Source organism: Chenopodium album, chromosome 14, assembly GCF_948465745.1.
Source record: "Chenopodium album chromosome 14, dcCheAlbu1.1, whole genome shotgun sequence".
NCBI classification, from domain to species: Eukaryota; Viridiplantae; Streptophyta; class Magnoliopsida; order Caryophyllales; family Amaranthaceae; genus Chenopodium; species Chenopodium album.
Genome location: NC_137847.1, coordinates 16,206,605 through 16,278,693, shown reverse-complemented (window position 1 = coordinate 16,278,693; position 72,089 = coordinate 16,206,605). Strand labels below are relative to the sequence as shown.

Genomic DNA, 72,089 nt, shown 5'->3' with positions numbered 1-72,089 from the left:
AATGACTTAAAAATATAATTAATGGACCCTCTACATGATCATTGGGTTCGCATATAAAATCCGATTTAGGCCCATTTTAGTATTTTGGCCATAACATCCTCTTTATAACTCGATACTAGGCTTATAATATATCGTTTGAAAGCTCTTTTCAAGCCCATCCAACTACACAATTATTGAACCCAAACTAAACTAGATTGGACGTTTTTCCATAAATAGGATACGAAATGAATGATTTTCGAAATAAAAAATGAAATATTTTTATTAAAAAATTTTAGAAAACAGGGCAATTTACGAGACTCTTCAACATTTCACCTTACTCGATATTCAATGACTTGAAAAGCACTCATCATTGGGTTTGGTTTTTGGGGAGTGTAGGGAATATTTCAAGCCATCCCACACTTGAGGCCCATTGTGATCATACACTAAAGCATGGTGGCGTCCAAAGGGAAGGAAGGTAGAGCAAAAGAGTCGCCAACAAGTTTTAGGAACTTGTAAACCGTTCACAAGGTGAAGGTTACACCCCTTAACGATCCATGAGATCGTCAACTCCAATAGGTCTGGAACCATGACTGGTGTTCGGGGATGAGAGTACGAATCCAATATAAAAGAGAAAGAACTCGCCCTAAAAAATAGGCCTCTACTTTATTCTACTCGTATTCATGTGCACTTTCTGACTAACATGCAATCATTAGGTTAACCCTAAACCTGTTTAATCTATGTTGGTTGAATATTAATGCACAAATAAAACTATTATTGGAGATCACTTGAATTAAAATCATATTAGCCCTAAATTAATTATCTTATTAAGCGTGATTACAAGTACAAATTCCTTTTAAACATGCATAAAAGGTGTGATCAAGCAACAACAATGACAATATATATCAAGCAACGATAATAATAACGATAATCATAACAATCACCATAATCATAATCATAATAATAATCATAATAATAATAAATAACCATAATAATAATCATATCAACGCTAAAGCATAATAATAGCAAGATCCTAGGCATGATACTAACAAGATTAATAACAAATCCTAGCATGTCACTAAGCAATAAAGATCAAAGCTTTAGCTCTAACATCATACTAACATGATATTGATATGATATTAGAAAGCATAGGAAGCACCCTAAGCATGATACTATAAAGCAATAATAACATCCTAAAATGATGCTAGGAATTAATAAATAATAAAAATACTTTCTACAAGAATAGAGCAATGAGACTACATACTTTGATGCCTCGTGCCTCTTTCTAATAAAAAAATACACGCGTTTGTAAACTTCAATAAAATAATAAATCAAAGAATTAAATAAAAAGAAAGAGTTAAAAAGTTTACACTAGAATTGGGACCAAACCCCCAGAAATTATCAACCTTTCATGTCTAGGGCGAAGGCAACCTCAAACTTGGCTAGGTGTGTCTAGTGCTAATGTATGAGGAATTGTGTTTGCAAAAGGCTAGGCTAGAAAGAGGGAGAGAGAGAATAAGCTTTAGCTTAGAGAGAGAGAAGAATTAGAGAATTCTAGTTATTGAAAAATGGAGGTCCGGAGACCCTATTTATAAGAAAATAGTTCGGAATCGATAAAAATGAATCAAAGTTTGAAAAGGAATAAAACACCTCCCTGTCACCAGCGACAGGTCTCGTCGCCAGGCGACGAACCTATCGTTTGGAAATGCAGGAGGTTTCCAACGCCTTTTCAACGCGGAATCCACTTCTTGATAAATTCAAGTCGTAAAATCCGTGTTAGAGGTAAAATTGTATTTTCATATAAAACACTTCTTTTATTCCAAATAAAACTCATAAAACATAATTATCAACCCTAATCCTATTAGGATTTAAAAGAACCTTCTAGAAGATTCTAGAAGACTATAATCAATCCTAATTGCTTTAGGAATGATAATTAATAATAGGCCCTCCTCTAGATCATTGGGCCGCATATAAGAACCAAATCGGGCCCAGTTTAGTATTTTGGCCATAACTTCCTCTTTACTCATCGGAATTGGGCTTATAATATATCATTGGAAATCTCTTCTTGAGCCCCATCTAACTACACCGTTATTGGGCCCTTTTCGTGGAACAAACTAAATTAGATTGGCTATTTTAATAAAATAAAATAGGTTTTCGAAAACAGAAAGAAAGGATTTTATAAAAACTAACCACAACATTAGACTTTCCACACTATCACTTCATTCGATTATGGTTCGACGCGAAAGGTATTCATCACTGGGTTTGGTTTGTGGGAGACACAAATGGGTGTCTACAGAAGCCCCCACTTTGACTGAGTTTGGAGAAACTTATGTTTCGAAAACGAAAGTCAAAGTAGCGATAGGGACGGAGAATGATTCAGAACGTTCTGCGATCCTAAATCATTCTTGTAACGCCGATACCTACAAACTAGAGTTAGTTAAAAAGATAAAAGAGTTAAGAAATGCGTATCTTGCACCGTCGAGCACACATCTCTAGGAGTAATCGATTTATTTTGACGATCTTCCTCATGCTAGGGTATATTGTCTGAAGACTGCCACGCTTGTAACCGCCTCCAATTTTCGCTGTGATAATCTTCTGCAAGCTAGGGAACATTATCGAAGATTGCTTCGCTTGAAACGACCTTCTACCGCCTTGTGACCATCCTCCGCAAGCTAGGGAACACAATCAAAGATAACTTCACTTGAAATCACCTTCTTCTTTTGACAACCTTTCACATCCTAGGGAACGCCGTCAAAGATCACTTCGCTTGAAGCCACCCTCTATTTTTGACAACCCTCCACATTCTAGGGAACACCGTCTATCAATGCTGCTACATCTCGAGCTTTTTTCTTGAATCATGGTGACAACCTTCCCAATCATAAAGAATGTCGTTGAAGACCGCCTCATCACGAACCGTTCTTCTCAAATCTTGGTGACAACCTCCACAATCTTAGTGAATGTTGTCGAAGACCGCCCATCTCGTGCTATCTTCTCAAGTCTGGGTGACAACCTCCTCAATCTTAGCGAACGTCGTCGAAGATCGCCCATCTCATGCCATTTTCAGTTGTTGCGATAATATTCCGAAGAAAATTACCGAAGACCAACGCTTGTCGATCCTTAAAGCTCGCTTGAACTTTGCTGCCGTGATATTTGCTGAAATTTCCGCGGTGCCAGTGCGTCGGCGCATTTTGCTGCTTGTGAACCAGTACGTCGGTGCCTTCTGCTGCTTATGAACCATTACGTCGGTGCCTTTGCAATGAGCCAATGTTTAGGCACTTTAAGCTAAGTGAGACGATCTTTTATCAGGTCGATCACCTACTATGATTGTAACATAGCCGATTACTTAATCATGTCAAATTGCTTATAGGGGCTAACCGGCGTACCAAGGAACCCGAAATTGCTGTATAAGGTCCACATAGTCTAATATGGGGACTACGCATTGTGTCGTCGTACCAGCACACGCTGGAAAGCACTGTCGCCAGGCGACGAAGGCCAGCGCCTGGCGACGAACTCGTCGTTTGGCGCTGGTGTCGAGTTTTCGAAATAAAACCCCTTTCTTCTCCATTACTATTGTTCGTTCCTCGATTTCGCTCTAAATCTTCAACTTGGTCGTTTCCTTACAACCAAATCTGCTTAAATCTTTTGCAAATTCTTGCTCAAACTCCTCTTATCTCGAAAGAATTTCATGTGTTTATATTCGCGGTTTTTTGAAAAAATCCGGGAATGTCTTATTTGCTTGCTCTTTGGAAGTGATAGCTCCATATGCCTTGAAACTCTGTTGAAAACCCTATCCTTCAGGATCTGAGGTGCTTGATCAAAATCTAAATGTGCTCGATCAATTAGGTCGATCGTCAATCTAACTGCGATCAAGCCGACTCTATTTATTAAGCCATTTGCGTCCTTTTGCTTCAAATCTTTTGCACCTGCATTTATATTTTGGACTATAGAAGTTTGCTCATCTTTTCTTTAGGGGTTAACCTAAGGCTCAGTGTTGCTTAACTCATTGCATAATACTTAATGTGTTTTTAACACATATGACTTGTCATGACTCGACTGAAAGTTGTTTTGACATACATGGCTGACTCAAAAACGCAGAAAAACAAAAATTAACAAAAATTTCCGTCATTTTGGTGGAGGGTATCGACTTTCTCCCGAAAAAGAAAGACGCAAAAAGGAATCGAAATGTTGTGTTTGATGATGCATGTTGAACGAGTTTAGTCGAATGTATGCATTGATGTTGTATCTCATAGTGCAAAGATTAGTTCATCCTAAGCTATCTCAATAGTTAACTCGATGATGAAAGTATTTGGGTAACTTAGGCACGGAGGCTAAGTACTTCATACTTTGTGATGCAATAAGAATTATGATAATGAGTGATCTTGATATGACAAGGCGTGCTTCAACGTCATGTAAAGATTTCATGATAAAAGGTTCCTAAAGGGAGGATTATTTGTCTATGTATCCGTGATGTGTGTGAAAGTGACACTAAAGCTAGGCTGCAAAGGCTAAGTGTATGGAGAAAGTATCTTGAGAAAAGTCAAATGATGGTGACTCTTAGGCTAGGTAAGCTAGTAATGTAGGGATCAAGCCCCCAAGTCTAGCTCTAAATGGAAAGGGATGAGCATTGGAAATTCCTTAATATGATTAATTATGAATGCATTTTTATTATGGCCGTACCTCGATGTGAGGTTGCCTACGTATCCGTTAGGAATCAGGCCGAACGTAGCTCTAGCCAAACCTTGCACAAGTATGTGTGTACCTCAAAGAGGTCTTTTAAGGGCTGTAACGTGGTTAGGCTAAAGGTTGAAGAAGAAGGGGATAAAAGGCTCAAGACCCTATATAAGCCCCCCAAGGTGTGCAGCCTTGCTTTTAAATCTTTGTATTATTATGCTTGAGGTTTCTCACTTTTGAGCTCTTTCTTTTTTATTTTTGCTCTTTTTTATTTTGTTTTTGCATTTTTTTTTTATTTTGAACTCTTTTTTTTAATAAGTGTGGGCAATCGCGATCATGCGGTCTATCACTCACTTGACATTCATGTTTCTCAGGCACGGTACCGAGCACTCGATAAGAAACGCAATCCGAGACGTGTTCTTATCAAAGATATTTTCATATCAAAGATATTGGAACACTTGCCCTTTTGCACGATTTTATTATTTTTTGCTATTTTAATTTTTTTGAAATCACTCAAGCTTTTGAAATTGCATAAGTTACACACCATCCCATCCCAAATTTAGGTAGATATGGGTTGAAGAAAGAAAGGTCTATCATTAGACGAGGCTTAAAGTGGTTTATAAAGAAAGGATTGTATATTTGAAAGGGTGAAAGGTATAACATGGCTACAAGAGGTGCCTCTACTCATGGGTATACCTTGTGCTTAGTTCGAAATGGATTATTTTTTTATGCAATGCAATGCAATGATCATATGAAAGGAAACAAATGCTCATTTTATTAAAGGGAGAGAAAGAATGATCCTACAAAATAAATCTAAGGGAAAATAAAAGGTGTATATGCTAGACTTATTGGGGAAGGGATAAATAAAAGAAAATAGAAAGAAATGAAAAAAAAAAGAGGTCATGAAATCTTGTCATTGAAGCTCGCTTCGTGTCTTGTGTTTTATCATCACTTGGTCTTCTTTCCAATTGGAGGTATAGGAAGCTTGTTATTGTCGATCAAATATTGGATGGCCTCCTTTAGCTTCCAACAGCTCTCAGTAGTATGACCCCTACCTTGATGGTACTTGCAATGTGCATCTGGATTCCAACTAGGCAATCTCTTTTCAGGTGCGGGATCTTGAATGGGTCCAATGGGAGTAATGAGTCCCTTAGTATGGAGTCGATCGAAGGCAGCATCATAGCTCATCCCAATGGGGGTGAAGTCTTTCCTTAGTTGCTTCTTAGATCCTTGGTTATCCATGGCTAAGACTTCACTAAGATCAAAGGTACTAACATTGTTACTAGAGTGGGTGTTTTCGGAAGAAGAAGGATTGTCATTCTTCTTTCCTTTCTAGCCACTTTGGTTAATATTGTTAGTAGTATTTTGCTTTGCGAGGTCATCTTCTATCTCGATGCCTATGTCATAGACGGCCTTGAAAGTATTCAAGTTGTGTTGATATTTTAAGTGCTTTGAATACTTTTCTCGTAAATTTTTGATGAACATCCTCACGGATTCTTTTTCAATAGGAACTTCTATCATATTAGCGGAAGTTTCCTTCCACTTGTTAAAGAAAGAAGTAAAGCCTTCATTCTCTTTTTCTCTTAAGATCTCAAGTTGTCTATAGTCAGTTTCGACTTGAATATTACACTTATATGTATCAATGAAAGCATTTACAATGGCATCCCAAGTTGAGGTTTTCTCTTTGTCAAGGGAAAAGAACCATTATTGACACACAGTTTCAAGTGATAAAGAAAACAATGTATGAAAATTTTTCTTATCTATCCCCTTAATGTTCATTATTGTCTCAAACGCTCTTAAGTGGAAATAAGGGTTATTTGTTGCCTTGAACTTAGGGATGTCACTGGCATTGAACTTCTGCAGAAGAAGTTCCTTGTCCACCGAGACCCCTTGCAAGCTAATTCCCTGGAATCTGTAGTCATTGGATATTTTACTCAAGCTTTCTTGCATGAGCTCCATTTGTTATTGCTTCACAGGGTCATTGATTTGAAGGGTAAAGGCCTTCAACACCTCAGTCACGCTGGCCATTTGCTTCTTAAGCTCATTGACTTCTTCTTGACTTGCCATTAACTTCTTAGCTTTTCTTTTCCAACTGACTGGTTTATCAAAAATTTGAAATTGAACGAAGAGGTTGTCCTTGATTAAACGCCCTTCCTTTCTTGACCAAGTGCTGTGGGAAGGGAAATTTTGGATAAGTTTTCCATTTTTGACTCAAGCTCTATTCAACATGCAATAGATGGGAAGAGATCATGGAAGAAAGGTATGAAGGAGTATGTAGAGAGTGAAAAAATGATGTATATGGGAATATATAGAATAATTTAGGAATAAAGTGGAACCCCAACTCAAATGATGGAAAGGACACGCATACGAGACTCTCTAGACATGGTCAAAATGTGACATATTAGGGTGTGCTTTATTGGTGAGTGCAAGTGACATTCTATGACTCTTGTGTATGACCATGGAACTAAGTGCTTAAACTCAATTAAGGACTAAATATGGCTACTGCCATTAACAAACTGATCAAACTGATTAATAAACTATTCAATTAGACTCGTCATGATGACTTGAGCAACAAACTGAACTGTCGCCAAAGCAACAGGATTGTCGCCGCACACTGCAGTGCAGCGCCAGACAACAGGGTTGTCGCTCGGCGTTGCATAGAAGCGTTTGGCGCCACAGCCCAAATTTTTGCGCCATTGCTGGAACATCGATCTGGGACTGTTTTCAGTATTTTTACTCTCAAAGGACAGGCCTAAAGTCGTACTGAGTCAAGTTTGATCAATTTATTAGACTCATTCACAAGTTAAACAAACGGTTAGGGGAAAAACACATATAAGATATGCACAACAAATAATGCACAAGTAGTCATATAGTAACAATATGATGCAATGAGTTTGCAACCTAACCATGGCTCTAGTTCTCTAAAGTTCAGGATATGGGTTAGTCAAAGAGGGTCCATGGTTATGATTCCGGATGCACCGCACGGAAGCCTTACCTTTGGAAGGGTTGGCGCGTGTGGATGGGACCCCGCGAGTTAGACTCGGTTCCATGGTTTGGTGATTCAACAATCTCGGATGTACCCTTCGTTGCCAGGAGCGTTCGATTGGGTAGATGGAGCATGAATTCCCAGAGGGTTATGTCCATATGTAGAACACATATGAGTTTCAGAAAAGAGAGAAAAACTCAATCAGGAAGTAGAATCGAGCCAACAGTGCTTGAACCAGTCAAAACAAGAAGGCAGAGTTCTGGCTCGGTATTGGAAGAACATGGCGCCAGACAACATAGTCTGTCGCCAGAAAATGACTCCGTCGCCAGACGACAAAATTGTCGTCAGGCGACGAGGCCATTTTTCAGGAGACGCACTCTATTTTCTAGACGTTAGTTCCTACATGCCTCAGCATCTTTCTGTGTTCTTAGAATTTTCCAGTTTTCAGGAACTTGTAAACCGTTCACAGGGTGAAGGTTACACCCCTTAACGATTCATGAGATCGTCAACTCCAATAGGTCTGGAACCATGACTGGTGTTCGGGGATGAGAGTACGAATCCAATCTAAAAGAGAAAAAACTCGCCCTATAAAATAGGCCTCTACTTTATTCTACTCGTATTCATGTGCGCTTTCTGACTAACATGCAATCATTAGGTTAACCCTAAACCTGTTTAATCTATGTTGGTTGAATATTAATGCACAAATAAAACTATTATTTGCGATCACTTGAAATTAAATCATATTAGCCCTAACAAGATTATCAATTATCTTATTTAGCGTGATTACAAGTACAAATTTCCTTTAAACATGCATAAAAGGTGTGATCAAGCAACAATAATAATAACGATAATCATAACAATCACCATAATCATAATCATAATAATAATAATCAATAATTATAATAATAATCATATCAACGCTAAATCATAATAATAGCAAGATCCTAGGCATGATACTAACAAGATTAATAACAAATCCTAGCATGTCACTAAGCAATAAAGATCAACGCTTTAACTCTAACATGATACTAACATGTTATTGATATGATATTAGAAAGCATAGGAAGCACAATAAACATGATACTAGAAAGCAATAATAACATCCTAACATGATGCTAGGAATTAATAAATAATAAACATGCTTTCTACAAGAATAGAGCAATGAGACTATATACTTTGATGCCTCGTGCCTCTTTCTAATAAAAAAATACACGCGTTAGTAAACTTCAATAAAATAATAAATCAAAGAATTAAATAAAAAGAAAGAGTTAAAAAGTTTAGACTGAATTTGGGACCAAACCCTCAGAAATTATCAACCTTTCACGTCTAGGGCGAAGGCAACCTTGAACTTGGCTAGGTGTGTCTAGTGTTAATGTATGAGGAATTGTGTTTGCAAAAGGCTAGGCTAGAAAGAAGGAGAGAGAGAATAAGCTTTAGCTTAGAGAGAGAAGAAGAATTAGAGAATTCTGGTTATTGAAAAACGGAGGTCCAGAGACCCTATTTATAAGAAAATAGTCTGGAATCGATAGAAACGAATCAAAGTTCGAAAAGGAATAAAACACCTCCCTGTCACCAGCGACAGGTCTCGTCGCCAGGCGACGAACCTGTCGTTTGGCGATGCAGGAGGTTTCCAACGCGTTTTCAACGCGGAATCCACTTCTTGATAAATTCGAGTCATAAAATCCGTGTTAGGGGTAAAATCATATTTTCATATAAAACACTTCTTTTATTCCAAATAAAACTCATAAAACATAATTATCAACCCTAATCCCATTAGGATTTAAAAGACCCTTCTAGAAGTTTCTAGAAGACTATAATCAATCCTAATTGCTTTAGGAATGATAATTAATAATAGGCCCTCCTCTAGATCATTGGGCCGCATATAAGAACCAAACCGGACCCAGTTTTGTATTTTGACCATAACTTCCTCTTTATTCATCGGAATTGGGCTTATAATATATTGTTGGAAACCTCTTCTCGAGCCCCATCCAACTACACCGTTATTGGACCCTTGTCATGGACAAAACTAAATTGGATTGACTATTTTCATAAAATAAAACTGGTTTTCGAAAACAGAAAGAAAGATTTTAATAAAAACTAACCACAACATTAGACTTTCCACACTTTCACTTCATTCGATTATGGCTTGACGCAAAAGGTATTCATCACTGGGTTTGGTTTTGGGGAGGCACAAATGAGTGTGTACAGGGAGACACAATTAGATGTCTACAGGATGTTTCGTGGCCTGACTGTGAGACCGGCTTAATATATTAGTTTTATAATATGATTGTTTGCCTTCACTTTCGGAATGCAGTAAAAGGAGTAATAATCCTCGTCAACATCAATTAGTTGATTTACAAAAATATGAAGCACGTGTAATAGTTTATTACATCTAGCTTTCAAGAAAACTTAGCTACATACAACTTTGGATCAATTTAATAGTTGAAATAATAAACTTATTTAAGGCTATTTAAACCGAAGTAGAAAATATAGCTAGCTAGATTATAGTTGTGACAATTATTGACGTACTCACTATATTATTTGTATCTTCCATTCAAATTTAGGGCGTGTTCGGCGCTAGCTTTTGAGTAACTTTTAGTGGTTTGACCAAGTCAAACCATTACTTGACAAAAAATATGAGTGTTTAGCAAAGTAGTGATTCAAGTAGCTTTTAGTGGTGGAGGTAGCTTTTATGAAAAGTTAGGATTACTAGCTTTTGAAATTAGAGGTAGCTGTTGAAAATTCAACGTATAGTTTTAAAAATAAAATATTGATTCTTATACGTAACAGCTAGTCAACCACTACTTTACCGAACACTCATACCTAAATTATCTATTTTCACAGCTAACAGCTTGTTGGCAGCTAATATCTACACAGCTAACCGCTACCTTCATAGCTAATAGCTACCTACGCAGCTATATTTTGCCAAACATGCCCTTAATCAAGTTGGCGAGACAGAAGCTATGAATAGATGACATGGATCTTCCCCTCAGACATACCTTACCATGATACTATACATACAGCAAGTTAGCAATGTACCAATAAAAGTTGGCTTAAATAGTAAGCAACTTGATGTCGCTTAAGAGAGGTTTTGGATTCAAGCCTCACCATATGCAGAAACTCTTGTTGGGAAACTCACCCTCCATAAGCCAAGTGTGCTGCCCGAGTCGGATTCAGATGTAATCGAATCTAAGCTCCGGTGAACCGGATGAGCAACCTTTTAAAAAAATAAATAAATAAATAAAAAATAAATAAAAAAATAAATAAATAAAGTCAGCAACATAGCTATCACCTTTAATTAATTTATTTTAAAAAAACTAATCTTTAATTATGAAATTCCATCAATTTGACAATAATAGCTAAAGGCCAGTTTTCTTGTCAAAAACCTATCTATACATTTTTTTATTCAATCAAGCCTCATAAATTTTATAGAAAAAATTGTCAAAAATAATACAAAGTTTGAGCAATCCGTCAAAAACAAATCAATCTTTTGATTATTTCTGAATAATACAAACTTTAGGGGGTATCCGCTTTAAACAAGTTATGACCAGCTGGTGACTTGATTAATAGGTATATGAGACACGTGTCATTGTTTGATTGGTTAAACAATTTAATTTAATTTTTGTTTTTTTAATATTTTAATTTTAAAAGAAATAGAATAGAATAATATTAATTACTACCTTCGGTTCACATTACTCTCAACAAAGGAATATTTTATGTTTCACAAATAATACCCTTTTGTTGCGAGTAATATGAACCGAAGGTTAATATTTATTATAATTTAAAAATAAATAAATAAACCCCTCCCCCACCAATCCACCTTTTCCCTCCCTGCCAACATTGTTCTCGGCACCCCAGCCACTCCCCTTTGCCACCACCACCCCCCCCCCCCCCCCCACTACACCACCACCACCACTCACTTCACGACCAACAACAATTGCGAGCAACAACCACTACCACCATACCATTACCGAAACAACCATACCAACTACTTGGTAGTGTCGACGCCGACGCCATCCCAAACCCCACTTAATTAATTTGTCCAATTTAAACCAAAAAGAGGCAGAAAAAATGTAGCCACAATCAAAATCGTAGGTAAGATAAAGTGAAAGAAAAGAAAAACAACGAAAAAGAAGAAGGGTAATGGTTTTGGTTTGCTCATCTTCTTCTTCTCTAGGATCCTTCTTCTTCTTTGAGTAGTAGTAAAATTTCCTAGGAATTGCAAAATAAAGAGTAGATTAATTAATTTCCAAGGCTTTGGTTTGATGAGTTGGTCTGTCCAGTGGGGGCGGGGTTGTAGGAGGTGGAATGGCGGTGTCGATGGTGGATCAGCGATGTCGGTGGTCTGGTTTCGGTGGTCTTGGTGGTAGAATTGATCTTTGGTTGGTGGTGTTTACGGTGGTAGTTGATGATGGTGGTGGTACTGATAGAAGGTAGAAGAGAAAAGAGAGAGAAGGGGGGTGAATGGGTTATATTAGAGTTAAAGTATAATACAAGGATATTACTTTTGTATTTTTTCACCTTTAAGGACCTTCTACTTTTTTTTTCACCTTTAAGGACCTTAAATCACTTTTTCAATCAAAATTAACCAGCTTAAACCCAAGTATAGTTAAAAGTGGGTCTTGGTGCCTGGTTTGCATAAATAATGATGACGTGTACAATATTTTTTTGGGAAACCAGTAAACTTAATTACTTTTCTCTCCTCTCTCCTCTGCACCTTTCCCTTTCTCCTTTAACAACTCTTTTTTCTAATCTACCATTCTCAATTTATCATGCTTCATACGTCGTATTATTAGCCATAATCTGAGAATCTGAGAAATCAAAAGAGAAAATAAGGTAGGAAATTCCCGTACTCTGTTTTATTTGCTGCGAGTCTGCGACTTTCTGACAGAAACAAAAGGAGTTTGTTGTGACTGAAGCAGAAGTAGTGGTATATAGATATTTCAATTGATATAATTTAAAAAAAAAAAAAAACAATTATTCCAATTATTTGTTCTTGTTTTGGAATTTATACAAAAAAAAAAAAAATCAATTATTTCATTTATGAAAGAGAAGATATTAAGGTGGTGTTGGGACTGTTGGCTCCATCAGCTCATGGAGGAAATAGAAGATGGTGGAGTGGGGACATTAGAGGAGAGAGAATTAGGGGATGTTTAACGTTTTTGTTGATATTTTCACTTGCATGTTTATTGGTGGGAGTTGGGGTGATGTTTTGGGTGGCAGACTGGCAGTGGGTATTTTCCGGCTAAAAATATACGAAGTACTTGTAAGTTGTATTAGACAAGAGGATAGTGAATATTAGGCCAAAAAAAATTAGAGTTCATGGGTTTCTTTCATGGATGGAGTTGGGTGGAGTTGAAAAGGTGTTTTACACTTTTACTTGCTGGATAACGGCAGCAGCAAAGTCCACCGGCAACAGACGAGGGGTTAGGGATGAAACATGGTACGGACTATGGAGTAGTAGTTATCCTTTTAAATTTATTTTAGAAAAAATGTTACAACTCTAAAAAGGGACTGAGTTTTTTTTTTAATGAATGGTAAAAGGACCTAACATTTGTTGATTGAAAGACTTAAGTTTTTGGCCGGAGCTCAGGTGAGTTAAGTGGCATGAAAATTAACCATAGGTTTTTAAAGGTGAAAAAAAAGTGGGAGGTCCTTAAAGGTTGAAAAATAGAAAAGTGAGGTCCTTGTATTATACTTAACTCGTTATATTAACAAATCTAATTAATGTTAGGTTAGTAAGTTAATCATACTTACACCCCACGGCCCTGCACCCCCCACCCTCCGCACGTGCCCCGTCCCCTCCCTTTTCATTTATAAATTTCCTGCAAATTTTATAACATGTTCATTTTTGTATTGGTAAATTTTCATTTAGGTATCATTAGATGTTCATTTTTATAATAAGGAGTTATTTGTTCAAATTAATGTATTATTTGAATTGAATTTCAAGAATTTTCTATAAATAAAAATGAGAGCAGATTTATTTATAAGATTTATTTATAAAAATGAGAGCAGATTTATTTATAAGATTTATTTATAAAAATGAGAGCATATTTACTTCTTATAATTATTTATACTATAAGAAGTATTGCATCATCCAATTTTCATTTTTTTTTTATTCCTGTTTCAATAAATGTTCATTTTTATATCTTCACATGTTCATTTCAAGAGTTGTGTGTAAGTTTCCTAGTAAGATGTATGCAAACACACATGTATTAGAATTCTATTTATTTAAATAAAACATTGTTAAAAAATAATTTCCACTATATAATGAATTTAATTTGATTACAATAATAATGCATTTTTATACAATTATAGTATTACATGTAATTGTTTTATAAACATGAAAGTGTACCAAATGTACATATGTGTCTCGTTAATTAAATGAATATTATTTGTTATATTTGGTATAATAAAGTGTATATCTATCCTCCTAGTTGAACTTCTAATCATATATTTGTGTGTTTTCCATGAAAATATAATTTGAGCACAATATATATGTCGCCTTTAACTTCCTCACTTGATTATCCTATACAATAAGAGATCTATAAAGTTTTTCAAAAAAACAAAATTAATAATAACAACACATTCCAAATAAAAGTACGTGACATTTAAGGATTCAAAATTGAACATTTACACATGAATAACAATTAAGAATACAGAATTGACACACTATAAAGATATAAAAAATCTTTCAATGTGAGAATGAAAACGTTTAAAATCTAAATGAACATGTATTAAATTCTAAATAAACATTTATTAATATAAAAAAGAATATATGTCAAAATCTAAATGCATATCTATTAATAGTAAATGACAATTAATAATGATTCAATATATCAAAATACAACTTAATATGGGTTGATATTATATATGGATGAATACCATAAGAATATATTATATTTTAGAATGGAATTATCAAAGGTCTATAATGAATGCACAATATATGATTTATTTTTGAACATATTTTAACTTGTGAATCAACAATTGAATATACATTAATATATGTGTGAATGTACACATATCCAAATGAACATCTATCTAAATGAAAATTAACATTTACCAAAAAGTCATTTTCAATATAAACTACTTTAAATCTTAGTAATTCTACGAAAACTCAAATAATCCAGAAAATTAGCACAATTATACTCTATAGTCAATTTTCAAGGGCAACAATTTCATATTACCTTACTCCCTCCGTCTCATAACAATTGATAATATGTTTTCAAAAATAGTAATTACAATTTGAATATTAGTCCTTCTACAAATGAACATGAAATTCATCAAAAATGAACATTTACGACAAATTAAATTTACTTGTTGAAAATTAACCGAATAACAAGCTAATTCACAATAAATAAGTTCTTGCTAATTGATTTTACAGTTCCTGCTATCCAATATTCAAACTTACCGTAATTAAGACTCTAGATGTTAGTTTGAATATAAAAAATGTTTTTTGTACAAAAAGCACACAAATTACCTCCAAATAACTAATCAATTAATTACTGTAGCAACAATAACAGAATTTCTATATTAAAAAAATAAAATCAATCATATAACCTCAAAATATCTAAATCATAAAAGCACCAATTTGTAATAAATTGCATCGAATTCATCACAATAATCAAAGAATAATAAACCAAATGCAGATAAAAAATTCAATCGCAAAAACTTTGTACTTTTTTCTTTCAAAAAGGGAACAAATCAACTTATAATTTGATTTTACGTTGTTCTTTTGGAGAAATTTCTTGCAATTGTGCGATTTCATCTCTTATATTAGAAAATTGTGCTTGATTTTTGTAGAGAATTTCAAGCTTTTTGTGAATGTTTTTAAAGATTTTGGAGGTTTTGATGAGAGAGTAATATGGTTTAGGAAAGAGAAAATAATTCTAATTTTATTTTTTGGGTAGCTTAGGATGTTACTGTTGTTCTTTAGTGGGAAAGTGAGTAGTGGGGGCGTAGGTAGTACTACATGCACTAGGGTGTAGGTATATACAACTACCTCTTACACGTGACTAAAGATGGCACCGGGCCGGCCCAACACGAAAAAAGCTCGGCTTGACATGGGCATGGTTTAGGCTTTGCACGGCGCAATACTACGTATGCCGGGTGTGGGCCACCTTTATTTAGGAGAAGCACGATAAGACACAACAAAACATGGCACAATAAAGCACGCTAAAAACAATGAAATTTTGCTTAAGCAAATAAGCCCGATATGGCCCGACATGATAGCACATGGACCTGGGTCGTGCACGACCCAACCTTTTGAAAATTTTGGCCCGACCCAACACAACACGTAACTTGTGGGCTAGGTCAAGGGACGGGCCTGACTAACCCCAAAGCACATGAGTCCAACACAAGGCACGACCCAAAGCCACCTTACGCATGACTAATGGAATAATTAATAACTTATACAACATTATGTTAAACACTTAGGCCCCGTTCATTTCACCTTATTTTTTCTAAACTGAACTTAATAATAATAAATTGAAATTATTTTTGTTGAACTTAAATTATTTTACTCAACTGAAATTATTTTAACTGAACTAAAATTATTTTTGCTGAACTGAATTTTTTTTTTTTTTTTCTGGTTCTTTACTTATTTATATTTACTGATTTTTACTGAGTTGAAATTATTTTTGCTGAATTGAAATTATTTTTACAGAACATTTTTTTTTAAGGTAAACTGAACAAGGCCTTAGATTGTATAAAATCAAGTAAAAAATTTAAGTCAAATCTAATGTGTGTATATGTAGTGGAAATATTTATATATTAGTACTTCCTCTATTTTTTATTATTTAATCCACTTTGACTTTTACACTCTTTACTAACCTTTCTTTGACCGTCTTTTGTAAATCATGAAAGGAAAAACATATTCATGTGAGATCTTATTAGAATAATTTCAATAATAAGTATTATCTTTATAGAGAATTAGATATTTGATGGTCAAAGTTTTGTGTTGGCAAGCGTCATAGATAAAGCAGGTTAAGTAAAAAAGAATGGAAGAGTATGTCAATAAAAAAAAGTAAGAAATGAGTGTCAGGGCTGTCTATTAGGGGGAGCACCTTGAGTGACGACTTAGAGTCTCCCAATTTATTTCAAACCCTTCTAAATCTTTTAATACCTCAGAACTCGAGAATCTAGTAGGAGGAGGAGACCTTGTCTCTACATTACCATCAAAAGCTCTTTTATTACGACGCCACAAATGATTTTCTTTCAAAGAGCTACAATGTCCCATGTAACATATTTTCCTGCTATACTTAAGGTATTTGTACCAAGTCTTATGATTGCCATTCGGGCAGGCAAATTCTCCTTTGGTGCTCCATCCGGACAACATTGCATAAGTAGGGAAGTCAATAATTGTCCATAACAAGGCTGCCTTTAAAGAAAATGTTTCATCTTTCACAACATTATATGTTTCTACTCCAACTTCCCATAACTCCTTCAATTCCTCGATTAATGGTTACAAGTAAGCATCAATGTCATAACCTGGAGAAGAAAGACCAGGTATAATCAAAGACATGATATTGTACTCGGACTTATTATATAACCAAGGAGGCAAATTATAAATATAATGGATAAAACAACATGCCAAATACTATATGACACATTCATGGTTCTGAATGAGTTGAAACCACCAGTAGTAAGACCTAGCCTCACATTTCGAAAGTCACTTGCAAATTGAGGATGTGCAACATCAAAATCTTTCCAAGCTTGTCCATCAGCAGGGTGCCTTAATTTGTCATCTTTCTTGCGATCAGTTTTATGCCATGTCATGAGTTCAGCCGTCTTAGAGCACATGAACAACCTTTGTAGACGAGGTCTAAGAGGAAAGTAACGCACAACTTTTGCAGGAACTCCTTCATCAGGCAATGCACCTTTCTCTTTTTGCTTCTCATTTAACTTCCACCGAGAAGCTTTACAAACATGGTAAGATTTGTCATTTGCACGTTCTTTCCAATACAACATACAATCATTAGGACACGCATAAATTCGTTTGTATTTAAGTCCAAGGTTCTTCACCATTTTTTTAGCACGATGAAAAGAAGTGGGAAGCTTTGCAACTGGAAAGGAATCACATTGAAGATTCATCAACTTATCGAAAGAAGAATTGCTCCACCCGTTAAGGCATTTAAGTATATAGAGTTGCACTGTGTATGAAAGAACAGAAAAATCCTTACAGTGTGGATATAATTCCTCCCGTACATTCTCTAACAATTTATAAAAAATTTTAGCACTCTCATCTAGACCCTTTCGAAGTTCTTCTGCTTCGGAGCTTGAACCTCCTATAACATCTATGTAAATATCATTAATCATCTCGTCCATATTGTCTAATGTGTTTTGATTATCACACTGATGCCCATCTCTCCTTAAAGAAGACCCTGTTATAAATCCTTCGCCATGAAAGTTCCACACTTTATACCTCTTGTACTATTAAATCTGTTAGCAATTAGGTGATTGAAAACTCTCCCTTGGGAACCAAAATCTGTTAACACACTTCATACATGGGAATAGAATTTCCGGTTCATCATCTTCCTCTGAGTCCATGGTTGAATTTAGAAATACAAAATCTAGAAAATTCTCAACTCCTTTGATATATTCTTCGCCACTTTAGGGTGCATCAATCCAATATTTGTTGATGTTTGCCATTATAATACTCTATAACATAAGAAATTATGTGGAGGATCAACAACAAAGGTAATAAACTAAGAGACAAATATTGACATGAATTCTTGGACTGGCTAAAACAAAATAAGAAGACAAACTTTCAGGAATAAAAATGCATATTCAATTTTTATAACAACAGCAATTCATGTAGTACTAGGGACAAAGCAAGGGTTACTGATGAGAAAAGAAAAAGTATTAACTTTATAAATTAGATAAATTAAAGGTCACAAATGTCACAATACGACAATTGAGTCACACCCTAAAAGAGATACAGTCAAAGAGAATTGTAACAAGTGCCTAACAATATATATATATATATATATATATATATATATATATATATATATATATATATATATATATATAGTCATTAAACATCATATTCTATTATACAACCAAACAGAATTGCAACAAGCACCTAATGAATAATAGAATGAACAAATTATATTATCCATACATCACATTATAAATCAAGTACGCAATATTATATAGAGCCATTACCTAGAGGTTGTCAACATTTAAGGATCATCTACCTATGTTATCCCACTATAAGATTGTTTGTCTTCTTTATTAATTTAGATTATCAAACCAATTAAACCATAAACATACTTATCTGATTTGTTTCTAACTTTTCAAACCTACTAAGACTTAGCCTGACATACTATGAAATTAAAAAAGCTAGTTGAGTCGAGTTGCCAAACTTACTTATCTTTGTTGCTTCCTCAATCTACAAGCTTCTATCTTCAATCTACTCCCCACAAGATGATACCAGACAATTTATATCGATTCTTCACTATATAGAATATACTCCAATAAATTGCTATTTGATACCAGAAAACAATAATAAAAATTGAATTTTAGCACAGAGACTATCTTCTGGTTTTGTATTTGGTGTTTGTTCGATTTTTTTTGGGAAATATGATTAACAATTTTTTTTTATTATTTTTAATGAAAAAATAGAATGGTGATTTATTTGTGGGAAGTTTGTTATGGGTTTGTTTGATTTTGTGTGCCTGCCACCTACTAACGAATTAATAGGGGTTTGTTTTGTTTTTTCTTTTTTTTTTTTATTTATGAAATTTATTTTCTTTCTTTTTAAACAAGAACACTGCTACATTTTACTGAGTAATTAATCAAGAGATGCTAAATCCATAAATTTCCTACTAAGCATTACCTTCAAGCCAATCTTTAATAATAATAATATAAAAATAATAATGTCAAAAAAAATTACTACTACTACTATTACTCTAATAATAATAATAATAATAATAATAATAATAATAATAATAATAATAATAATAATAATAATAATAATAATAATAATAATAATAATAATAATAATAATAGTAATAAGGATAAAGATATACTAAAAATGGAAAGAAAAGACAATAAATCAACATTTATTACATCGATTTACTCGTGAATTGTCGATAAATTCTCAACTTAATACTAAAAAAGGAAGTATATTAAATGCTTATATGCAGCCCTAAGGACTGCATATAGCATTACCCTAATAATATACTATAGTAATATGAATTATTTTGTGAGTAGAACATACATTTATTAAATCATGATTAGATTTATTGAAAGAGATAATCATGAGCTTAAACTTTATACGTTATTATCAATTATAATCTATGTTGTGTCAAAAAAAAAAAAAAAAAAAAAAAAAAAAAAAAAAAATCTATAAGATTCTGTATGTTAACTATGGAGTGTAATTTTTAAATAAAGTATGATTAGTGATGGTTAGATGAATAAGGGCCTGTTCATATTTACTGAAATGAGCTGAACTGAACTGAACTGAACTGAATAGAGTTGAAATGAATATTTTATGAGAGAAGGAAATTATGAGCTGAACTAAACTGAATTGAACTAAAATTAAGCTAAAGTGAACAGGCCCTAAGTGTGTAATAATGAATGTGTAATTGACTATTAGTTAAATCTAGAGTTGTCAGCTTGAAATATTGTATCAATTATGGGCTAACCATTTAGTGATTAAATAAGAACATGATTAGTGTCAACTAGTTATATCGTGTCAATACAATTACGGGTTGACCATTTAGTGATTGAATCATTATGAGTCAAAGTTACCATTTTAATCCACCTCATCCATTTAGATTAGATTAGTCGTGTCAATAATTCAACTTGTTATGTTCGAAAACAAGTTGGACTAACATCAAATCAGCTCAAAATAGTTTGGATTACATCAGATATCTATATAGGTCGATGTTGCATCGGGTTAAGTTCATGATTGTCAAACTAGAATCATTTGAGATTAAATTTGGTCAAATTGGCATAACACTTATTAACATAATAAAACAAATTGACTTTAACATTTTTATAAAACTTATTAACATAATAAACAATTTGACTTTCACATTTGTATAAAACTTAATGGTAAAACTCGCTATATGATTCTTTTTACTCTATATAATTACTTGACTTTCACATTGTATAATTAAAAATAGATTGCCATAATGGTCAAGGTTACCCTTTTAAACCACCTCGGTTTGGATTAGATCAATTTTGAGTCAGGCCAATAACTATCGCGTCCATGTTAGGTTTGAGCAAAGCCATTAACTTCGTATTGGTTGATTCTCAAATTGGAGTATTAGGTTCAACACGGGTTTGGGTGGGTCTATTTCATATCTGTTGACTTTAGGTCTCCTTAATATATTACAATTTTGCTGATTTTGATTCAGTATTACATTTGTATAAAACTTTGTCAAAGATTATTATAAACAAGACTTTATTGTGTTCACCTTTAAATAATGTTATGTAAGATTAGATAAAATTAAATATGCTTTAGAGAAACTTGAAATAGTTCAGTAAGATAACTTTTTTGCCATCTTTTGGATAACTTTTAATTTCTTGGGTAACTTGAATCGGATAAGATTTTAATGTAAATTGCCATTTGAATAAGTTTTATAAGAATATTATAGTTACTTTTACTTACAAGCCTTTAATTTTTATCTGTTTATAGAGTAAATTTATCATGAACATAAACAACATTTTATTTATATTGGGGGGTAACATTTGTTCATAACGGACTAACTAATAATTATTTTAGGCAAAAATTAATACGAATATACAATATTTATTTTACATCCAATTTTTTATTTTATTTATATTTTTTCCTAAAAGAAAAATAGTTTGGATTTATAGTAAATGTTTTTTTTTTTATAAAAAAATAAAAAAAAATTCTAATAATAGATTACCATCCACAAACTAGCAAGTTGCAACCGACTTTTAACCATTTTAATTTTTTTTTTTGAAACCTTCAACCATTTAATTTGTTTGTCATATAACATTACAACTTTGTTTCATTAACATTGCAACCCACCCAAGTAAGATCCACTACTTTATTCCCAATTAAAAAAAAAAGAACAGAAAAAGAAAAGAAAAGAAAGTGGAGAACAAAGTCGGTCATATCTTCTCATTAGGGATTATATTACTCCACATTTATTTCCCAAAAAAAAAGTATAAAAAAAACCCATCATCCTCAACAACTCAACTCCTTAACTCCGGTTTCTTCTCCAAACCCGCGAAATAATGAATTACTTTTGGCTCCAAAATTTTTTCATTATGAATCAGTAGTTACTCCACTTTTCAGTTGTTAATCTCATTATACAACACACTCATCACCTTAAAATCATCATATCCATCAATCGGTTACTCACCTCCTTTCTTTCTACTTAGGTGAGAGTTAATTAAGTGTATAAAGTATCTGTTTTGTAATTAACTAGTTGTTTTGCTCTCTACTCACACTGCTTCTTTTGTTTTTATGATTGGCTAGTTGGGTTTGATACCGGCAAAGTTGTCGTTCTTTTCTGAATTTCATTTGTAAGTTACCATTGCCCCTTTATCTCCCAAGTGAATTTAATCTTCTAGTTGATTTGATGCTGGATCTGATTTTTAGATACATATCTTTGGGTTGTCTTAATTCTGTCGCATTTTTTTATAATTTTTTATTTTTTTAATTTTCTTGGTTATGTTTCTAGGTTAGCTTTATGATTGATTGAATTACTAAAAATTATCTAACTTCAATTCTGGTTGTTGGTTGCGGTGATTATGCATTTGTTAAGGAGTGGGTATATATATTTTTGATAGGAAATACTTTTGAGTCTTTCACTTGTTTTCATATTAAAAGGAATGCAAATGTAGTAGCTCACTTTCTTGCTAAAGTCTTGCCTATGGAAGGGGATGAACAATTGTTCTTGAATGATTTCACCCCAAGCGTGCAGGCTTTGGTAGAGCTAGATATGATGTAATTGTTTCTTCATTAATAAATCTCCCTGCACCCTTTTGCTTTAAAAAAAAAGGAGTGGGTATATATATATATAATTGATGATACAAATAATTGTGGTGGTTTTTTCTTTTTGGAAAGATTTTGGATTTGGGTTTCAATCAGTTTATACAGAATACTCTATATATGACTTCTTGTTATCAGTTTAAAATAGGAGTTACTGAGTTAGGGTGTGTTGAATGGTAGGCGATTTGCTATTAGTAAATGGGATGATACCAGTATATCAAATTTGATATTAAAAAACCTAGATAATTGAATTTAGAGTGAAAATTTAATGGAGAGTTTGCTTTATGAGTGCTTATGTGTGTGTGTATATATATAATTTTTTTTTCTTCTGTATAATTGGATTAATTTTCAAAATTAATTAGCTCCCAAGTATGACAAAGAAAAAATCCACTAAGCTTGGAGCTATAAGAGGTTTAGGTGATGAGCATCAAACTCATGAACGAAGAATGTCAGAATATGAGAGGCTGAGAATGGAAACAACTAAAAAAATTTGACAAGAATGGAAGAATTAGGTTTAAAGGAATAGGCTAAGTCATTGATCTGATGGCACGAGTTCAAAATAATAGAGGCAATCAAAGTAAGAATAAAAAGAAAAAGGTTTCGGGAGACGATGAGCTCTATAGGCTTAACCAAGATATGGAGCATGAGCTTGATTCCACCGATGAAAAGTTACCCATTCCACAGTCTAACAGTAAAGACAAGTCCAATTCTATTCAATGGAAGGTAGTTGTTTCTATGCTGTACATTTATAATTAAGCATGTCTTTGTTCTTTACACATGTAATTCTGTATGCATCAAAATGTGTTGTGCTTCTATATGTATGTGGGTTTTAAATTGAAAATATGGGTTTTAAATTGACAATGGAACTCTATTATCTCATGCGATTATATATGCAACTAGGAATTGATGTTTGAATGTTCTGATTTGCCATCAACTATGAACACGTAATGACTGAAAATTTGTCCAATTCTCTACAGATTTAGAAAGTAGTAAGAAAATTGTGTTTCCTTTTTTATATTCCTTCTTGATGGCCAGACCTTATTGCCAATTCTTTCAATGTGAATTATGTTTGTTGTACATAGGATGATGATTACCCCTGCTGCCCTGACCTCTAGCTCTCTTTATTGATGTCTTGGTGTGCTGCTGCTGTTTTATAATGTTGTTCTTGCCTATTGCTTTGTGGCTGTTGCAACTTTAATTCTACTTCTCTATTGTCATGAGTTGCTGCCTCCCTGCCTTGCTGACTGTACACTTGCTGCCAACGTGGCACCACCATGGGGTTACTGCTGTTGAGATGGCAGCTCATGTGGTGATGCGGGGTGGCACTAATGGTATGATTTTGTGTGTGTGTGATTATCTATGCTATTATTAGATCAATCTATAAGTAATAAATTAAGTTTCATGTTTCTAAGACAATAATTCTCATAGCAAGGGGCATTTAATCATTTTTCAATCAATTTCGGTTATATTTTACATTCCTAAAGCATTTTCGATCCCAACTTTGCAAAAATCAACTAATATCACTATTGTTCATGCTATTACTGTGTAAAAACCTTTGTTTCATATTTCTACGACATAAACACACTTAATCAGGGGCATTAAGTTACAATTTGATCATTTTAGGTCTAGTTTTTGTGTAAATGAAGCATTTTCGTTTCCAAATTTACAAGCATGTATGAGCGAGCGTATAATCTCCCCTTGTTCTGCAATCTACTACCAAATACTTCTCTAGAACTTTGAACACAAATTCTGCTCTGCGTTGTAAGCTGTTAAACTACAAGTTTCAATTTAGATTGGATGATTTATGATAGAGTTGTACTGTAATGTATGTCTTTTATTGTGATGTTCTGGTTTTGATTACATTCAATAGTGATTACCTTAATCCCAATTAAAATTGGATGGTTTGTCGTGTCATTTGCAAAAGTGTGAAATTGCGTAAGCATTGTGCTAATAGCCTAGTGTTTGTCTATCTTGATGCACATATACCTTTTTTGTGAGACTCAACGCGCACTCTCAAACTCACTCAATAGAAAGCACATACAAAACAAGAAAAATAAGCAAGAACAAAGATTCGACAGCTAATGGATTAAAATATATTGATAGTTTAGTAACTTTAGGTTACTACAGTCCAAAGTATCTTTAGGATACAAAGCTCCAATACAAGAGTCTTCTCACAGAATTCTTAACAATGTAAAAACATTCTTATATATACAAGGCTTTTGTCCAACACAAAAGAGGTCGCCTTAATTCATTTTGTCTTATCTCCATCTACTGTGGTCTATGATCAATTAATTGCTTATAAATTTTACAAGAGTTATGAAGTGTGAATTATTTTTCGTATAACGTTTGTACAGATGTATATTAGAGTATTGTATGTCTTTTTTGTTTCCAATATCAGGTTCGCAAAATGAAGGCTCTGACTCGAAAAGCAGTGAAAACTACTTTGGCGAAACGTCGGCGGAATGTTGATTTGGCTTCTTCACATGGTGGCTCATCTACCCCTAATCATAAATCGCAGCAGCATTATTTAACCACAAGAGAACCAGTTAAATTGCTTGGATTAGAAGTTAAACACTTAAATCATGACAAGAATGATAAAGAAAATGGCAAGCTATCATTTGTTTTTGTATTTAAAATTCTTTACCTACATGATTGATAAGTCATTTTTTTTAACATTTGAATTTCTTTGCTCATGTTAGCTAAAAAGGATAAGCCTAGAAGAGGACCCACTATGTGCAACAAAGTCCATGGATGCAGCAAAGAAGAACGCTTGGAAATTACCTTGAATGAGCATGGACAACCTGTTGGTCCGGATGACTATACATGCAATGAGTTCATTAGCTTCTTAGGAACAATAGCTCAAAAAGAAAATATCCTACCACTGACTGTCAAGAATTGGCCCATACTAAGGAACGAGAAGAAAGAACTTTGGGATTATGTCTTGGTGAGTTACTTATTCAATTGAATAAATATGGTAGAAATGTTTAATAATTGCTTAACTTGTCCTATATGGTTTCTGCTATCATGTCAGAGTGTCATGTTAAACTTTCTAGATTGGCATATGTTATGTAAAAAGAAATTGAACCCCCAACTGTCATTTTTGTTGCCGATCTGCCTACCTAGTGTTCTGCCTAGCTTCCTGCTACGTTTTATGATCAGTGACTTGTTTTCTAAGTGCCAGAATAGGTTACAGACTTTTTCTTGATTTGTGATAAAGATTAATTAATTGGAATATGATCACTTTGGTATAACTTTTTATTTATTGCTGTAGAAACATTATATTGTCCCAACTGAGGCAAAAAATGGATTTTGCAAACCATTGGCGCTGCTTGGAGAAGGTACAAATGTTATTTAAAAATAGTACAATTTCATAAATATGACATTAATAAAACAAGGATGATCAAATGACCAAAACGAGTCCCAAAAAAAATGTTCTAGGACTTGTTAAAGATTTGGAATGATGACAAATATGAGGTATTACATTTATACAAGTTTCTTATATTTCCCTGCCTTTATAGCAAATGTATATTTCTTGTCTTAAGAAAAATGTATTCATTTAGTTCACCATCTTAATCTGTCAGGAACGATGTATGCAAATAAAGCAAATCGGTTAGTTGGAAAGGAAAAGAACATTATGCATACTTCATGACCAAAGAGTTTTGCTAGGTTCGATATAAGTGGGTGAGTTTGTTTGTTTGTTTGTTTAATTTTCTCATCACTTTTATTATTGGTTTTATTTCTGCATTAAAATGATTGACACTCATTACTCTTGTATAGAAAAAGGATAATAAAACAACACAAAATCCTAGTTTAGCTCAAATGTTCATAGCAACACGTAAGGAGAAGCTAACAAAGCGAAAGCCTGGTGACCTAAGGGACAAATTGATGGTAAGATTCATTCTCATTTCATGTTAATTTTTTGGCATTTACTTTTTTCAATATTAAATTTTTCCTTCATCTTTAAAAATGTAGACTGAACTTGAGAAATTAGATTCAGAGGAGGAGGTTGAAAGTGTGATTTTGACTATTCTGATAACAAGAAAAAGTCTCAATTAAATTTTCATGGAAGGGGTGTTTCATCAACTCAATTAAAGCAGAAGGCCTTGATGAAGGAAGTGGAAGAGAAGCATGCTCAGGAGGTTCAAGCTCTACAAAAAGATTATGAGGACAAAAGGCAACAAGATAGAAGGGGGATAGCACATGGTCTTAGCTCCATCCTTTCTCAAATTCAACAACAAAATCCTCAAATGTCTTTTGATTTAAGTATGCTTGGCTCTTTATTTCTTGATAGTCAATTTGAGAAGGATGGTAGTACGATAGAAATGCTTCGACTTCATTCTTCGGCTTCTACATCCAAGGTAAAAACCTTTTGATTTCTATACTACGCCAAAGTATAGATAGAAAAGTGGCTAATGAAAGGAATGGTGTCCTTCGAACAAGTGTACTATTCCGTTAGCGGGTTCAGAATTATTAGAAAGCTAATATATTCAGTAAGGTCAAGTGATCGGAATGCCTGGGTGGAGGCCGCTTCCGATCAGTAACATTAATGGATAATTAATGTTACAGCTTAATCTTGACTGAACCCTTCGGGTCACACCCAAGCATTCAACAAACCGAAACGACGAATTAATTCGGAAGGAATTAATGAGTCGACCGAGTAATATTTATTTAGACGTCGGAAATTCGAGCTTAGAGCGTCGAAACCGAGCGTCGGAAGTCGAGTCGAAAAATAGTGAAAGACGAGACGAGAAATAGTAATAAATCAACAAAAGACCAAAATACCCCTAGCATCGGAATGCCCTAGCAAACCGAGTGCTAAGGGCGTATGGCCTAGCATGGTGGCTAGCATGCGCACCAAGCCGAGCCTAGGCTGGCTGGTGCGTGCTAGCGCACTCATGCTAGCATCGCAAGGCTAGGCGCTGCCTAGTGCGTGCTAGCATGCTAGGCGCAGCCTTGTGCGCGCAATGGCTAGCAAGCCATGCCGCAACAAGCTGCTGGAGCTAGCACGCTAGGCGCGCCAGCCCGCAACAGCTAGCAGCAGCATGGCTAGGCCATTGCTTGCTGCCTAGCAGCGCTGGCCAAGGCACAAGGCCAGCAGCAGCAGCCCGCACAAGCATGTTGGGCGTGCTGGCCAGCAGCAGCAGCAGCCCGCATGCAAGTGCTGGGCTTGCTGGGCTTGCGGGGCGTGGCTGCCACGGATAGCAGCACATGGCAGCCCACCTTGGATGCCTTGGTGCCCAAGGGTGGGTGCCATGTGGCTTGTGGTCCTTGAGTGTGTGGGGAGTGAGGTGGCCGGTTATGGGAGAGGGAGTGGGGAGCAAGTTTGGTCCCCCCCTTCTCCAAATGGTCCTCACCTAACCACTCACATGAGCTTGCCACTTGTTGATTTATTACTAGCTTGATTATTGATTTTATTTTAGCTTTAAAATAAAATGGAAAAATCATACTATCCCACATTGATGGGAGAGTAAATGATACTCCCATCATTTCCTATAAATACCCAAGTATGGGCATTGGGAAGGATGCTTGAGTAAGAGTTGGAAAAGGCATCACAATTAGTGAAAACCTTTGAACTCAATATTATTACTCGGGTTTTATTGGTCGGGTCTTGCTAACTCCAAGACATTGGACCTAGTCGGTTTTGTTGGTGCGGGTGGACTTCGTTGGAGGTCTCCGTGCGAGCGGGACTTGAAGCTTTCAAGTAAGAGCTCATTTGGAGCGAAGCACGCGTCAAGGGTAATTAGCTTATCTTAATCTTGAGATTAATTTAATTATGTTTATGGTTTTATTTATTGCGAGTGCGATCTTGGTTTTGGGTTTGTTTTCCGCGGTGAGTCGGACTCACCAAACCCCAACAGCTAAGGCTTTTATTTATTTTTTTTTCTCTTTTTTTTTTGTTCATTTGAGCGATACTAAGTTGAAAATATTTATTTATTTTTTATTTTTTTTACAGGGGGATGAACAACAAGAAGTTGAAGAAAGCTGCGAGTAAGAAGAAGAAGAAGAATATGACTTTATAGCTCAATTTGAAGTTGCTTTAACCTTTTATTATTTCTTGCTCGGATATAATTTTTTTCTTCTATTTTTTAGTTAGACTAATATTATAGCCTACAACATTCTATTAAAACAATAGGTTATTTAGATATATTTGATGTTGAAAACAAGTTGATATTGTTTTTGTTGTACTGTTTTACTAATTAATTTTATAAGTTTGGGATTCTCTAGTTAAATGCTTATTACATGTTTTAATGTTCAACATTTTTCTAATATAACAAATTCGAAAGAGTACGACACATTCCCACTCCTTTAATATAATCTAGTAATATATTGCAATAGAAAAAAAAATAGCCGATTTATTGTAGTCATTCAATTTATATTTAACAGTTTTCTAAATGTTGTATCTAAAATATTTGGCAACACTTTTGTATTATTACTAGCAAATATAACAAGTGAAAAGATTGTTTTATATTATGACAAAAGGTAGGGCTGAGCAAAACTATCTGAAAATCCGACGATCCGAACCGAATCCGATCCGAAGATTATAGATGTCCGATCCGAAATCAATTTCGGATCGGATATCCGATCCGAAAAAATCGGATATCGGATCGGATATTGGATATCCAATTTTCGGATTTCGGATATCCGATATTCGAAAATATGACACTCTTTATAATATTTTATTTTTTACTTCTAACAAGTTACTACGGCTATTTTCAAAACCCCCCCAAAACCCAAAGTCCCAAACCCTATTTTCACTCCCCTCAAACAACCGCCCACCTCTCTCTCTCTCCTCTTTCCTCCACCAACTACGGTTTTCGGTTGTAGCTTCCTTCTCCTCACAATTGCGACTTCCCTCCTCATGGCTGCTAAACCATTGACTCTTCTTGGTTCTCACGACTTCTCGGCGGCAGCCCATTATCCTCTACTCTCTTATTCACCATTTCTTCTCTATTAATGGCCGCCATTGCTAAGCTCAACACGGAGAAAAGAGGAAAGTATGTCTAAAACAGAAACTACATAACCAGAAGAAAAATAAGGGGTCCTACTATACTACAATTCTACGAGTATACCTCTTTTCTTTATTTAAGCTCATAATTGTCCAAAATTTGAGTTGGACAAAGAGTTTACATTTTGGAGTTGGTGTTGAATTCGAGGGGGGATGGTTGTTTGTGTTTAATTTGGATTTTTGATTTCTAATTTTTTTTTGTCAAATTGTACATAACCCTTTACATCTGGTTCAATTATATTTTTTATTTTTTTATGAGAAATTAAAACCAATTATTTATTGATAAAATCAGAATTTTTCTGCAATTTTATTTAAAAATTTTCGAATATAGGATATCCAAAGTATCCGATCCGATATCGGATATCCGAAATTTTTGGACCGGTTATCAAATATTCTAATTTTCGAATATCCGATTCGTGTTCACTCCTAACAAAAGGTAATAATTTCGAATTGTCTCCTACAGTGGCAACAATTTTCATTTATTGCCTTTGTAAAATTGTTGCCTTAGGTATTATTTTACCTTGGCTTTTAAAATTGTTGCCTTTGTACGAAAATGTGTTGGCCTTATGAATACAATGGGGGCATAAATTACGCCTCATATATGTTACCTTAGGTACAAGGCAATACTTTTTTAATATTAGGGAATGGTTTTTCATTGTTACCTCGTTTCAAATTTTGTGATGCCCGTCAAAATTTTAATTAATACACGTACGCGGTGGTAAAAAATTAATAATTAAATGATTTAAATTATTAATCCAATAATAAGAGGTAAAATATTTTGTTGCTAAATTACGTATTAATTACACTTTGTAGTTTAGGGTCGGGGTCTCGATTTAAATTTTTGCTTCAGACCCCAAAAATGTGTGAGATGACACTGATTAGTACTTAATAGTTTGAAAGCAAATACTGAGCTAAACACAATTTAAAGGTTTAAGTTTATAAAGTTTTTACCAATCAAAACCCTTTTTTTATTTTTTATTTTTTTTATTACAACCAATCGAAACCTTAAAGTCCTTTTTGTCATCAATTGGGATCCAAAGTTTTTGGTGAGATTAAAACTAAAGTCAAATATATATGTTAATTATTTTGGAATGGAGCAAATACATATAAGTATCTAAATTCCACCTTGTACTTTGCTTATTCATTAACTCATAAAAGAGATAATTAATTAGATGATGATATGTGTATTTATAATCTTTGATAATATTTGAATTCAATCATAAACATCTTATTATTAACGGAAAATGGAAATAAATAATCCTACCTTTACGTGGTCTGACAATAACAATCCCACTTTTTCATTATTACAAGGCAAACCAACCTTGGTATGTCATCTTCTTTTAATGAAGCTTGGTTTGATGGTGACCAATTTTTGTAGGTCATATGCCATGTGCCACATTTTAATAGGTTCATTAAATATTTTTTTAAATAATAAATAAAAAAACAAAAACGAAGAAAAAAAAACAGCCACCAACCTCCCCACCTTGAAACCCTAGCCCATACCCCAGCCACCACCAAAAACTGGCCAACCACACTTCTTAACCTCCGAAAGCGCCCGCTGGCATCCACCTACCGAGGAAACGATGGAGTTTTTGCGGCTGGGGTCTAGTTTTTATGTTGTTTAAGGGGGGTTTTCGGGCCGATCGAGATGGGGTTTTCGGTTAGAGTGGTTGGGTGGGGTTTTTCGGGGCTGGGATGGAGGTTTCGGGGATATTCAGCGGTTATAGAAGGTTTTTGGTGCTTGGGTAGCATTTTCGGGGTTGATTACCGTGGTAGTTGAAGTGGTTTCGGGGGTGGGATTTGGGTAAGGGGGTGATTTCAGGGGTGGCTTTTGGTCGGCGAAGTGGTTTTCGGTATTCGGGGAGTTTCGATCGGCCAATTTCAGGGGTTTAGGGTGGCGGTCGGCCGATTTTTGCTGGGGTAAGGGTAAAGGTTAGGGTTTTAAGGTGGAGAGTGGGTTCTTTATTTTTTTTTACCTCTTTTTGTTTTTGTTTTGGAATTTTTTTATTTTGACCAATTATTGAGCGACACGTGGCTTTAAAACAATAAAAAAAGAACATTTTAACCTGTTTAATAGGTTTTAGGTAAAAAGGTCTGTTAAAAGAATATGACATACAAAGGTGGGTTTGCCTCGTATAATCAAAAGGTGGGACTGATATTATCAGATCACGCAAAGGTGGGATTATTTATTTCCATTTGTCCTATTATTATTAATAAGTGAAGATTATAATAAGTCAATCTTGTAAGTACACATTGAGAGAATATGATAAGATCCCTCTCACATAATTAGGGTATTTTATTCCTTGATCATTGATTTATATAAATCACAAATGTTATTGGTTAAAGAAGTGTTTGTCAATAGTGTCAAAAGTCGAAATGAATTAATTGATGTTATTTTAAGATACATGTTCCTTTATTTAATCCCTTATATTCCTTAACTATTTAATTATGTGTTCTTTGGGGTTCATGTAATTTGAATTTAACCCTCACCATCTTTTAAGGGCCTGCATGTTATGTTTTAAGTTATGTTATTTTCATAGCAGGTGCACGATGAGCATTAAGGTGTATATATTAGGTGTTGTTTCAAGATAATTTTGTTTGGATATCAAAATGGCTTGCATTTTGGACTTGGTCATTAAATGGGCCAAATCAACGTATAACATCAATCTAGTGTCCAAGGCTAGCCTAAGAGCTTCAATGGGTCCACACTATTAAGGGCCTGTTCTGCTCAGCTTAATTTCAGTTCATCTCCATTCAATTTAGTTTAGCTCTAATTAGTTCAATTCAGTTTCTTATTTCCTTCTCTCATAAACAATTCATTTCATCTCTATTTAGTTCATTTCAATTCATTTTAGTTTAGCCTCAATCAGTTCAATTCAGTTCAGTTCAGTTATTTTCAGTAAATCGGAACAAGCCCTAAATAGCCAAATTTTACACCATCTCAAGGTATTCATGAAATACTTGCATATATTGTACTTGATAGCATTCAATAGGCTCTCTTTAATATTTGCTACATGTGCTAACTTAGACATCGGATGGACAAATAAGTCTATTGTGCACCCTTGTCCATCTAGAATAGCTGGACCATAGACAATTGTTCAGATTTTTTACTAAATGTTCAAAAGTATAGGTGTGGTGCAGTGTTTGGATTTTTTTTACTAAATGTTCAAAATTTGCAATTGTACAGATTTTTTTTACTATATGCTAAAAACTATAGGCGTGGCACATTACGATTGTTTATATATTTTTACTAAATGTTCAAAATTTGCGACATTCAAATTTTTTTTACTAAATGTTCAAAAGTTGCAATCGTCCAGATTTTTTCACTAAATATTCAAAAGTATAGGCATGGTACATTGGATTGTTCATATATTTTTACTAAATGTTCAAAATTTGCAATGTTCGGATTTTTTTACTAATGTTCGGTTTTTTTACTAATGTTCAAAATTCGCAATTGTTCAGATCTTTTTACTGAATGTTCAAAAGTATAGGCGTGGTACATTGCGATTGTTCAAATATTTTTACTAAATGTTCAAAATTTTCAATGTTCAAACTGTTTTACTAAATGTTCAATTGTTCAGATTTTGTTTACTAAACGTTCAAAAGTATAGGCATGGTTCATTGCGAATTTACGATTTCTCAGGTATTTTTATTAAATGTTCAAAATTTCCAATATTCGGATTTTACAAAAAAAATAATCGATCGAATTAATGAGAACAATAAAAAAAAAATATCAATTAATTGATCGTAATGGATTACGAATTGAAATCCATTGGATTAGCTTCAGCAAATTCAATTGATATTAAAACAATGATTTCATCCACAAATTCATCTCAAAATAAAAAAATAAAAAAAAATAAAAATTACCAATATTTATACATCCACCTGACGATCACATAAATCGCCTCTCTAACGGAAGCTCAACAATATTTATACAACAAACATGTGAGAAATAATTCAATTGTATAAAATTTAGTTCATTTATACACTAGTTCAATATATGAAAACCCTATGATATGAACAACAAAATTCAACAAAATTACCAATATTACAAACAGAAACATTGAACTTTACCCCAATTGAGCTGTTAATCTAATATCACTGTTCATCCAAACCCTAGAAATGAGTTCATTCATAATCCCACCAAATCAAAACAAAACAAAGGGAAGTCGAAATCCAAATGGACGAAAACAACCTAAATTAAAAACTTTCATCTAAATTACTTGACAATTACACCGAATTAAACCAGTTAAATCAAAATCATATATCAATGTACAATAATGAAACCAAATTTTCGAAAAAGTTAAGCAATTGTGACAATTACCTTGTAGTGTTTCACTTCCGAGACTAAATTCACAATGAAATCGTATTAAGAAATCTCTTTCTCTTTGGTTCAGCTTTGCTCTTTCTCTCTCCTTCACTTTTTCTATTTCTCTCTCCTTCTGAATGAACTCAAAATTTTGGGCAAAATAAGGAAAACCGTGCGCTTTCTTTTCCTGAGCAAAACGGAGTCCGTTTTAGTGATTGAGCCGGCAAATCTTCATTAATGCGAAAAAATACCTTTTTACCCCTACTTGCTACCAATTGGACCCTCTCCAGTCTCACGTTTGATTTAGTCTCCCTCGTGCTAGGTGGGGACTGGGGAGTGCTAAAATTTGGTATGGAGAAAGGAGGGGTGGTTGGGATCCGAAATTGGGGGCAAGGAAGGGATGGGGCCGGAAACTGGGACAGTGGCCGGACGCTGGTGGTTTTCGGTGGGAGGGCGATCTGGTGGGGGAGGGGGCTGGGTATAGGCGTTTATTTAAGGATTTTATTTATTATTTTAAAGTTTTTTTAAGGGTTTTTTTTTAATTGTAAGGTTTTTTTTATAAAAAAATTGTAAATAAACTTGACTAATAATATTGTTACACGTGTCACAGGTAACCTTTTAAACAGGTTGCCAACATGTCACGTTCCATTTACAGAATGTTAGTGTAAAAGGTCGTGTTATTTTGAGATAAATCAAAGGTTGTTCCATTATTAGAAGATCACTCAAAAGTGGTATTAGTTTTGGCAAATTTTCCTTGTTTATTTTGCGGATAAATATGACTTGTTGATCGATGTCGTGGAAAATGTTAAAAATTAGTTATTTGTTTATATTAGTTATGTAAGTTTGTTCAATTTAAAGACTTACATCAGTTAAAAATTATGTGAAAAAGGTATTCGTCTATCTTTACCATATTCCACTCATAACGATTGCAATTTTGACAAATTAAATTAGACTACAACTCGATCAAAATTATTTCGCGTTTGTTAGTATAGGTTTATTGTTTAGTTCATGATTTTTCCAAATTGGCATTTTTTGGCAATGGACATTGATAAACCAAATGTAGTTTCAACTATTAAGGTAAGAAATGTTACATCGATGGTATGTAGGTGCGCCAATTTCGACGGCTTAGAATTTTGGTTAAAGATGAAAACATAACATCAACAATATCAATTGTTCTATGTTGAGTAATTAGGTTTTGATGATTAAAAATTAATGATGATTATCTATCTAAAATGTTTGTTTTGTTGTGCATAGAAAGAACAAGTTTTTCTTGCAACAGGGTACAAGGAACCCGAGTAATGACAGGTATATATCAAGAACTTAAGCAATATAGGATAAGCAATAAAGGAACAAGAACAATGATGAGTGTTATGGTTGATAAGTATGATGATGGCTAAGGAACCATGAAGGTAACTATGTAAATAGATATTTGCATATGTTATCTTCACGAGGTAAGTATCCTATACATATATAGGTTATGTATGTGTAGGAGTCTTTTAATTTAGTTTAGTTTTCCAGTTTGCAAGCTCTAGCTTAGTCTTTTAACAGAGGAACCTTAGAAGACTAAGGATGACAAGTAAAGCAGAAGAAGAGTTCCAGAAATGGAACTTCAAGGTGTTCCCTGACAGGATCATATCAAGGGTTATAATGACCTGTATCTGGTGTAATGCTGGGGCAAAGGTGTGTCCTGACAGGACCAATAACGGGTTGTAATGACCTGGTTCCGGTGTAATGATGGGGCAAAACCTGAGATCCAGAATACATCAAGACTACAGAATTCCAGAACAAGAATCTCAGAGAAGCAACATAAAGACGGAGAAATAGAAGTATATTGCTCTAGGATTCATGTAAGTATGTTGGACATAAAAGTCGGTCTGCAACAAGTTTATATAGAACCAAGGTGAACTCCAAATAGTCAATGAAATTAGAGTTACTGACTTGTCAGGAACTCAGAGACAGTCAGAAGTTCCGAACCTAATAGGAACTTAAGTATCCACGTCTTTAAAAGTTGGTTTTAAAGATATATATTTATATAATACGTGCATATCTTTTAGGGATTTGGTTTTACTGAATAAAGGTATTTATTTTCTAATAAATCTCTTTTGGAAATAGATAAGATTGTTTAAAAAGTATTTTTAAAAAAAAGATAATTTTGAATAAAATCTGATTTTATATTAATTATATCTTTTTATTATTCACAGATTTTATTCTTAACAAAAAGATATATTTTCGGAACACTTGTTTTAGAAAATATCTTTTAAACTTATCTTTTCATAAAACCTATCTTTTTCAAGGTGAAATGAATAATTCGAGTGTCCTATAAATATGCTCATATGTATTCATTCAAAGGAGAGGCTGACGAGGTGTAGTGGGCGTGCTTAATGGTTTCATCCTTCACCACGAAGCTAAGTCAGTCCTCCTGGTCAAAGTTCCTATCAGGTTTTAGTTACAGTACGTCTAGTGAGTTCCAGACAGATCTCAAGTGTCCAACATATTAGTTTTATCTCTTTATTCATATATATGTATTTAGTGTTATTCCTTGAAGATCTTGTAATGGGAAAAAGGGTTTGAGTGTTTTGGGTATTGGAGTGAGATTGTGAATTCTCTACAAATTCACGTTTGAGTGTATGAGTTTGAAATCTCTAAAATTCAAGTAGCTGTGAGTGCACAGCAAGTGAAAGGAACCTGAGAGGTGTCTTGGGTCAAGTGAAAGGAACCTGAGAGGTGTCTTGGGCCAAGTGAAAAGAACCTGAGAGGTGTCTTAGGTCACCTAGGAAGTGTCCTGGGTTAAAGGGAAAAAGGTACCTAGGAAGTGTCTTAGGTCTGGTAGGAGGTGTCCTATCAAGTGGCAAGTGTCGTTAGTGGAACTTGCAAAGCAAAGGTCTGTGTAATAGGTTGTACTAGGAGAGTTGCCTATTATAGTGGAATTTATTTATAAGTCCCAATAGGGCCGAGGTTTTACTTCCAGTTAGGCCCTGGAAGGTTTCCTCGTAAAATCTGCTTTGCACTCTTTAAGTTCCTAACTATAACTGTTTTATATTCCATAAAAATTAGGCATTAGGAACTTACTACAATTCACCCCCCTCTTGTAGTATACCATCTGAAATAACAATTGGTATCAGAGCCAGTTCTCTTGATAAATCGGGCAACACCGAGAAGCAAGTTCCAGGCTAGGATGGATATCTACAAGGAATGCATCGAATGGAACTCAACCCTAGAACGTTCCCAATACCATGTGAATACCAAAGTCTGCTTGTGAAGTAGAAGTGATTCAAAGATGAACGTCTTTGAGGTAAGTGTCTCGTCTTTGAAGTCTTGATTATATGCATTTTATTATGTGGACAAATTCCTTGCAGTATTTCTAGTTAAATTTTTGATTTTGTTTTGGAAAGTTTTTAAGTCAATTTTGTTTAACCTCAAATCTTGTTTATAGTGTGAAAAGTATTTTTTAGATTTATAAATTGATTTATTTTTAAAGAATCAGTTTGCTAGAAATAGTTCAAGGAACATATTGTTTAGAATTATGCATATTTGGTCTCTTGGAACCTGGATTACCCCTGAATGGAAACTTAATTCTTTGGGCAAGGTAATGAACGTATATTTTGAATATTTTCCAAAGAATGACCTTATCATGTGTCTGTATTATTCTGAATATTTATTATGTAAACACATGATGATTATTGTTAGATAGTTAGTTTAACTGTAGTTGGTTTAATTATGGATTATTGACAACTATTACTAACAAGAAGGTACCCAATATATATTGGGTAACCAAATCCAAAAGGTGACTGATTTTGCAGGCTGTGTGAGTGGAGACAACCTATTAATAACGATGACTTTGGTTATTTTTATACGAGAAATTATGTGCAAGTTCCTCTCACTAGAGAGCCTTTATAAGAGGTTTGTAGTAGGCGAAGCAATAATATGGATTAGTGTGTAAGTCGCCTATACATCTCTCTGTAAATATTGGTCATTTTCTTTTGGTAAGTATTAATCCTTCACGAATTCCTATTGAACTTCAATTCCCCATATTTCCAAGGTGGTATTTGTGAATGGATGTAAAAGAGAAGTTGTTTTGAAGCTTATAACGTATATCATGACAAACCAACTTCTCTTCTAGTTTTGTGCTGGTTATTAATGATTATTTTGTAGGTTTTCTCATAGAGATAAATCGGAGCATAAAAGTTTGTTCCATTAGGAACTCGGTGCTCAAATTAGTTGGAACTTGGTGAACTTGGAATGATAAAACGACTTAGGGAAATAGGAATAACAAAGCTTCTACATCAAGGTGCTATAGGAGTTAACGTGCAAGTTCCTGTTCAGCTTCTTGTTCAAGTTCCAGTCAAGTTCCTATTGTTCAAAGTTTCTTGGAACAAAGCATAAATTCCTGTAGCAGACCCTTATGAAGGATGATGAAATAAGATGAATATCTTTGACTACATGTTAGAGATTAATAATTTCGTTTATGGAACAACATCCAAAAGGGAGTATTTCTTATAGGAACTCTATGCTCAAACACTTTTTATGCTTAGGTTGTATTTATCTCTTTTGACTAACCTACTAACCTATTGAAAGCACAAAAGAATTCTCTTGGGTTTTGATATTTCAGGTTATATCTTTTGAATGATAATATGAGGGACATTAACAAGGTGTTGAAGAATTTGAGATTAAATCAACACGTTCCTCTACCCAAGAAACAATGGTCTAAAGGACCAGAAGGACATGTTCCAACCTTATGACAAAAGGAACATGGAGAGTTGAAGGTTTACAGTAGAAGGGAACTCGAAGTATCTCGACAACGAGGTTCCAAAGAGATGATGATAGCCAAATCAAGTTATCTCCTGCTATAAACCTACAATGGAAGAACTTTGACTTATAAGACTAACACAAAAGTTAAAATTGCCACATAACAGGAAGTTAGTAAGTCAAGTTCCTATCTCATTGTGAATATTTTTCTTGTCAAGTTTTTAATGCACACTTTAGTTTTTAAATTTTTGTAACTCTATATGTTTTATGGATTTAAGTCGGCATCATCAATAAAAAGTGGAAATGTCAAAAACAAAGGGAACCAAATAAGGAACTCAATATTTGTGGATCTCAAGTTGGTTCCTAACAACAACCTGACATTTCTAGGTTTTATTGAAGATGAAATTCTTCTATGCTTCAAACTTGAAACATGTTAATCTTTTCGTGCTTGATAAACCTAGTAGGAACTCGATAATAGGTATATGTACATGTAAGTTCCAAATAGGTTAAGATTAAGAAGCATGAAAATCAAAACAAGCTATATTCTCTTTCAACATCAGGGAGATGGTAAGTAACACTAATCCATTAGATCTAAGTGATATATATGGATCTGTTTACCATGTGATATTTAGAGATTAATTGAAAGAGATATCTTGTTTATAAGTGTTGAATGAAAATGGGCACTTGATTACTTTTCTTAATAGAAGAGATGATGAACTATTTGTTGAAAGTCTTTTCTATAAACAGGATATGTGGCTAAGTGTTCAACAATTATGAAAGTAAAGATCTAACAACGGAACCTAGTTCCAGTCATGTTTGATGATTCTTGCAGGAACACAAGATTGACAAACAAGTTTCAAACCTTGAATCTAGGAAGACACGAGGAAAACAAAGTTATATTCTAATGGTCTTTACAGGTTCTTTGGAATAGTCTTCAATGCCTCTTGCCACATCATCAACATGGAAACAATAGATCTTTGATTAACAAGACACCCTATGTTCCACTTCGGGATGTTTGGTGATAGAAGTGCCAATGCGATTTACCCATAAACGCCTAGAATAGTAAAACATAAAGAGTTTACTCTCTACCTTGTTTAATGTGCAATAAGTGAACATATTTTGAGACTAACAGGTTTGTTCCCATCAAACAGGTTATAAAAGATGAACTCACAAGTTCCTGTAGAACTAACAAAGTTCCTAGTAAAGAAATATGTCACTAAGAATAATAGCAAGGGCTAGCTACACATGTTGAGGAACTTTTAGATGTTAAGTTCCAACTCTTGCAGCAAAGTTCAATGAACTCAATACAAGAAAGTAAGTTCCGTCGATGTTCCAGAGTTGAGATAATATTTGTTCCGACCAGCAAAATCTCAACAAACTATGGAACTCAGTGTCTTTCATGCATATGTAACCAAGGGGCAAACCTCAAAAACCAAGGATCAGAGTAGAGCTCGAGATATCAACCGAAAAAGATGGACTTCATAACTCATAGGTGTATAAAAGATAAGTCTGTTTTGTAGGTTGATGTAAACATATAATTGGTTGTTATTAGGTTAAATCTGCAGTAGGAACTTAATAAGCTTAAAAGGAAGAAGGTGCATCTCACATCCTGAACCTATTCTAGAACACCTAAAAACGGTCGGAGATTAAAAAGGGTGTTCTGGAAAAATCTTGTTGAGTAAGGCACGTGAATGGAACAAGGCCAGGTTGGTTCTTAAAAGAAACAACCAATACAAAGGTATGTATTGTCTTTAAGGAACTTGTTGCGTGAGTAGCTAGAGTTGAAGCAAATTGAATAATACTTGTTCTTTCTATTTATATGGGATTAGAATTGTACCACATGGATGTCTTGTGTGTCTTGATATAAATTTTTATATAGACGTCTATGTGGAACATAATCTAAGATAGAATGCTATCTAAGTTCCTTCTTGAAAATTGAGCTTTAAAATTGTTAATTTTTGTTTTCAAGATGGAATAGTTATTAGTTGTACTTATTTACATTACTTATATTTCTAGTACAACTAATGAGCCATTGTGCATTGGTTTTTGTTAATTCTTTGATGAGAAAATGCATTTGTAAGCATTAACCACTGACAATGGAACTTGAGTCAGAAGTGAAAGTTCATATTAGATTTGAGATCGTCAAGGGACAGAACAATCACTTCGAGAACTCTCAGGTAAGCCATCATAATCAACCTAGGCTTTAAAGTTATATTCTTTCTGGTAAAAGATTACATAAGGTACAAGTTCCTTTTCACATTATGTCATTATATGAATTAAATTGATAAAATTTTTGTAGGAATAATGAAATATGTGAATTTGTGAACTGATTCTCTTATGGTTCTGTCTTGACTTGTCACATTCTTGTATATTGCTTAATGGAACAAGACTTGATGAAACACAACATGAGTATAAAGTATTTTTCCCTTAAGTTATGTCAAGTTGGGGTTCCTATGCATGTTAAACTTAAACTAAAGAATGTGCGCTTATTGTTTATGTGTCACACTTAGTTTTTGTGTTGTAAAAGACATACTCACTTCCCTTAGAGTATTAGAGGTCTCATAATAGAACTATGGGTGTTGTCAAACACGAAGTTCCTAAGTTGCCAAAAGAACAATGGAAGAAACTTTGATGGAACAAGACAGGTAAGTTCCCAGACCGTTTGTAACTCACTTGTTTATATTTCAGAGGGAACTAATCTATCTTTTTGCCAACTTTCAAGCATCCACACCATAAATCTTCGATAGCAACATTATCCTACAACTCTAAGTTGTGTTGCTTATACTTTAACTGTCTCATATTAATAAATTCGAAGATTCTTATTCACCATATATTTCCTCTTTCCATTCATACAATTTTACTTCTTATTCTTAATTTCCATGTGCTCTAAGTTCATTCATCATATATTTATCTTTCGTTGAAACGTGAAGAATGATGATCACATGTTGAGGGGGAAGTTGAAGAAAAAGTAGAAGTAAGCACTTAAAAAGGAAGAAGAATGGCAAGGGACTCAGGGGGAATAAGGTAGGAACCAAGAAATCAAAATGGTTCATATCTGGTTGTGGAACTTCAGTGTATGAGTAAGTATTATCTTCATTGACTTCAAATGTGTTATTCTAGGAAAGCATGCAAAATTCGTGAAATGACACCCTATGAAAAAAAATAATAATAAATAAATAAATGATAAAAAGAAGAAAAAAGAAAAAGAAAAAGGGTGATCAAATATTTAATTTCCTGGATATCTAAATATGAAGAATATTGACTATGTTGATGTCATGTACTCGTATGCTTGGTGAGCTAGTGAAGGAACAGTAAGAAACAATGAAGGAACTTGACTATGATGAATCTGAAATTTATTTAAGTTTCAATGAGCAGAATGTTCCTCAAAATTTAGTGGTTGAAGTAAGGGAACTTGGTTATCAATTAGAAAGATGAATATGTGTTGTGTTTAGCAGGAGGTTCAAGAGTTTAAGGTGAAGAACAATGTGGCAAACCTCATCTCAAAAGGTCTAAAAGAAGAGCACAAATTCCACTTCATGTTCCCTCTACTTATTCTGTTCCATATGCTTCTTTATATATCCTTTGAGCTTGTGCTTTCATTTGCCTATTCATGCAATCCATTTTTAGCTTTTTAACTCTGATTTTTACTTGATTTTTAACCTCTTATTTGTCAAGTTCAATTAAGGGTTTTGAAGTTGGGCCTTTGGATTGTGAGTTGGAAAATAGTGTGGAAATGGTATCCTTGTTTGAAAAGTGAGTACCTTGAGGCTTTTAGGAGCAACAAGTGTTTAACCATTATATTTACTTATTATATGGTGGTAGGTGTGACATATGAATTTACGCGTGTGTAATTTACGAAAAACAAACGTGTGGAACAATACCCTTTTTGATAATGACAAAAGGGGGAAGAATATGTAAATATGCTTATGGCATGCAGTAGTTAAGTCTAAAGTTCATACATCATGATCATTGAAAGTATATACATATTGATAAGTGATGTGTATTGCTAAGTTCCTAACTATATGAAGTTCCTGTGTATGTTCCTAACTTGTTCTAATGTTATCTCCTTGAAAAACTAAGGAGGAATAGATGTACAACAATTGATCTTATAATGTGTGATAAGCATCATTAGTTTGTCATCATGAAAAAGGGGGAAATTGTTGAGTAATTAGGTTTTGATGATTATAAACTGATGATGATTATCTATCTAACATGTTTGTTTAGTTGTGCATAGAAAGAACAAGTTATGCTTGGAACAGGGTACAAGGAACTCAAGTAATGACAGGTATATATCAGGAACTTAAGCAATATAGGATAAGCAATAAAGGAACAAGAACAATGATGAGTGTTATGGTTGATAAGTATGATGATGGCTAAGGAACCATGAAGGTAACTATGCAAATAGATGTTTGCATATGTTATCTTCACGAGGTAAGTATCATATGCATATATAGGTTATGTATGTGTAGGAGTCTTTTAATTTAGTTTAGTTTTCTAATTTGCTAGCTTTAGCTTAGTTTGGTTTTGTTTTAGTTTTCTTTATTGTTTTTATAAATAAAAATAACCTTCTGTTTTATTCTGTTATCCTCATAAGTTTGCTCAGTTTGTCATCATCAAAAAGGGGTCTTGATGATGATGTTATGATTGAGCAAACTTCTATCTAATAAGAGTCTTTTAGTGTTTTGATGTTTGCAGGATAAGTAAAATCTGAGAGTTAAAGTGAGGACTGAAACAGAGGAACCTTAGAAGACTAAGGATGACAAGTAAAGCAGAAGAAGAGTTCCAGAAATGGAACTTCAAGGTTTTCCCTGACAGGATCATATCAAGGGTTGTAATGACCTGTATCCGGTGTAATGCTGGGGCAAAGGTGTGTCCTGACAGGAACATATCAACGGGTTGTAATGACCTGGTTCCGGTGTAATGCTGGGGCAAAACCTGAGATCCAAAATACATCAAGACTACAGAATTCCAGAACAAGAATCTCAGAGAAGCAACATGAAGACGGAGAAATAGAAGTATATTGCTCTATGATTCATGTAAGTATGTTGGACATAAAATTCGGTCTGGAACAAGTTTATATAGAACCAAGGTGAATTCCAGATAGTCAATGAAATTAGAGTTACTGACTTGTCAGGAACTCAGAGACTGTCAGAAGTTCCGAACCTAATAGGAACTTAAGTATGCACGTCTTTAAAAGTTGGTTTTAATGATATATATTTATATAATACGTGCATATTTTTTAGGGATTTGGTTTTACTGAATAAAGATATTTATTTTCTAATAAATCTCTTTTGGAAATAGATAAGTTTGTTTAAAAAGTATTTTTAAACAAAAAGATAAGTTTTGAATAAAATCTGATTTTATATTAATTATATCTTTTTATTATTCACAGATTTTATTCTTAACAAAAAGATATATTTTCGGAACACTTGTTTTAGAAAATATCTTTTAAACTTATCTTTTCATAAAACCTATCTTTTTCAAGGTGAAATGAATAATTCGAGTGTCCTATAAATATGCTCATATGTATTCATTCAAAAGAGAGGCCGACGAGGTGTAGTGGCCGTGCTTAATGGTTTCATCCTTCACCACGAAACTAAGTCAGTCCTCCTGGTCAAAGTTCCTATCAGGTTTTAGTTACAGTACGTCTAGTGAGTTCCAGACAGATCTCGAGTGTCCAACATATTAGTTTTATCTCTTTATTCATATATATGTATTTAGTGTTATTCCTTGAAGATCTTGTAATGGGAAAAAGGGTTTGAGTGTTTTGGGTTTTGGGGTGAGATTGTGAATTCTCTACAAATTCACGTTTGAGTGTATGAGTTTGAAATCTCTAAAATTCAAGTAGATGTGAGTGCACATCAAGTGAAAGGAACCTGAGAGGTGTCTTGGGTCAAGTGAAAGGAACCTGAGAGGTGTCTTGGGTCACCTAGGAAGTGTCCAGGGTAAAGGGAAAAAGGTACCTAGGAAGTGTCTTAGGTCTGGTAGGAAGTGTCCTATCAAGTGGCAAGTGTACGTGGTGGAACTTGCAAAGCAAAGGGCTGTGTAATAGGTTGTACTAAGAGAGTTGCCTATTATAGTGGAATTTGTTTATAAGTCCCAATAGGGCTGAGGTTTTACTTCCGGTTAGGCCTTGGAAGGTTTCCTCGTAAAATCTGCTTTGCACTATTTAAGTTCCTAACTATAACTGTTTTATATTCTGCGAAAATTAGGCATTAGGAACTTACTACAATTCATCCCCCCCTCTTGTAGTATACCATCTGAAATAACAATCTACATTATACAAGGTACGATTAAATACGTAATAGTAATACCACAATTGCAACAATGTTACGAAAAGCCCCAAACTTTTAAGGCGTTATCACTTATAAATATTCCATACAAGGTGCTTACACATTTAAAATTAAAACATTTGAAGAAAAAAAAGAGATATAAATTATGATGACATTATTATATGATAAATAATATTATATGCTAAGGCTACAAAATATTCATTTGCAATATGAAATAAAATAATAACAATTCAAAACGAGTTAGTAGATCTTGATCCGAGTTAAGTTGGAAAGTGCATCTTGCAAATTTGTTCAAATTTGAAAGAGAACAAGATGAAGATCTTGAAAACATATTAGAACAAGTATTTAACAATTGAAGGAAGATGAACATTGATGAAATAGTCTTTCCAGTTGATGCCAATTGGATCGAAGTTGAAGACATCTTCATTTAATCCATTTTCGCGGGCAGTGATGAACAATTTTTCAGTATTTGCATCGGCAAAACTGTTAATTAAAGCGAAAATTAGTCATAAATTAGATGCATAACGACTTTTTATTAAAATTAAAGCAACCGTTTTACTTACATGCCCTTGAAGAACAAGTAGGGTTTGTACAAGTCCACCAATTTCATTGCGATTTTCAGCTTTTTGTCAAAGTTAAACAAGGTACGTTGCAAGTCACTACGACCCATCCTAGTAGCAATAATTAATATCTGTAAAAAAAATTAAATACAATTTAGCTAGTGTTAAAATAGAAAAAAAAAAATGTATATGATATTTAATTTAATTTAATTTAATTCGTTGCTAATATATATATATATATATATACCATTTGTACGACGAATTGCCACATGAAGAGGATCATTTCAAATATGAGTATGTTGCTCAACACTAGACCTTTGCCAATTTTTACCAAATTGCCTTCACGGTTGGTCCATGGATTTTTAGTGAAGTAATGGTAGTGAAATTCATGCAGCTCCTTAAAGGATACTGGATTTCTGTAAGAACTTCCCACTTGGTATACTGTCAAAGAAGGTTGATTTACATGGGCCTTCATTGCCACAATCATCGAGTTCACAAACATATCAGCCGGTATCTGTATGTGAACATAAAGGACACGACTTAATTAAAATTCATCCTCATACATCTAATATTACATTTGTATGTGAATTTAATTTTATTTGCAGCTATTGTCACAAAAAAAAAAAAAAAAAAAAAACAAAAAACAAAAAACTAAACTTGTGTTTGTAACAAAGTGTTATTGCAGTACGATTTAGTAACTAGTGTAGAGATTAAAGAAGACGGACCAAGTCTAAGACAGAGCTTTTGTCCGCGAGGAACAAACTTAAGCTTCCTTTTCCATATGTTACAGCAACACTATCAATAGTCCTGCCATCAAATAGTTAAATTGAAACGAAATCTATTAAAATTATTGATGTCCAAAAATAAAAGCTCTTAGCTTAAATTACTCTAGATTTTAAGACTGATTATAATGTTTGATCATGGTATCGATTAGAAGATAATATATACCTGCAACCTTCAACCCAACCAGGAAAGGGTTCTTGCAAAGTGCTACAAACAATTGTAGGCCTCATTATAATCACTGGTAAATCGCCTCTCAGTTGCCCTACAAGCATCTCTCCCATTGCCTTTGTAAATACATATGTATTTGGCCATCCATAAAATTTTGCCCTATTTGATCAATTGTTTTAATTAATTAGAAAATTGGAATATTTCTTTAATTTGATTTTACACCAAGAAGTAATTCATGATAGTATTTATATTCGAGTATAATTTAATTTGGTTTTACGCCAAGAAGTAATTCATCATACCTTTGAACTCCTAAGTTTTTCATCTTTTGTCTAATAACCTTCTCAGGAAGATCACTAGATTTAAGATTGCTTAAAGTTTGTTCAGCAAGTTTTTTCTCAGATTCGATGTCCAAGCCAGTTACACCATTCAAAGTCTCACCCATCGTGTATGGGCTTTCAGATATTATTCCCGCCTTCTCTCCACACACGTACGCTAAGAAAATACAAAAATTAAATATTGTTAAGAGATATCGACAAATTAAGTACTCTCTCCGTCCCTGAAACAAAAACAGGCGTGATTTGAACTTACCGGTTGAAACATGGATGAGCAATTGTATTTTAGCACAACTCTTTGCAAAGTTGACAACATGTTTAGGTCCTAGAGTATTCACACCCAATGCAACATCGTACCTACACCCATTTAATGCAATAAATGCAATTAGTATTACTGTACGTACGTTTTTTTTAAATGCCCTTTTTAGAAACATAAATTCATGGACATATATATAGTCATTTTCATTTGCATATTTTTGTTCATGACCATACCTATCTGATACTAATGGTTCAGTTATTAGAGATAGTCCCCTTGACATGAGATCGGATTCATCTACATTAATTATCATTTTTGACTCTCTAAATCAAATTTATTTCTATTTTATTTAACCGGTGGTACGAAATTACCAACTTTGCTGACATTTCAGCTAAATCACACACTATATAACGTACATATTGCTAAGAAATAACTTGTTTCATTAATTATCGAGAGTAATTTATTCAACGATAGATTAGCTTTAAAGGTCAAGACTACACTCATTAAATAGTTTTACACATTATTTCAAAAAGAAAATAGTTTTACACATTAGGCACCTTCAAAAGCACATTACTTAGTTAATAAATCTATACTTAAGAGTATTTTATACAAAAATACTAGTATTAGTTAAAAAAAATAATAATAATAACATACCTTTCCTCAAACTTTGTGGTTGCTGCTACGTTAATAACAATATCTATATCTTCATACATTTCTTTCATTTGCTCAGCCATAAGTCCCAAATTCTCGTACGATGTATCACCAGCAACAACAGTTATCTTCTCCGTCACAAAAGACTCAAAATTTAATCCCATTTTCTCTCTTAGAACTTTGAACAACTCCTTTCCTAAGATCTATATGTCCATGAAAACGAACAACAATAAAATTAGTTTATAATAAGGTAACGCGAATATTATTAAAAAAAACCGGTAACTCTAGCTATGTGAGCAACGTTACACACTTACAACTTCCAATTTAGTAAAATTGTACGTAAATTAGTTCACTAATGTTAGAAATAATATATATACCTCATCTTGCAGCCGAGCATCGGCTGCTTGAGCATCTCTAGCCCTTACAAGAAGGTACAACTTTTTCACATCTGGTTGAATCCGAAGTATCTTCTCCACGAGAACTACATCATTAAATTAATCATTATTACAAACGTGTTAATATGAAATCAACGAGAGTGTATGAAAATGTGTAATTATTCATAGATCGATGTATAGAAGGAAGAAATTTTACGTACTCTTAGCAATGAAGCCAGTAGCACCGGTAACTAAGATAGTTTTGTTGCCTAGAAACTCAATTATGTTACCAAAATCCATGGTAATATTCGGAAATTAAATACGCTAAAATTGTTTAAATTTTTAAGTAGCTTGAATTTTTTTAGATGAATAAAATGAAAGTAACTGAAATATATGAACGTTTATATAGGAATAACTCAAGTCAATATCAAGGCAGTATACAACGATGACCAAATTAAGCAACTTGTGGTCCTACGTCACTATATTATTATTAGCAAGTCACCAAAACTGAATTAACTGACTTTGCTTTTACTATATTTTTATGTTAATAGTAACAATTATTACATGCAATTATAAAACGACACGTTATCAAATAATTGTTTAGTTTACTTAAAAGGTTGATTTACAGAAATTCATCTATAATTTCATTAAAAATGGCAGCAAAATGTGTGCCAACTATATTGTTGGCCAAAATTATGGGTAAACGTGGTAGTTCTTGACATTTCAACAAGATCTATTTTATGTGAGAAAATAGTTTTTTAATTAATAAAATAAAAGAAATATTAACATGTCAAATAGTTAGCTGTTTATGGTCACCTAGAAGGGTGGATTGGTGCTTTAGTAGATCAAATTCTTCATAGTATTGAGCTGAGATTGCTGACTAGTGTTGGGATAATGCCAAATTGCATAATCACAAGTTGTTTGTTTGCTTAGGCAATTTGTTTCTTATATATGCCCAATTTATCTAAGTTTAAATAATCGAAATGATGATATGTTTGAACTTGGTGCAACGTATGTACACACGTTTGGATCTTTTCACATTAAAAAAAATAAAAAAAAATAAAAAAATAAAAAAAAATAAAATTGATCTTATCGAATTTGTTCCATTTTAGTTTAAATTAGCCAACCAATCAGCTGCGTAGTTCATTTTTTGGGTACTATGGTTTTCTTGCATTACTTGTCGAGGAAGATACACTCTCCCTTGTATCTTCCTTGTATACATAAGCTAATCTAATTGCACTATTATCTTCTTTTAATTTGTATCCAATGCCAAGTCCAAATCCTCAGTCAGTAACATAAATTCCGTCTTTATGGAAGAAAAAACCTAATTATATATATCAAGATGAATTTAAATACGATCGGATTATAAGATGTACAATAATAGCTAAAATTCTCCTATACTTTCCCGGGGGGAGGGAGGTTATGGAGAATAAGGGGTAAGTTTCCTGATAAATGCATTGCTCTTATAAAAAAGATAATCACATGTAGACATAAACAAATTTTGAACTTTAAAATTGTCATTATCTTGAAGAAATTATAGATAACACCAAATATTATTGTAATTTTCAAATGCACAAATACAACAAAAAAGAGAATTATTTTTATTAGGGTAAGGAGAAAGATCCTAACCGTACCTTAACCCTCACGGTTTTTTTGATCCGGGGGTTATGGAGAATAAGGGGTAAGTTTCCTGATAAATGCACTGCTCTTATAAAAAAGATGATCACATGTAGACATAAACAAATTTTGAACTTTAAAATTGTCATTATCTTGAAGAAATTATACATAACACCAAATATTATAGTAATTTCTAATGCACAAATACAACAAAAAAGAGAATTATTTTTATAAGGGTAAGGAGAAATACCCTAGCCGTACCTCAACCCTCACAGTTTTTTTGGTCCGATATTTGTTGGTCAGACACTTTGAAAGTGAGGGAAAAGGGTAAGGGATCCCCACCCTCAAAAGTGTCCCTAGTGGGGATTGATCCCCCAATCTCAAAGGTGACAATCTTACCACTAGCTAGACCAAGCTTAGCTTGGTTCTTTTTTTAACAACAAAAAAGAGAATGAGTAATGGATTTTTAATATAATTTTTTATCAAATATTTTGCCTTGTACACATCCAACTAACTTTATACGAGTATTATTAAATTTTATTCATAACGTATATCATAACTTTTTGAACAAAAATGCGATAGATCCTAGATTTATATGAAAGAGTGTAGCACTTTCTAAATTCTAATACATTTATGTAGACATACCATCTATAAGTTGTCTCGCAGGTATGGTGGTTTACTAGTTTTTGTCTTTTTTTTATTAATTTATACAGCAACTTGACCTGAAATATGTCCTTCATTCACATAAACAGTTGACCTATCTAGGCATACTATATAAGAAATTATTATACGATAATTCTTAATTATTTTTTGTTGAATACAATATTTGAATAAATTCATTTAATAGATTGACTAAAATTCTACGTGTATCGTGTAGTTGATAAGCTGGGAGTAATAATTTCGGGAGTAATAATTCTTCAATTCAAGGATTGTCGGTCATGTAGTTCCACACTTCCACTTGATACACACTTCTTCTCTACAAATTTGGTGTGCTCAATTAGAGTACGTTATCGGTTCTCGAATAAAAAGTCTCATTTATTTTTATTTTCTACATACGTAGATTATGATAGTGGAATTTGATTGAGTGAATGTGAATATTATTAAAAGAAGGTAATACGGTTTGGATGATTAAAGTTGAATAAAAAGAATAAGATTATATGATGAGGATTGGTGAATTATTAAGAATATGAAAAACAAAATAGTGAATTAATTTGGTTGATTAAAATGTTAAAAAAAAAAAAACAAGATATCAGAGTTTGATCACTTAAAACTAAATATAGAATTAAAAAAAGTAAATTAAAAAACCACCACCTTCCCGTCGGCGAGAGAAGGTGGTGGGTCGTCAGTTAGGGTGATGGTGGTGGTAGTTGTCGGTCGGGGTGATGATGCGTGGTTGTTGCTAGTTAGTGCGGTGGCGACAGTCATTGCCGGTCAAGGTGGCAGTGTCAAGGTGTTATTGATTGGTGGCAAGAGGGAAGATAATGGTGAAATACTAAAGGCATGGTTGTACATTCACACTAAATGTTGATTGTTATGATCACTTTTGATGGAGGTATTTAACACTTCCCTAACCATAAATGTATTTTTTTTTTTTAGATTGATATGAGTATTTCTAGATATGCATGACAAAATTATATGTATGGAATATGTTAACCAATTTTCCTAAAATTAAATGAAGTTAGCTACTCCCTCCGTTTTTTTTAAGTGACACAGTTTGACCGGCACGTAGTTTTAGGAGATTTTATTGACTTTAATAAAATAAGATGTTAGTGGGGTAGGTTGGAGGAGTGAGAAATGATAAAGTAAAAAAATGTGAGAGGAAGTGGGGATCATGAAAGGAGTGAGAAATGATAAAGTAAGAGATAGTGGGGCGAAGATATATTATTAAAATGTAAGGAATTTCTAAAAGAGGAAGTATGTCACTTAAAAAAACGGTCGTTTAAGGAAAGTGTGTCACTTAAAAAAAAACGGAGGGAGTATATAATTTCGTTTTACTTTTGTTTTAAAATACTAGTGGTTAAACTTTTATGTTTGACACTACGTATACTAATATTTTTTCGGTTGATATTTTTTATGTCAAAACTAATTATAAATGTTATTTATTCTTATTTTTAAATTTTTTTTATATTGTGTCATAATTATTTAAGAATTATTTTTTAGTTTAAGTAATAACAAAACTAAATTTTGTAAATTAATTATATATTATAAAATTATAAAAAAATTCAAAAATTATTTCAAAATTAATAAATGAATTTGAAAATTATATACTGGAATAATATTTATTTTTTAACATTAAAAATAAATAAAAATTAGGTAACAAAAAATTAGTATAATGGTAGTCATTTTAAAGATGACTACCATAGAATCCTTTACTTTCGACTATCATTTGTGGTTCATACATATAAGAAGGTAGAATATAATTATTTAATATTTTTTTTAACATTGTCTCAATATATATTATCAAATACTTCATATAATGTATTCAAAGTTGGACCCAGGATAGCACATGCTACCCCTGAAATTAATATATATATAATAAAAAAAAAAAAGGTTGTTCAATAAAGGTAATCTGTCTCTTTAGAGGCTCGCTTTCCATGTTAAAATAAAAGAGGCATGTTATATATAAAACATGTTTATCTCTTAGGTTTGAGTTTTTTTTTTCTTCTTTTAATTAGAACAAATTACTTTTACTTATATTTGTACATAATTTATATTTTTTGAATAACCCTCATCATTTAAGTCGTTACAAATTATATAGTAGAATCTATGATTTTTAAATTATAAATTGTATGTACTTATACTTTAATTACTTTAGTCACCCTACATGATACCGAACATAACAATAACAAAATAAAATGAGTAACTTATGATTCTTAAAAACTCCTTCGTTGATGAAATTATTCCCATTTTTTATTGCATTTTTTAATGCACATATCTATTTGGTATGTAATATATTTACTATATAGTTTCATATGATTAAATCAATCATTTATACGAAATATTAAATAAAATAATTTTATAGTTTTATATTTTCTTTTTATTTATATTATACTAATATAAATTACCATATTGTTTTTAACCTTATGAATAGTAAATACAAAATACATATAAAAGTATACTATTAAACATATATATGGATTACTTTTAAATTTGATCATATTGATAAGTAGGATATAATTTATTCCATATTGGTGAAATGAAAATTTATCTACCAAAATGAATTTTTCAAATTTAAAGGCTAATCATTAAACGATAATACTAGTTTATAATTTAGAACTTTTTTCTACTTTTTGTGTTTTTTTTTTTTCCTCTTATTATTCTATGCTACCCCTAATTACAATTCCTGAATCCGTCACTAAATGTTTACAAAATTAGAAATATTGCTCTTGGCTTCAAAAATAAGTATTCATGCTTGGCTCCAATGTTTACACTGACAGGAAGAGTGGAAGACGACAACCAAAAAAAAAAAAAAAAAAAAAAAAAAAAAAAAAAATTGGAATTTTTAAGTTGTGAATTTTCAAATAGTAAGCATACAAATGATGAAGATGTGCTATTTTTTTTTTCTCTTTCCTTTTATTTTGCTTACATCTCTATGCAAAGAATTTAGTCAAGTTACAAAATCTTTACTCATGCAAAGGACTCCTTCAATAAAAGAGAATATTAACACACATCTTCAAGAAGCACGCGCTAAAATTTGATTGAATCCAGCATTTATTGATCAACTTGGACCAAATAAATTTACTTTAACCAACTTGTTTAACCCAATTGGTACTCTCCTAAAATTACAAGCAAACGAAAATGCTACAACATTTGTTTCTTAAGTTTTTTTTTTTCCCCTCTCTCTCTCTCTCTCTCTTTTACACCTTAAATTGACTACTTTAATACTCCCTCTGTTTCAATTTGTTAGTTCTATATATTATTTTGGGCGTTTAAAAAAGATTTACCTATACAATTTTAACTTCGTTTTTATTTTTTTATTTTATACATATTAAATTCTAATTGGTAAAATTAATTGATTGTGAACTGATAGCATGACTTTAAGTAAGGAAATTTCTCCCTTATATTATGCAACTAAGTTAATTCACGTGCCATACACGGTAATTTTCAATAACCATTAAAAAAAATCATAATTAGTTTTTTTTTTTTAAAAAAAAAATACAAATTTCTAAAAATATACTCCCTCGGTTTTTAAATACTTGCTCCATTTCTTCATGTCATAGAGTTTTAGGAGAAACTAAATAAAGTAATAAAATATAGAGATAGTGGGGTTAGTGGAAGGTAAATTGGAGGAGAGAAAATCTAGAAGTAATAAAATTGGGTCCCACTAGTTGAGAGAAATGAATTAAATATTATAAAATCTTTCCAAATAAGGAAATGGATCAAGTATTTAAAAACGGCCGCAAAAGAAAAGTGGAGCAAGTATTTAAAAACAGAGGGAGTAGTTGATAATATTTTCATCAAAATAAAGGATATAACAGATATTTAGATATAAAATGATGTACAAAATGATCAAAATTATGTAAATAGTTTTTTTTATAGCTATATAAATATTTGTGTTAAAGATATGTTAATTTTTTTTTTAGTAATTATATTATATATGGTTAGGGAATTATTTTTGTATATAAGATTTGTTTTTTTTATAAAATTTTATCAAAAAAAAAAAAATTAAGAAACACCAGGAGGTGACAAGTGTCATTGCTGGTGTGTCTTTTAGTACATAGCTATTGAGTTATTGATTGATTGATTATGGCTAGTGCTTTCCCAAAAAAATCAACAAATTTAAATAAGGCAAACTATTTATGAATTGTTTTTTACTTTAATATTAGATTCCAAATATTCTTCTTTTCTTATGAGACTATTATATAAAAACAGAGGGAGTATGAAATAATAATAATTCAGAAGACTTCCTTTGTTCTACTAATATTGCAACAATTACAATTTTATTATATATTTTACAATTATTACAACATTTTCTTTTTATTGCATATGTTTACACTCTATCTCTCTCTTCATCAAATAGGTTTACTTGCCTCATATGTGCGTGGTGCGGGCGATAATTTTAAAAATTAATTACTCCATACTTTATTATTATTTATTCAATTCGATCTTCAACCAAATGAGTTCTTTATATCTATTTTTTTAATATTTTTATTATATTTTGTTAAGTAAGCGTTGTAGCATTGGGTTTAGGTTTGACAATACTTCTCCTTGTTTTAATAAGTGTTACACTTAATTATCAAATCCGGCATTGTTTTAATAAGTGTTACACTTCCCCTTTTAGTAAAAAACTACATTTAAATATTATATATATCTCTTACCTCTCATGATCCTCACCTAAACTCACTACTACTTTTTTATTAGGAAAAATGGAAAAGAAAAATCCAACCTTTGCACTTTCTTCTCCTAAAAATCCAACCTTTATTTTATTCCTAAAAAATCCAACCTTTATACCCCACCTTCTCCAACAGATCCATTACCTGTTGATGACCGATTTTTGTAAGTTACATGCCACGTATCAGCTATTAATGGGTCAATTATTTTTTAAAATTATTAAAAAAAAAAAAATTAAAAAAAATTCAGGAAACCCAGCTTGTCCCCCAACTCCTTCCCTGACCACTCTATCCCCATCGCCCACCGGCCACCGGAACCCAGCAACACCATTCCCCTCCCCACCAAAAAAACCCACACCACTCCTCTCACCGGAACACACGCTACCTACAATCACCAATTCGCCACCCACAATCACAATCCACAAACACCGGTCGACCACCCCTATCCCCTTTCCCCCTTATCTTGTACGAATTCATCGACGTTATCTGGCCAAATTCAACGGTTAGATACATAATCGACATGGAGTTTTCCGGCGAAATCAAAATCGTTAGAGAAACGGGGTTGTTGCGGTTGGGTGGAATTATTCCAGCGAAGATTGATGAAGATCAACGGCCTTACTTTGCCCCTACGGTGGTTGGGAAGGGGTGGAAACGAGGCTTCAAAATGGTTGGGTGGAATAGGGACGGTTGGTGCCTTGGCCAGGAAGGGAGGGGGCGGTTCTGGCGGTGGGGATGGGACTGGAGTGATGTAGTGGTGGTGGGAATAGGTGGAGCACTTGTGGTGTTTGGGGGAAGGAGAGAGAAAAGAAAAAAAAAATTTATTGTGGGGTGAATTAAATTGTGTGGTGGCGGAATTGGTGTTGTGTGGGTTGTTGGAGGCGCGGTGCTGGAGGGCTGTCGGAGGTGTGGTGCGGTGCGTTCATGAGGTTATTGTGTGGTGGTGGAATTGGTGGCGAGGCAGCTGATGGTTGTTTTTGATTTTTAGGAGAAAGGAAAGAGAAAGAGGAGGAGCGAGAAAGGAAAGTGAGAGAATTAAAAAAAAAAAAAAACTTTTTAACCTGCTTAACAGGTTAAAGGTCAAATGGATATGTTGGAGAATGTGGAGTGTAAAGATTGGATTTTTGAGCAATAAAATGAAGGCTTAATTTTTAGTAGAAGAAAGTGCAAAGGTTGGATTTTTAATTTTCATTTTTCCCTTTTATTATATCTTTCCTCTCAAATTCATTACTTTTCAATAAAGTATTAACTCCACTATCTTTCTTTTATAATTTTTTAATACTTTAACTATTTATCGGTCAAAGTATAACATTTATTAAAACACGGAAGGAGTATTATAGTAAGAATTATTCCCTCCATTTCAGTATGTTAGTCTCATATATTATTTTGGGCCTTTTAAAAAGATCTACGACCCAGGCCATATTCAATGTATTCCACTTTTAACTTAGTTTTATTTCCTGTTTTATACATATGAAATTCTGATTGGTTAAATTAATTGATTGTGAATTGATGACGTAACTCTAAGTAAAGAAATTATTCTTTTGAATTAAGCAATTATGGTTAACGGTTTCCTAAAAAAATCAAAAAAAATTTAAATAAGGCAAAACTATTTATGAATTATTTTTTACTTTAATGTTAGATTCCAAATATTCTTCTTTTCTTATTTTATGTGATTGATTCCATGTGAAACTATCATACTGAAACGGAGGAAGTATTTTTTTATTGTCTATTTTTTTCCTAAATCTTTCAAATAGTTAAATTTCCTTATTTAGATCATAATTTATCAATCATTGACTATTTTAAATGCACATACTATTTAAGTACTTGTTTAATTTAAATAAAATATAAAGTGAAGGAGCACATGAGTATTTTTCACTCAAACAACTATACTTTACTGAATTTCATACCAAATTAATGCTAACTCAGATATTGTATTGTTTCAGATGAAGTTTATTATTATTAAAGCGATTTTCGGCCGAATTTGTGATATATTTAGTTCTAAGGTATTATGTACGTGTGTTAGCATTTTAGATTTTTTAAGAATTTTTTGTAAATGATGCTTGGTTATCTTTTATTGATTTTATTTGTTTCTGGGTTTTTTCAAGATTCCCTTAGGATACAAATTTTTCAACGTATTTGGACGACTGCAGGCACTTGCAAAACAACGAATATTTCGGTATCGAAATATTCGCCTCCAACGGTCAAGTTTGTAACCGGAAAACGAAGGATTTTAGAAAGAGAAAGTAGAGAGAAGTTAGAGTAATTTAATATGCGTTGAATGATATGTCTCTATCCAACACTCCCATCATTAATGATTGAGATATTTATAGGGGAGGGAATGTGTGCCCTCCTAGGTTTTGGTGATCTAAAATGGGGGTCATTGATTGGCTGCGCAACCAAGTGAGGACACATGTTCTTTAGGGCGTTATCATGACACGTCTGTCGAGAATTGGGCTTTGTGATGTAAGGAAGACCCTTTCATCATTCAGTTGCTCTTATGTTGTCACGTCTTCTTTCCTTATTGGGACACATGTCGCCCATTTATTGAACCACATGTCACCATAGAATTGGACCACGTGGTGTGATATTTTTACCTTAAACATTATTAATTTAAAAAAAAAAACACTAAAAAATTTGTTTTTTTAATCCCTCCCATCCACCCTTCCCCGTTTGACAACCCCATTAGCCCCTCCCCCTTCTTGTTCGATCACCGCATTAGCCCTCCCCTTCCCCTTCCCCATTCTATCACCTTATTAGCCCCTACCACATCCCATACATGCACATAGCGCACTGGCCACTGTTGATGGTATTCAAGGGGATTTTGGAGCTGGTGGTTTAGGGATTAGAATAAGGGTTTTGGGGTTAGTAAGGGTGGGGATTTCAGGGTTGATGGAGAGTGAGGGTGGCTATAGGGATTTTAGGGTTGGTGGAGGGTGGGAGTACGTAGGGGTTTCGGGGGTTGGAGGGCTGTGTTACGGTGTATTTTGGGTTGATGAAGGGTGGGGGAGCAGGTTGCGATTGATGGTGGGGGCTAGGGTGGGGATAGGGGTAGGTGTTTGGGCATAGGGTGGGTTTTTTGGTGACGGTTAGGGTAGGGTTGGGGTTTCGTGGCTGGTGGGGGGTTATAACAGTTAGGCCGGGTTTCAGTGATGATGGAAACTACCTTAGGGGGTTGGGGTTTTTGGCAATAGTAGAGGGGTTGGGTAAGGGTTCGTGGATGGTAAGGGGAGAGGATTGGGGATGAGGTGTTACATTGGTGGTGGTTGGATGGGCAGCACATGGCTGGTGATGGGGAGGGTGTATAGGTGTTTGGTGTTCGGTTTTTTATTTAAAAGAAATTGTAAGTATTATTAAATACATAACAATCACAATTCAATATGTGTTACAATTAGCTTATCAACAGGTCAAGTTCTATTTGAACTAATTTATATACCTCCCATAGGTCATATCATTTTAAGATAATAAAAAGAGCAAATCATTTTATTTTGGAATAGTAAGCAAATTAAATGTCATATTATGCTATACATACAATTTTTAATTTCATAATTCTTGTTAGATGATTTGTTAAAATAACAATGTGACAAATACATATAAAAATGATGCACCTAGTGACCTTAACTAGAGGTGTCAAAATCTGGTCTAATCGACCTGACGTGAAAAATACTCAATTCATGAGGTTTGACTCATATTAACATAATAATTTAATATGACTCGGTTTCAAATAGATCTGGCCTGATCTTATCAAACCCGACCCGAACACTCAAAGAATGACACCTCCAACCTCAACAAATGTCACAAAAACTAACAGTACAACACTGCAAGTATAATATTAAGGGCATTTTTTTAAAATGCAACAAACAATAGTACGACATGGACATAATTTGAGCTACGTTAATGAATTTGTCTCCAACACATTAACCAACTATTCTCTGATTCATTTTATTTTCTACATTTTATAATTTCTTGGATTAAATGGGAGCATTGGAAGATGCAAGAAAATATTTGATCAAACATTAAATTTCTTTTCTTAATTGGCAGGAATGCATAATAAAATCACGCGCAAATCAGTATAATTAATGAATTAATTTCATTGTCATTTTTCTCTTTTATCTTCTAATACATATCCCTAAGGGTTATATATATATATATATATATATATATATATATATATATATATATATATATATATCATTTTTCATTAATAAATAAAATAAATGTAATCATGTGAGATAGTATTAAGTTCGTTATAATGAATGAGTAGTTATATGACGACATTAACTTTTTTATAATTTTAAAAACTTCATAATCAAATATATTTATTGTCTAACGTAAGATTAAAAGATGGTTCAAAATAGAAATGAACCCTTTATTTTTATACGGTTTGCTCATGGGCTTAACACTCCCCTCACATGTAATGAGTTGTCCATAATATTGACCCACATCACAACACAACCCAACCTGGGATCTAATCTCCAGTAGATTCGCCATTAAGCTCATGAGCAAACACACATATATGAGTGAAAGTGTTGTCGTACATTAAAGAGTGTAAAAGAGTGAGAAAGTGTATCCCATGTTGAAGTAACGAGAAAGTTGTGTCCACTCTAAAAGGTTAAAGGGTTACTCCCCTTATTGTCATATGCCTTTGAGATGAAGTCTCCTTGGTCGCATCAAGTGAACAATCGTGACAGGTGTGGCTCAAGCCCGTTTAACATGGTATCAAATCCAAGCGCACGGTTTAGGACCTTCTATGGCTTGAGTAATGAGTATATTAGGCCAAATTAAGTGGGTCCATGTGAGGGGATTGAAAAAATGTGATCTAGCCCATGAACGAAATTCTAGGAACCTTACATGTGAGGGGGAGTGTTGAAGTATAAACTTCTCAAACATCACATGTAAGTATCCCACATTAAGAAAAAAAGAGAAAGTTAAACACTTAATAAGGTAAAAAGGCTTATATAGCCATATGATTTTGAGATAAAATTTCGTTTAGTCTTATAAAGTGGTCTCTCTTTTTTGGTCACGGATATGGACCAGACTTGTATATAACGGTAAGGGTCATATTATGGCTGCTTTTGAACTTTAATAAACATATGAAAACTTATTAAATTGTTAGTAAGCTCATGGATATTTAGCGTTATTCCAGGGACTCGTTATAAAAAATCTAACAAATAAAAATATCTAGATCTAAAGTTCATACAAAGTAAATATCTCCAATGATATCAGCTACCTTAGTAAATATTGAGCATGTGTTTTCTGTTTTCTAACAGAAGAATGGTAGGGCTAAAATATTATATGGTCTTGTTTGATGATAATCACTTAATGGATGTTGTCGAAATGGCTAAATTGCTTGGTAATTTTTTACGAGGGTATTCTGTTTACTTCAGTTGTTTGTATTTCTTATTAATCTCAATAGTTATTGCTCATAAAAATGTTGGGTAAAAGATTGTTAGTTGTGTAAATTTTAGATAACGTTAGGGCAAAAAATCCAAAACTAATCACGGGAAAAATATTGTGGTCTTGTGAGATGATAATCAAATAATCAATGAATGATTGTTGCCCAAATGGCTAAATTATTGCTTGGTTTGTTTGAAGATGTGGTACGGTATGATACTCGTTAATGTAGTTATTTGTATTCCTTATTAATTTTGAAAGTTAATACTGATACTCGTTAATTTAGTTGTTTGTATTCCTTATTAATTTTGAAAGTTAATACTCACAATAAAGTTCGGTAAAAGATTGTTGCTTGTATGAAAATTAGACAACTTTAGGGAAAAACGGCCAAATAATAATCACGAGAAAACGATTGTGGTCTTGCTCGATGATAATCTGATCTCTTAATGGAGCTTAATGGCTTAATTATTTACATGGTTTGTTTGAAGGGGTGGTACTTTGTTTGTATACCTTATTGGTCTCGACAGTTATTGCTCCCAAAAATATTGGGTAAATAATCTTTGTTTATTTGTAAATTTGAGAGCTTTAAGGAAAAACAGCCAAAAACTAATCACGAGAAAAAAAAATTATGGTTTGTTCGATGATAATTAATCACTTAATGGCTAAATTGCTTGGTTGGTTTGAAGAGGCGGTACTCAATAATTTAGTTTGTTTGTATGTGGAGCTCAATGTGCTCTCAAAAAAAAAAAAAATATACTATTGCTACCCACCTTATACTAGAGTAGGGTGAATATTAAATTCTAAAGTTAATTTATAAGACTTGTTCTTATGGTCAAAATTAAGGTGATTTAATCTGATTTTAATAAATAAGTAAACGGGGATTAAAAGTTAAGATCTGGCTTGATTTGAGTTTGATAAAAATTAATTAAAAAGCACTTAATAAAAGTTAAAGAGAATAAGTCCTTAATCAAATGAAATAATTAAATATCATCATATCAGGTCATTAGACCAGACCATGCATATCATGTAAGATTTAGATCAATTAAGATCATATGACATGAATATATATAGTATAATAGTGAGTATATTACGTGACTTTTTTTAATTTACTTCATAACTTATTTGTTCTGAACTTAATATTTAAGAAGAAGCCCTACCTTGAATTTAAAATGTCTTATTATGAGTTACATGAATAAAATATCGGTACAATGGATAGAGCCAAGCACAATAGGGTAAGAAACTAAGAATGCAAGATGGTTGTTTGGTGGAGTATTGTATGTTTTTGTTCACCAGCTAATTTTAACTGATAAATTAAAAGTAGTATTCAAATCATATCTTCCTCTAAAATGTAAATATGGTGGGGGAGATAATATACAAATTTTACTAGAATGTTTCCTCTACCTAAAGAATAATGTGTACCTTATATGTAGCATTAAAAGTGGTTAGATGGTGGTTAAATTTGCTGCAAAATGTCCAAAAAATAAATTGGCATGTCAGGATTAAACTTACCAAAACATATATTTGCAGTGCTAGTGAATTCAGGTTCCATATAAGGCACTATTTGCTTGTCTCGTGACAATGAGCTCGAGTTTGAGCCAAGCTTATTACGAGTACGTGTTAGTTTTTAATACTATATACTTCTACCTTAAAATTTCATAAAATCAAAATTTAAAATTTTAACATAGTTTTCACCCATTCAATTTAATTAATTAATATAATGAAAATAAATAATTCGTTCTACATTAAAGGTTCTAGTTTTTCACCGATTAAATTATCCTCAAAGCCTAACAACTTTGGCGAAAATTAATCTTATTTAATTAATGAAATTCACGGTTTGATTTCAAAGAAAAAAAAAAAGGGATTCTTGTTATAATTTCCTTTCTATAAAGTAGAACTCCTATATAATAGAATTATTATATAGTATATGAATTACTTTTATACAAGTGTTATAGTGCAAATTTGTGGTACAGATTTTATATTTTGATCAATAAATATAAAGTGTAACCAAGATTCAGGGGACATCTTCAGATTTCAGAATATAATTATCTTTTATGCTCTTACATGTTTTGATAATTTGACTTTAATGAGTTTTATCTTATCTTAGGCTTTGTTACTTGCAACTTATACTTACTTCACCGTTCACTATTTTTCTAGAACTTAACTTATTTATGTTAAAAATCTGGCATAATTAATACAATCTTATGGAGCTTTATTTAATCTAAATTGCTAAACTTTACTTGATTTTTTAGGTGATTATATATAGTGTGAGTAGAACATATATAATTTAACTCATAGGAATTTATCAACTTATCTTGGCCTACTGACCCTTATTAAAATAAAATTTAGAGATTGAAAAAAAAAAAAAAAAATACTTTTTCACTGCAACTTATTTTAGAAAATTGTTACTTAGGGCCTGTTCACTTCACCTTAATTTCAGTTCAGTTCAGTTCAGCTCAGTTCAATTCAGCAAATGTAAATAGGCTCTTAGTTGATATAATTTTTTTTGTTTAATATATATCATATATTATACCACATCATATTTCAAAATTGAAAACAAACCAAATAAACACAACTTTATTTCAATTGAAGAGAACACATTTAAAAATATCAAAGCGGAATTATAGTAAGGTTTATGTGTCTCCAATCACCAAACTCGTTTCATGTTTGATGCTTCATGCCATGGTGTTATTTGCAACCTCCACATTTAGTTCTTGGTTTGACTAATACAATTTGGCTTACAATTCCATGCATTGATGCACCGTCATGTCTTAGCTTCTTTTTTTGAACACAAGGTTTCTCACATGCATGGGCCACAGCTGTTTGAAATTATGAAATTTAATGTATAGTTCAGCAAATGGGCCGGCGATTATGGGTCATGGCCATCCTAAGGATTTGTAATTATTAGTCGATAATATCATCAAACGTGGAGTATTATTTGAGCATTGAAGTACCCAGGATTTCTCCTTAGCAACTAATAAATCTCATCCTTGAGATGGTGGTTATTCTATGTTGTTTAATTTATTTGTTTGTTCATTTTTTGAGGATTACGATCTAGATCGAATGAAGACATCTGATTGTGTCTCCCCAAAAACCAAACCCAATAATGAATATCTTTCACGTTATTGATTATCGAACGAGGTGAAATGTGAAAGAGTCTCGTGAATTCCTCTGTTTTTAATAAAAATACTTCTTTCTGTTTTCGAAAATCTTTCTTTTCGTACCCTATTTATGAAAAACGTCTAGTCTAATTTAGTTTGATCCATAATATGGGTTCAATAATAGTGTAGTTGGATAGGGCTTAAAAAGAGCTTTCCAACGATATATTATAAGCCCAATTCCAATGAATAATGAGAAAGTTATGGCCAAAATATTAAATTAGACCCAAAATGATTTTATATGGCCCAATGATCAAGTGGAGGGCCCATTAATTGTTATTTCTAAAGTTATTAGGATTGACTTTAATCTTCTAGAATAATCTACAAGGTTATTTTTAAGTTCTAATGGAATTGAGATTAATAATTATAATTATACTATTTTATCTTATTTAGAAAAGATAATGAATTTTATTTGGGATAAAACAAATATTTTAATGATAAACTAATCTTAAATAAATGATAAACACGGAGTCTAATCGTCTAATTATATTAGGAGAAGGACTCCGTACAGTTGTTTTATCGTAGCCGCACTATCGCGCTGCGAGGAGTCTATCGCATCGCGATAAGGGCTGTTTTATTTCGAGTCAAATTCTGACTCTTTTCTAAGCGTTCCGGATATTTTCTCTATAAATAGGGGCGTTATTTCCCCGTTTTAATCATCAACAATCATCTACTTCTTTCTCTCTTTAAGCTAAAGCTTATTCTTTCCTTCACTCTCTTGATTTCTAAGCCTTCCCTTTTCAGAAAACAATACCGCATTCACGAGTCTTAGACGCACCTAACCAAGCTCGAGGTTGCCTTCGCCCTATACGTGAAAGGTTGATAATTTCTGAGGGTTTGGTCCCAAATCTCTATTTCAATTATTTAAATTAATTGTTTGATTTAATGTTTTCATTGAAGTTACTAACATGTGTATTGTTTTGATAGAAAGAGGTACGAGGCAACAAAGTAAGTAGTTTTATTGCTATATATCTTTGGAGAGCATGCTTAAATTATTTTAATTCCTAGTATCATATTAAAATGTTATTTATTGCTTTCTAGTATCATGCTTAAGTTGCTTCCTATTTCTTCTATCATGTTAGGGTTACAGATTTGATCTTTATTGTTTAGTGACATTCTAGGATTTTGTATTAATCTTGTTAGTATCATGCATAGGATCTTGCTAATGTTATTATGCTTTGTTGAGATTGAGATTATGATGATGATGATTTGTTGTGTCAATATATTATTATTGTTGCTTGGTATATGTAGACACCTACTTTTGGCCTCATGTCCCGACAGGAAGTGCAACGACGATAAATAAAACCATCTTCGTGTTGGATCGAAGTGAAGAATGCTTATGGATAACTGGTTAAACCACAAAACACAAAAGACTAGCCCAAAGCAAGAAACAAAGCCAAATAAAGTCCAATCAATTAAATCCGATCATAATTAGGCTTAAGCCCGTACTTAAAACCCAATAACGACGGATTTAGGAGCGCGTAGGTCAAAATAAGCGCTGCCGCAGAAAATAACGCGCGCATCTCAAGGACTTGCGCTGGGTGGTCGCGCGCAATAATCCAGTTGCGCGCGATACCTGCTGTGGCAGAATGTTCAAAACCCTAAACCTACTCATTCCCTATAAATAGAGGCTTAATCCGAGGCTTAAACAGACAGAAATTAACCCTAAACTCTGGCGAAAAACTTGTGAACTTGTGCTACCTAACCCTTCTTGTCCTAAACACTCACCCCTTTGATATTTTGTTACTATGGTGGAGGTCCTCAACAAGAAGGAGTCCATAAGTGTTCTAAACGGAGATCTAGCAAAGAGAAGTGGTAAATTCCCGAGCACTTAGATAAATCATTTTTATTTTCTTGTTTAAAAGAACTTTAATTAATTAATTAGTGTTGCTTGATCACTTTAAAAGGTTTAATTAATCAATTCCACGTAGTATCTTGCGTTAAATAAGATTAGAATTGAATAATTAATTGTGGGTTGATCACTTAAGCCAAGGCGAATATTGTTTATTTCTTGTCATATTCACGAATTTGATTAAATAAAGAATAACGACGTTGCAATGTAATTCCTACGTGAATTAATATGTGTTAAATAAAATCAACTAACTTAGTTTTAGGTATCGCGTTGCATATATTGTTTGGTGATGAAATTGTAGAAAAGGAAGAGCTAGTAGAGGTCGTACTAGGGCTAGAATAGCGATTCCCCTATGGAACGTTATTTTAGTACCCTCGCTCCCGAACTCATTTCTGGTTTATGTAGACCAAATTGGGCATGGGTAAACTTACGATTCGTGCTAATTATTCCATGAATTCCACATGGAAGAAAGGCATGAACGAGGTTTATGAGTTTTCCCGAAACTCATTGGCGACTCATACTTGTTTCTTATAAAAAAACGTAATGATAGAATCAATTCTAATTCAAGGTCCCCCAAATAGTCAGGAATTCAAATCCTACTATACCTTAACAAGTGTAAAGTCCTAGGCTTTTTAATGGCCATGGGCATCTAACGAAGGACCCCCTTATGATGGAATCACCCTCCTTACAGTGGCGACTCCACTGGGGACTTAGAGGTTACATGATTAGTTCTTAGTTATGGTCCAAGGTTTCCAACACTAGGTTGCCTATGAGTTGTAACAGGAATTAACTTGGATAATCTCTAGTTAGAGAGCGAGACTTGAATGCATAATATCTTCCTTTTGCACAAAAGTAAAAACCAAACAAGCAACATTGCATAATGCATAATCATAGCACACTTCAACCTTTGGGGATTGGCTCATTGATTAGGGGTCACTAACACTAGGCTTCTATCCCGAAATCAATAACAATCATCCCACCCATATCACCAACAAAATGTTGGGAGAGCGATGTCATGAGTCAACACGTTGAGTGATTGATTTGTGCGTCGTTTCTTAAGATATGGTACCTTTGGGCACCCAAGCCTTTTGACCTTAGAATGGCATTGCGTGAATCTTGGCTTATGACATGCTTTATATGATTATGTGACTATGTGCAACGTGTTAGGATAGTCTTCTTTTTTTTCTTTTTTAGTTTGGTCTAGGTTCCCAATTACGAAGTTGTCCCTTCGTAATTTTGAGTCATATACGAAGGGTAACATAAAAAAAAATAAAAAAAAACGATGACAAAAAAAAAGCGGTCAAATTAAAAAAAAAAATCTTACGAGCCCAGTGCAAGTGATTCTGATGCGCGCGCCCACTGATACGAGTCAATTTGATTTCTCAAAAAATAAATTGACACGTTCAAACAATATCTTCATTGGAGAATTGTTTAAGGGTGATGTTATCCGTTCGAATATATCTTGCATCATTTTGTTTTTTTTCCTTTCTTCTAAACAAGCGTATCGATTTACTTATCCTTTCGTACTTCCTTTAGGGCCGGTTTTCAAGCTTGGGAACGAAGACTCCCAGGTGCTCGTATTCTACGTTTACCATCAAGCAATCCACCCCTTTCAAACCACCTTCCCTCGACAACTAGTCCTAGTCCAACAACAATGTCAACCATCGAGCAACTCCAAGAAGAGATTGCTTGCTTGAGAGAAGAAAAGGCTCAAGAGGCCGAGGAAATAAGGATTAAGAAACTTGAAAAGGCTGAAAAGAAAACTGCCGAGGCTCTAGCCTTGCAACAAAAGATGGAACAATTATCCATCAAAGAAAAATCGTTGGAGAAGCTCGTTCTTCGTTCCACCACGGGGAACAAGTACTTCGACGCAGAAAAGTTTGCTCCTCCCCCAGGACTTGCTTTACCGGAAAAGTTTGTAACTACGGACTTGCCAATATTTAAGGTGACCAATAATCCACAAAACCACTTAATGTGTTTTACTGGCACCATGGCATTAAAGGGAGTTGATCCTAAGCTTTATGCTTTGACTTTCCCTTTATCTCTAGACCTAACCGCGAGAGAATGGTACTATGGGTTAGATCCGAAATTCAAAACAACATGGGAAGATGTAGTTTCAGCTTTCATTACCCAATATGAGAGTAACGTAGAGTTCAAATCGACTCTACGTGAACTTGAAATGCTTAAGCAAGGCGACGATGAAGGTTTCCTTGCTTTCTATGGTAGATGGCGAGAAAAGGCGGCTCACCTTGCCCAAAGGCCACCTGAACTCGAGTTAGTACAAAAGTTCATTGACAATTGTCATGAAAAGTACAACAAGCATCTACGTTATCTTGGTTTAGACACTTTTCAAAAGGTCTATTCTGTGGCTAATAGGGTTAAAGATGATCTTGCTAAAGGAAAAGCAAACAAATCTTATCATCATCAACCTAGGAATAACTACAAAAAGGGGAATGATAATACTTCATCCTCTATTGATGTATTTGCAACTTCTACGCAATATAATAATAGTAATGATCCACGGAAAAGATGGACAAAGGAAAGAAAATTTACACCATTTCCTGTAAGCTATAAAGAATTATTAGAAAAATTGAGCGAAAAAGGGTTACTTGCACCAACAGGGCTAACACCACCCACTCCACCAGAAAAGAGATTTTCTAATTGGGATGGTAATGCTTATTGTGCTTATCATAGAGGCGTTGGGCACGATACTGAGCGTTGCTACGTCTTAAAACACAAGATACAAGATTTAGTAGACGATGGGAGAATTCCCACGCCTAAACCTAATAATAATGCATCTCCATTAGGGGTGTTTTATATTGATGAGGACCATATAGGAAGTGATAAGTTCAATCCTTTGGACTATATCACACCTATAGGAGAACCTCTAGCCACAATACTCATAGGGGAAACTAATGAAGTATGTGGACTATGGGGTGACGACTTTCAAGACTTATATGTCTCTAAGTATGCCACCGTCCCACCTCCATCTTGTTTACAAAATGAGACAAATGGAGCGCTTGATTGAGATCATTTCTTAGGGAAGTCACAAAACTTATCAAATCTCTCCTTGGATGAACAATGGCATCAAGCACAACTCATGGAACATCTTGAAATGGAGGCACCTTCAAAGCCTCTAGAAGAAAGTCGGTTCATGAGTCCTACAACTAACCCAAATGAGATAGATCATCTAACTCGTTCTGGGCGAGTTTACCAAGCACCACCAAATGGACCTTCGACCACACAAAATCAAACTCAAGGTCAAGCACAAAATCCAATACCACCTCCACTTGAGGTGTAAGATCCATTGGTTAAACAACTTCGCCAATCCAAGGCGAATGTTAGCATTTGGGAACTCCTAAGTACTTCTAAAGAACATAGGAATTCTCTTATGAACGCTCTAACGGCTTTGTCTGTAAGCACAGACACAACCCCTCAGGATCTCGTTAGCTTGCTTACTAACGAGAAATCCGACAAATCAATCATTTTCACTGATGATGATTTGCCTTCAAAAGACACTACCCACAACAATGCATTATACCTAACTGTGGGGTGCAAGGGATACAATATCCGTCTTACTTTAGTAGACAATGGGTCGGCTGTAAATGTGTGCCCATTACGAACAGCAAAATATCTATGCCTTAATCCAGAAAAAGATTTTCATTCAACAACACAAAGCATTAGGGCCTATGACAACTCGAGAAGATCGGTGTGTGGAACTGTTAAGCTACCAGTCACCACAGGCCCAATTCAAAAGACAGTTGAATTCCACGTTGTGGACATTAAACCTACATTCAACCTTTTACTTGGACGTCCTTGGATACATGAGCTTGGTGCAATACCATCCTCACTTCATCAAATGATTAGGTTGAACTATCAAGGGCTTCCTATAACTATACATGCTTCTCCACTCAAAATAGCCATAAATGACCAATCACTTTTGGAAATAAACCATGATAATGATGAAGAGGACATGTGGGGATTTGCCGCCGAACCAATCTACACAATCGAAATGGAAGAGAGCCTTGAAGAATCATTCAAGCTTGATCCATGCTCCACCCGAATAGTAAACAACATCTTGTTTAAGAGTAGTTACTTTCCTGGGATGCATTTGGGAATAGGAATGAAGAAATCTCTTTTACTCCCTATCCCAAAGAAAAGTCTCTCCTTTGGATTGGGATACAAACCAACTAAGGAAGAACTAGAGTCTCACGATGCTAAAAACAAAGCACGTAGAGATAACAATAAAAAGGGGATAATCACTTTGCTCCCATCTTACCAACAAACCCTTAATGGACAATTCATTAGGGAGGGAGAAGATTACCCTTGCTATGACTTTCCAGAACCACTAGTTCTGGAAGGAATCAAGAAGCCTGGATTCGAAATATTTCACGATTGCTATTTCTTGTATGACGACCTTAAAATCGTTGAATCAAAACACCCAACTATAGGGTACTATGATGGGCAAGCATTCAACTTGCTATTTGGACTAGAGCAAAATCATGTCGCTACAATGACTAATCAAAATGTCATTCAAGATGAAGCTTTCGACCCAACCTCGTTGATCACCCCTTCTAATGAAACCTTTAAGCATGGATGGAAGAAGTCTTTCAAATGGACCAATCACAAAGGTGATAAGCTGGAAATCGTCACAGGCGAAGGGGAGATGTTTGAAGAATCGGACGACGAATCTAGTATAGACTCTAAGGAAGCTGAAAATTTAGGCCTTGTGGCCATTATTGAATCTTTATTTTCTAGTTCTAAGGTTAAAGGTCCCAAAAAGGATTCTTCTCTTGATGTACTCTCTTTTGAATTTAATAATATGAGCTCTATTTCCGAGTATATGCCTTCTCTTGAGTCTTTTGAATGTTATAACAATCAATCTAATGAAGATGATAATATTATTAAATTGATTGAACTAATGAATGAACGAGAACAAAAGAACCCTATAATTGAAGAAATCGAAACAGTCAATATAGGGAACGAATGAAAACAAAAGAGAAGTCAAAATTGGCTTATCTTTCCGAAAGAGCGATCGACCCTCATATCGACACTCAAAGAATTCGAAGACGTGTTCGCTTGGTCATACAAGGACATGCCTGGAATAGATAGGGAAATTGCGGAACATACCATTCCCTTGAACCCTACCTCTAAACCAGTAAAACAAAAACTTCGACGAATGAAACCTGATGTCGCTCTGAAAATAAAAGAAGAAGTACAAAAGCAATTAGACGCAGGTTTCATTCGCGTATGTAATTATCCAGAATGGGTAGCGAACATCGTCCCAGTCCCTAAAAAGGATGGACGAGTTCGCATGTGTTTCAACTTTAGGGACCTTAATAAGGCTAGCCCTAAAGACGATTTTCCTCTACCACATATTGATATATTGGTAGATAACACGGTTGAACATGCAATGTTATCCTTTATGGATGGATACGCAGGTTACAACAAAATTTTAATGGCAAAAGAAGACAAAGAAAAGACATGCTTTATCACCCCTTGGGGTACATATTGCTACACAGTCATGCCATTTGGTTTAAAAAATGCAGGAGCTACGTACCAAAGAACGGCTACGATTCTCTTGCATGATATGATGCATAAAGAAATAGAAGTGTATGTGGATGATATGATCGTAAAGTCCAAAGATAGAATGGGACATATAAAAGCTTTACACAATTTTTTCACTCCCATAAAAGAATACAAATGCGATTGAATCCACAAAATTGCGCCTTCGGAGTAACTTCCGGCAAGTTACTCGGATACGTAGTAAGCACACGTGGTATTGAGATCGATCCCTCCAAAATAAAGGCAATCGTTGATATGCCTCCCCCTCAAATAGAAAAAGAAATTAGGGGGTTCCTTGGCAAACTACAATACATTAGTCGGTTTATCAACAAATTGACCATGACTTGTGAGCTAATATTTAAAAAATTGAAAAAAGAAGAAAAACATGAATGAGACAATCAATGCCAAAAGGCCTTTGAGAAAATCAAAGATTATCTCAAAATTCCACCAATTTTAGCACCACCAGTACCCAAACTACCTCTTAGGCTATACATCACAGTTATAGACACGGCCACAGGCGCCATGTTAGCACAAGAGGTAGAAAAACTTGAGCGTGCAATATATTACATAAGTAAAAAATTCATTCAATATGAAACAAAATATAGCACCTTGGAAAAAACAAGTTTAGCATTAGTGTGGGCAACTAAAAAACTACGACATTATATGCTACCACACACTACTCATGTGATTTCTCAACAAAATCCGATAAAGTATTTGTTTGAACAACTACCTATACAAGGAAGAATATCCAAGTGGTTGGTAATGTTGGTCGAACTTGAGCTAAAATATATTCATGAAAAATTAATAAAAGGGAAAGTAATTTCCGACTTTCTGGCACAACATCCAATTCAACACAAGTCATGCAGAAACTACTCATCTTCCGGATGAAGAGATTCTCATGACACAAGATGACAAATGGGTAATGTACATCGATGGTGCGTCCAATCAAAAAGGATTTGGCGTAGGAGTGTTACTCATAAGTCAAGAGGGAGCACATACTCCAATCTCTGTCAAACTAGACTTTGAGGTTACTAATAATGCCGCGGAATGTGAAGCGTGCATTATTGGATTGGAAGCAGCAGCTAGCATAG

General features: G+C 33.6%; 1 protein-coding gene across 1 annotated transcript; it reads right to left on the bottom strand.

Annotated features, from left to right (window-relative positions):
• Positions 1 to 45,175: 45,175 nt before the first annotated feature.
• Positions 45,176 to 48,391, bottom strand: LOC145579007 (alcohol-forming fatty acyl-CoA reductase-like). Its single transcript, XM_081636295.1, has 10 exons — positions 48,313 to 48,391; positions 48,095 to 48,198; positions 47,721 to 47,920; positions 47,067 to 47,167; positions 46,778 to 46,970; positions 46,476 to 46,637; positions 46,253 to 46,334; positions 45,775 to 46,041; positions 45,531 to 45,658; positions 45,176 to 45,450 (listed from the first exon to the last, which is right to left on the bottom strand). Exons 1-10 carry the CDS (start codon positions 48,389 to 48,391, stop codon positions 45,300 to 45,302), a joined length of 1,467 nt encoding a protein of 488 aa, XP_081492421.1. The 3' UTR covers positions 45,176 to 45,299.
• Between the last annotated feature and the right edge of the window lie 23,698 nt (positions 48,392 to 72,089).

Bases quoted from the DNA above. Each gene is read 5' to 3' on its own strand.
- LOC145579007 (XM_081636295.1), bottom strand. From the start codon at position 48,391: ATGGATTTTGGTAACATAATTGAGTTTCTAGGCAACAAAACTATCTTA. The intron at 46,335-46,475 runs GTATATATTATC...ATTTGATGGCAG, and splicing joins GGTTGGGTTGAAGGTTGCAG to GACTATTGATAGTGTTGCTG. The intron at 45,451-45,530 runs GTAAGTAAAACG...TTTAATTAACAG, and splicing joins TACTTGTTCTTCAAGGGCAT to TTTTGCCGATGCAAATACTG.